The sequence below is a fragment of the Zootoca vivipara genome, chromosome 6 (assembly GCF_963506605.1).
Source record: "Zootoca vivipara chromosome 6, rZooViv1.1, whole genome shotgun sequence".
Classification (NCBI taxonomy): domain Eukaryota; kingdom Metazoa; phylum Chordata; class Lepidosauria; order Squamata; family Lacertidae; genus Zootoca; species Zootoca vivipara.
In genome coordinates this window covers 28229943-28290890 of record NC_083281.1, presented here as the reverse complement: position 1 = coordinate 28290890, position 60948 = coordinate 28229943, and the positions used below count along the sequence as shown (strand labels likewise).

At 47.4% G+C, this 60948-nt stretch overlaps 1 protein-coding gene across 1 annotated transcript; it reads right to left on the bottom strand.

The window, feature by feature from the left end:
• Nucleotides 1-1290: 1290 nt before the first annotated feature.
• On the bottom strand, nucleotides 1291-29457 carry NFKBID (NFKB inhibitor delta). Its single transcript, XM_035120367.2, has 12 exons — nucleotides 29351-29457; nucleotides 15537-15640; nucleotides 14054-14087; nucleotides 13458-13756; nucleotides 12893-13104; nucleotides 11991-12096; nucleotides 8155-8301; nucleotides 6185-6236; nucleotides 5901-6046; nucleotides 4789-4905; nucleotides 2457-2621; nucleotides 1291-1897 (listed from the first exon to the last, which is right to left on the bottom strand). The coding sequence occupies exons 1-12, from the start codon at nucleotides 29370-29372 to the stop codon at nucleotides 1832-1834; spliced, it is 1470 nt and encodes a 489-aa protein (XP_034976258.1). The 5' UTR covers nucleotides 29373-29457; the 3' UTR covers nucleotides 1291-1831.
• Nucleotides 29458-60948: the final 31491 nt, after the last annotated feature.

Below are 60948 nucleotides of genomic sequence, written 5' to 3'. Positions count from 1 at the left end.
TCTGATTTCTCCTTACCCAGCAACAGGAGTCAAACTCCTCAAAGAGCTTTGGAGAGCAGGAATTGGTGGGACGGCATGGCTTAATAAGGCGAAACGGCCAAGAAATGGGATGGGTGGGGAGGATAGGAAAAGAAAGGGGAGGTGAGTTAATTTCCCCACTTTGTGGGGATACAAGCTGATGCAGTCATGGGGAGACAGAGAGAGAGAGAGAGAGAGAGAGAGAGAGAGAGAGAGAGAGAGAGAGAGAGAGAGAGAGAGAGAGAGAGAGAGAGAGAGAGACTGCTTCCTTGGCAATGAGCCAGAGATAAGAGTGTGAGCTACACAGAGCTCTCTCAATTAAGCCAGGGACCTGGCTACAGGTTTCTGCACACAGATGCTGTGAGCGGGTGCGTCACAGGCCGGAGCCTAAATCGAGAAAAAACACGCAGTGTTTATCCCCGCAGCTTAGAACTCGGAAGGCCCCCATCTTGCCTGAGGGCCTCCAGACCGATTCCAAGCGTCAGAGGGGCAGCACTGAAAAAGTGTGCATATTGTCATTTGCCTCAGGTTATTTTGAGGCGTAATTAAGTCGGCTGCCAACTTCATCTCCTGCGAGGGCACCTCTAACTTCTTAAAAGGGCAGTTCTCTACCACAACATTGTTTCAAGGCTGGCTTAAGTGCCGCAGCTCCTGCCTCGCCGCAGGGACTCATGGGAACTCTCATTTGGGTGAAGGAGCAGAGGCTCCTCTTAAAAGACCACTCACTGGAACTATAGTTCCAAGGGTTCCCCGGTTCTGGAGAGAGAAGGAACAACAATTAAGCCGGTTAATTTGGTAGAGAAATACCCGGAGGCGGGGGCAAGACACCCACAGCCCTCCAGATGTTGCTGAACTTCAAGTCCCATAATCCCTGATCTCTGGCCAGGCTGGACACCGCTCATGGAAGTGGTGATTCAGCAACATCTGGGTACCACCAGGTAGCCGCCCGTGTCCTAAGATTTGCACAGAAGGGATAATTTCGGTATTTGCGACTTGGAAGATCACTCCCATGCCACAGTTGCGAGAAGCCTCAACCAGTGGAATTTCCTTTCCCCCTTCTGTGCAATTCTTTGAATTAAAAAGTTACAGGAACTCTCTTAGGTTTTAAGACGTAGCATCAATAAGTGGATCACAACAGAGATGGCCTAAACAGCAACTCAGTTTCACCAAAGTAATTCCTCTGGCAAAGGCCAGCCCTTTTGATCCAAATTTTGCCAAAAACCAATATGGTTCAATTACAACGATCCATTTCACAGAAATGATACTTGCGGCAGCTAAGAGGATAGATAGAGAGGGGCAAACCTGGCAGCTGCCTCCCCCTCCCTTGCATGCAAGGATACCAAACAGGAGCACTTAGAACTCCAGTGGGGGAAGCAGCTGGTCGACAGGATTCACACTCAGAGCCTCAACCGTTTCCTTGCTGATGAGGGTGAGCCCAGTGGTGCTGGGTAGTGGTGAAAGAATACCTTTGTTCCCTGCCTGCTCACTAGCCTGAGGCTGCACGGATCCAGTGACAGTGGAGAAGGCAAAGCCCTCCACACTGCCAGCATTGCAGTGGATCACCTGTAGTGGGAGATAATCCGGCGTCACTGGGGATAGACTACTGGCCGGCATCAGCAAGGAAAGTCAGGCACACAACCCTCCCTATCCAATAAGTTAGTTAAATACAGGCAGCACAAGGCAAAGTTTCCTTGTCAAATAAGATAAAACAATATAAACAACAACGCCCCCCCCCAATTGACACTCCTTCACTTCCTGGGCGGCTGAAAAAGAGACGGTCTTCTGCTGAGGAGTGTAGCTTAACAGGAGGTCTTCATGGGAAAGAGGGGAGATGAGCTGGTCCAGGGCCCAAACGGCGGCTCCTAAGCAACAGGCGTAGCTGCAGAGGGAAGGAGACAACAATCATTCAAAGATGAAGGATAGCTATTCCTTCGCTAGCTGTCCTGATGCAGCTGGGGATGAACAGATCTGCCCATTTCGGTTTCTCCCAGCTTCTCATCCTTCCAGTCTTCAGTTCTCCACATTTTTGCAACAGTCTACTGATTTATTTTATTTTTTATTTTGCAACAAGTGCACTTGAAAATTCATCAGCTTCTTAGTGTGCATTTCTCCTAATGCAGACATGCCTGTAGGCGATTTTTATTCAGCGCACACATTTCTTCCCAAGCAATTTCCCCTAATGTCATGCATTTTTCCCCAGGGTACGTTAGTTCCTTTAATCACACACAAAAAATTATGCCTCCTTTTGTTTAGCATATGCATTTTTTGAGCAGGTTGGAGAACTCCATTGCAGAATTCGGAGAAGTGCGAATTTCTCAGGTCAGCTGCATTTTCAGCTGCGTGTTGCAAACTTGGTAGGTCCTGATGAAAATGCAAAGTGAACCAAATTTAGCTCCCCTTGCCCACTGTCACCAACCATAGATCTACCCCTAGCTGACCTGTTCTGTCGCTGGGCCTGGTGCCAACAGGTGAACTGGTTGTTCGTTCTCCAGGTTCCGCGCACTGGGATCAGCCCAGTGATGCAGCAGGAAGCGCACAATCTGCTCCTGAAAGGGGTGCCCATGCAGACCAGCGGCCATGTGCAAGGCGGTGTTCCCGTGGGCCTGAGGACAGAGATTTCCCCTCCAAGTTAGCCTGCATAATAGTCATTTATTGCAGATTTATTAACCCAAACTTACTTGAAGCAGTGTGCAATAAAATAAGACAAAATGCAAAAAGATTGCAAACTCAGCGATGCTAAAAGCAGTAAAGCAATTTCTACCATTGTGCAACTATTGTTTTTTTCCACATAAGCAACCGCTTCACACTTCGGAAAAGGCTTCTTAAAGAAAAAAAAATGTCTTCAATAGCCCCCTAATTGCTAAAAGGCTAGGTGTTTGCCAGATTTTGGCGGATAACTGATTCCAGGCGGCTGGAGCTGCAACACTAAAATCCTGGTCTCTAGGGCACACTCAGCTCATCTCTGGGGCATGTGGTACTCTCAGCAGTACCCCATCTGGGGAGTACAATTGCTGGACATGGATGTGTGGGTCGAGGCAGTTCCTCAGGTCCATTGCAGCTCTTTCCAAAGTTCCAGAAAATGCTGACGGACATGTCAGAGAATTCTGACGAAGAAAGAAATGGAATCAGAAATTGCCGATGTTCATTTCTTCATCCCATGGCCAGAATGAAACTCAGTTCAGTGAACACAATGGGCATTTGCTGTTTCCAGTTGCTTTCAGTCCTCCTCCTTAATTATCATCACCTGTTTAGCCTATCCCTTGTGTAATGATGTACATATATACTTCCTCCAAACACAGTAACTTTGGTTAGTTAATAAATGCTTAAGCCAAGAAAGAACTTAGCATAGGAGGTGTAAGTATTGATTCGCATATTAATTTTTTTCAGAAATTATATAATGAATGTTTAAATATTAATCAGGTTTTGGTTTATATCACCAGTGAATGCGTATATACTAAAACTTTAAGGGAGAATTTTCCGAAGAAAGAAATTTAACGTCGTAGCTTAAGCCAAGACGAGATGTAACATATGAATTGCAACTATTGCTTTTTGTACTTGTCTGTTTAGATATCAATTAGAAATTCTGTTCAAATGTTAATAAGGTTTGGTTTATATCACCAATGTATGTGTACAAATATATCAAAACCTTGAGACAGAATTTACGGAAGAAGCCCGAAACTCTTCATGGGCGAAATAGGTGACGAACGCTGGCACCCTGTCTAACTCTTGTGCGCAATACCGTTGAAACGTCGTTTGATCAATTTTACCTTCGTTGATATCTACAGGAGCCTGGCTTAAGGAACTCTAAAGACTGAAATTTCCTTTTGGACAAAATTTGTATGCGTTGCCTGTTTGTGGCTTCTGTAACAGTTTTTGTACATTTCTCTCTCTATTTTCGGATCATTAACATTAGATTTAGAACGTGGAATAGTGAGGTAGCTTTTTGTGTGCTGTCTTTGTGCTGCTTATTTCATATCGGTTCAGTCCACAAATGACATGTAATTGATTACATCGCCCCCCCCCCCCAACTTGCATTGTGTTTCCTTTGCGTCCTGCAAGGCCGTGCTTTGGTTTCTGAATGTTTTGGAAATCGAATGGACTTCCAGAACAGATTCGACTTCCAAGGTACAACTGTACAGGGCAGAACAGAAAATGATAGCTTCTTACATCCCTGAGGAACAAGGCACCTCAGCAGCACACTTGTTTAACATGCCATTTCTCCCTCTCCTCTTTTAGCTGAACCTCTGTGCTACTCAGGATCAGTCCTGGGGAAGCTGGAGCAGCCTTTGGGCCATGGCAGCTGCAAATCACCTCCCCAATATCCCTCTTTGCTTTTCAAGGGAAGCATGCATTGGCATCAATAGCATAGAACTGCAGAGCTGGAAGGGTCCAACCCCCTGCAATGCAGGAACCTTTTTGCCCAACGTGAGGCTCGAACCCACGACCCTGCGATTAAGAGTCTCATGCTCCCCTCGCAATGCAAACTTTCCCTCTCCCTTTCCTAAGGTCCCAAAGCTGCGACTGACATAGATAAAAACCTGCATGCCAGCTGCTAAGGTCCAAATGACCTCACATGACATTTGATTCTCAGAGCTGGGCCCTCTGTTGCAAGGTGCTGAGCAAGCTTGATCCGCTCTCTGAGGACCACCAGTTCTACTCACCCTTCTGCCTTTCATGATACAAAAGAACAATGCCATAATGGGAAAAACTCCTTTCTATCCCCAGCCTTGGACAACAGCGCCCCCTAGCAGAGGAAACCCAGAAGCACACCTTCATATTGACAAAGTTCTGGAGTTCTCCTTCGGGCAGCTGGAGAAGGAACTGGATCAAAGGCAGGTTTGCAGCTTGGACGGCCAAATGCAGAATGGTTTTGCTGCTCTTCAGTTCCTAGAAAAGGGAGGAAACTGTCAGGAGGCCAGATGCTATCTCCAGAATGGGCTGGCCAAGCTTTCTTGGCTAATCACAAAAGAGAGTCTTATCTTTGAACCATTCTGGGTGGTAGAACATCTGCTTTGCATGCAGAAGATCCCAGGTTCAATCCCTGGCACCTCCAGGTAGGACTGGGAGAGAAATTCTAGAGAGCAGCTGCCTGCCAGTGTAGACAATATTGAATCAGATAAACAAACGGTCTGACTCAGGGTAAGGCGCTTTGCCAGTCCTGTTTAGAAGGCCTTCCACAATGTCAGTATGTCATAATGACAGTGGGAGAGCTTCAAGTGTATACGAGAAATCTAGATTTATGCAATTAAAGTGAATTAAAGCATTTTCTTGCCCTGGTGAAACAAATCCACTTTTTCTTTTTTCTTTTTAAAAAAGACTTTTTGCAGTTAGGAAAGTGATGAGGAAAGTCACCGAAAAGTGTGAGAGGAATTAATGGGGAAACACTAGCAAATGAAGAATGCTAATTGTTAAATAAATCAGAAGGAATTTCCAGGAAAAACACAGGTCGTAGTCCAGGCATCCCCAAACTTTGGCCCTCCAGATGTTTTGGACTACAATGCCCATCATCCCTGACCACTGGTCCTGTTAGCTAGGGATCATGGGAGTTGTAGGCCAAAACATCCGGAGGGCCAAAGTTTGGGGATGCCTGTCGTAGTCTAACCTCCGTGCAAGCTTTGTGCAAACAAATCAGGGTGAATGCTCAATAAACAGGCCATCTGGAGGATCGCAGAATACCCTAAGTGGTACACATTGCATGGTCACATTCTTCCCCACGATGGCAAGATCTATTTTTCTATTTTAATTTTGGCAACATTAGCCAAATTCTGCAAATGCTTTGCTATGTCTCCTTCTTTTGCTCTCTTTTTGGTGGCCACCTTGGTCTCCTGGCCTGGGGAGAAGGAACCCCTCCCCAGAGCCCGCCCACCCACCCACCCACCTACCTGGCTCTTGTAGTTGGCCCCGAGTTCGAGGAGCAAGCGAACACAGAGCAGGAAGTTCTGGAGCTGCTGCTGAGACAACGGATCCATGCTTTGGGACTGGAAGGCGGCATTGTGAGCTATGACAGCGCAATGCAAGGGGGTCAGACCTACCGGAATAGTACAGAAAGGGATGTCAAAGACTCCACACATCAGCAGTGTGTACCACCCCACCCCCACCCCAAATATTATGCATTCTCAACTTGAAACTGTTTCTGGGAATACACAGCACTCTCTGATCATCTTACCTTCAAAATTTCTGGCATCGACATTGACTGGGACACCAGTCACCATGACGGCCTGGGAAAGAATCCAGAAAAGAGGTTGTCATTCTGACATGTGCTTAGAACAGATCAAATCCCAACCTAACAAAAGCCCAGCAAGCAGATGTTGGCCACGGACTGAGTGGCTCTAACACCTAGCAGCTTCAACAGTATTTGTTGGAAAAGCAGAGAAAAGGGGCAGGAGGATGACTATACTGTAAATATATAGACCTTTCCCCTGCTGTAGTGTCTATTGCATCACAGCCTGTTTCATTGTGTTTTAAAGGTACTGTATGCCATAGCTGCCAAGTCTCCTGTTTTTCGCGGGAAACCCCCTTATTTTAAACTGTTTCCCGCTGGCAGCCCGGATTGGAAAAAATCCCGTAAATCCAGATTTCCGACCTGCCAGGGGGGTTCCATTTTGGGTCCTGGTGCCGCCAGATTTCCGGTGCACAGACATGGGTAGCGCTGCACCGGAAGTCGCTTCTGCGCGACATGCGTAGAAGCAACTTTCGATGCCGCGCTATCCATGTATGGGCACCAGAAATCGGGTGGCGCCGGTGCCGGAAGGGCAAGACATGCGTAGGAGTGACTTCCGGTGCCGTACCACTGCTGATCCCGCATTTTTCAGTGGGAGACTTGGCAGCTATGCTGTAAGCTGCCTCAAGAACATCAGTTGGTAGGCAGGCTATAAATACTCCTAAATGAATAAATAGTATTTTATTGGATACCCATTGTCCATGCGTGGAGATCAAGTGATGGGGGGAGCATTGGCCTGTTGTATTTGTGTGTGCTATCGTGCTGCTAACATTTGCAGGAGTATAAAAAGGAACAAATGACGGAAACACTGCTGTAATTTGAACTCTGCGATGAGGCACCATGAGGTCCAGCTCCCACCAACCCCAACTATTGGCTCTGTTGGCTCATGGGAGTTGCAGTTGGTGGTGGCTGGGTGCTCTGAGGGAATGGCCCGACTGCTGCCCTTGAGCTTTTGCCACCTGAGGCAATTGCCTCACTTTGCCTGATGATAGGGCTGGCCCGGCCTTGCTAGCAGAGATGGGGACCATAGGCAGTTGGCCTTATACAGAATCAGGCCATTAATATTGTCTGCAGTGATTGCCAGAGGCTCTCCAGAATTCCAGACAGGGTATATTTCCAACAGGGGTGTAGCTAGCTGCTCTGGCACCCGGAGCAGCGGGGGTGGGGCGAGCCACGCACGGGGACGCAAGCCCCACACTTCTGTTTTGGGCAGCGTGGGGGCCCGAGCCACCGCATCACTCCCAGGAGAGACATGTGGCTCGGGCGCGCTGCAGGCCAGGCCTCGTGGTAAGTGCTGCCCCCTGTGGTGTACCATTTTGTCACCCCCTCAAAGATGACCCCTGGGTCGGACCGCACCCCCCCGAACCCCCTTCCTACGCCCCTGATTTCCCAGCCCTACTGGGCATAGCTGCCAAGTCTTCCGTTTTTCGTGGGAAACCCCCGGATTTTAATCCATTTCCCGCTGGTCTCCCGAATTGAAAAAAATCCTGGAAATCCCCCGGATTTTCTACCTGCCAGGGAGGCTCCATTTTGGGTGCTGGCGCAGCCCGGTTTCCAGTGCCCAGACATGGGTAGTGCGGCGCCGGAAGTCGCTTCTACAGATGTCCGGAAATGCGTAGAAGCGACTTCCGGTGCCGCTCCGCCCATGCCTGGGCACTGGAAATCGGGTAGAGCGGCACCGGAAGTCGCTTCCACGCATGTCCAGAAGTTGCCACACCGCTGCTGATCCCACATTTTTCAGCGGGAGACTTGGCAGGTATGCTACTGGGAGATGCCTGGGATTGAACCAGAGACCTTCTGCATGCAAGGCAGGTGCTCTACCACTGAGCTATGCCCTTCCCCTGTGGCTCTCCAGGTATTGTTGGATAGCGACTCCCAGCATTCTTCAATGTTGGCCATGCAATAGGGACACTCACCTCAATGACACTGGGCAGCCCATAGGTGGCGCCAAGGTGCAGCACAGTCTGCCCCTTCTGGTCTGCAGCATTGGCATCCGCTCCCAGCACAATCAGGTCCTTCACGATCCCAGGCTGATTTGCTGCAGCCGCCACTAGCAACGGAGTCTGGGTGCACAGAGAGGAATAGCAGTGAGTGGCTGTGGCTGGGAGTGGCAGAGCAAAGCCTTACCAGGCTCCTGGTTCTAGGCAGCTATCCAGGGCAGCAGTTAATAGGTGACAGGCAGCAGTTGACAGAAGGGAGCATTTGCTACTTCAATGCATATACACCAGGGCGTGCAACGCCTGTTTCAGCCTGAGGTCCACATTTCCTTTTGGGCAACCTCCTGAGGGCCACATGCCAATGGTGCACGGGGCCATAGGCAAAAGTAGGTGGAGCAATGAATGCAAATATCACCTTTGTAGCGTAGGCTAAGTTTCTGCACACCCGTCCCCCATCCCAGCAAACAAGAAGCATTAGTGGACTGCAAGGTGTCACAGGGGAGCTGGACAGGAGGCACATTTAGTGACGAGCAGAGAGAAACAAGGCCATGCAGCGGATTCCAGCTAGCAATGCTTTTTATTAGCATTAAAACAGAAACACGCAGAGATTCGTGATGCGTACTCCTTCAAAGTGAGCTGTTGCCCACAGTGTCTTGCTCCTCCCATCTAGTCTATTTTCTACATTGGGTTCTGAGCACAATTCAAAGTGTTGGTGCTGACCTTTAAAGCCCTAAACGGCCTCGGACCAGTATAACTGAAGGAGCGTCTCCACCCCCATCGTTCAGCCCAGACACTGAGGTCCAGCGCCGAGGGCCTTGTGGCGGTTCCCTCACTGTGAGAAGCAAAACTACAGGGAACCAGGCAGAGGGCCTTCTTGGTAGTGGCGCCCGCCCTGTGGAATGCCCTCCCATCAGATGTCAAGGAAATAAATAACTATCTGACTTTTAGAAGACATCTGAAGGCAGCCCTGATTAGGGAAGTTTTTAATGTTTGATGTTTTATCACATGATGATGATGATGGTGGTGGTGGTGGTGATGATGTTGGGAGCCACCCAGGGTGACTGGGGAAACCCAGCCAGTTAGGCGGTGTGTGTGTGTGTGTGTGTGTGTGTGTGTGTGTGTGTGTGTGAGGTCCCTCCCTCCTTCTGCCTACAGCAAGTCCCAAGGGACCCTCTCTGTTTCTGCTCAGTTTTCTGTTCTGTTACGTGGAGCAATCGTCTTGTTTTAGGGGTGGGAATTGGAGCTGGCAGACTTTCAACAGACACACTTTCAGCTGGTGTTGCCTCTATTAAGTCTGACTCCTGTCTTTGCTCAAGGCTGGTGCATCTGCTTGCTTGTCCCTGTTCCTCACCCTCCAATATTCCCTGCTTCTACTCATCCTCTGGGGTTTGTCGTGTCTCCCACCACCAAGAAAAAAAAATCACCCAGGGTGCAAAGCTGGAAGTGCAGGCTGGGGAGATTTCTGAGGGACAGACAAAAATGTCTGAAGGGCTGCATTTGGGCCCCAAGCCTTCAGTTCCCCACCCTGAGGTACACTCTTATTCCTCGGGAACAGCTCGACACACACAAAAAAAGACTGTGAACTGGCCTGGAGTCTTGAACATCTCAAGAGGCAGACATGACAAAGTAACTTCAAGTGCTTCAAGAAAATGATACGGGTTGCTTTAGTTGAGATTCCTGCATTGCAGCGGGTTGGACTAGATGACCCTCAGGGTCCCTTCAAACTCTACGATTCTATGATCTTTTCAACTAGCTCATATAGCTAGGCTATTGGCAGCAGTTTTGCTTGGATAGCACAACCGTGAAAAAGGGCTGGGGGAGGGGAAGTTTGAATAATAATAATAATAATAATAATAATAATAATAATAATGATTTATTATTTATACCCTGCCCATCTGGCTGGTTTTCCCCAGCCACTCTGGGCGGCTTCCAACAAAAGATTAAAAATACATTAAGACATGCTTCCTCAACCTCTGCCCTCCATATGTTTTGAGACTACAATCCCCATCATCCCTGACCACTGGTGCTGCTAGCTAGGGATCATGGGAGTTGTAGGCCAAAAACATCTGGAGGGCCAAGGCTGACGAAGCCTGCATTAAGACATCAGTCATTAAAAACTTCCCTAAACAGGGCTGCCTTCAGATGTCTTCTAAATGTGAGGTAGTTGTTTATTTCTTTGACATTTATTTACTTTTTATCCCTTTATTGTATAAATTGCCTGATGGGTTTTAAAATAGCTGTCACAGCGGGATGCAATATGGAATAGCAGAGAATATAAATTGAATTTCTAAACATGTATGAACAATAAATTAAGTACATATACTGTTAGAATGGCAGAGTAAACGCATTTGAAAACACACACACGAAAAGAAATCAGAACCATCAGTGAATGTCACATCAAATAGGTTGCCTGGATACCTGTAGGAAAGAATAGAGTGATATTCTTCTAAGATACTCATAGTAGACCTTCTGAAATGAATGGACATAACACCACGGACTGCTGTTTGACTGACCTTGGATATATTCCATAGCAAATACGTAGCTTATGAAATAAATTCTAAATGCTATAGAGCTAGTCCTACTTAGGGTAGACCCATTCAAATTAATGTGACAAGTCTGTCTTTAGATCCATTAATTTCAGGTGAGTATGCTGGATTCAAATAATAAGCAAGGAGATTCTGACTAAACATTTGGAAGAACTTTCTGATGGTAAGAGCTGTTTGACGTTGGAACAGACGCCCTCGGAAGGTGGTGGACTCTCCTTCCTTGGAGGTTTTAAGACAGAAGTTGGATGGCCATCTGTCAGGGATTCTTCAGCCGTTTTTCCTGTATTGCAGGGGGTTGGACTAGATGCCTCTATGGGTCCCTCACAATCCTACTGTTATGTACTAAGCTTGGATCCTAGAACAATAGGCAGGTAGGATCCTAGAATGCAACAACTGATTGGCTTGCGGGAGAAGACCAATCATACTATTAGGCTGGTAGGATCGTAGAATGCAACAACTGATTGGCCTGCAGGAGAAGACCAATCAGGCTCCAGGAGGGAAGCAGAATCATCCAATCAGATGGGACTCATTGTGTAAATAATGTATATCAGCAACGTCCAACAGGTAGATCACTGGACATCTGTGGTAGATCACTGGTAGATCACTGGCTCACCCCAAAGAAGCTCAAAAATTTTGGCTCCCCAAAGAAAAGCTCAACATTATTGCCCTGCAGCCCCCCAAAATGGGGCTTTCCTCCTCCCTAAAAACTCAAGAAAAGCTCAACAACTTTGACCTGAACCCCCCAAAAGGGGGTAGATCACTGCCAGTCTTTAACTCCGTGAGTAGATCACAGTCTCTTGGGAGTTGGCCACCCCTGATGTATATAAAATCCTGAGGTTTTGTGGGAAATTCAGTCACTGTTTTACAATAAAGATGTACACATAACTACGATTACACAAACCCACCTATTAATCTACCCCCCCCACCCTACACCCACCCAATGTGATAGACTTCCAATCACATAAACTATAATGTATTTAATCTCCATTATTTTCTTTTGCATATTACTAATTGTAATTATGTATGTCTGATTGAGTATACGTAAGGTTTTGTATTGCCTAATTTTCAAACATTTTTTTTTAATATCACTGTTTTACAAGCTGTAATAAAGAGCATGAAATCAATGCAGGACTCCGAGTATATTTCATCTACAATTCTACGATTCTATGCGTAGGACTTAGTTGGAGACAACCCTATGACGACAGCTGGAGAAAGATATTCATGTGCCTCCTCCATGCAAGGATAATTAAGCCCAGGCCTCATCCTCACCTTCCCCCTGTGCTCTTTGACGTCAAGCTGGCCACACTCCCGGAATACCTCAGCAGTAGCATATGCCAGTGGCCGGTGTCCTTTGGCCACATATAGATGCAGAAACCTGAAGAGGAGAGGGGCACAGCATAGTTTAAAAACGTGATTGACAGACAAGGCTCTTCTCCCCTGACAATGCAGCGAGAGAACCGCCTGACATACCGGTAGTGGCTGGAGTCTCAGACTAGGACTAGGGAGACCCTGGTTCTGAGCCCTGCTCAGCCATAGATTTCACATGGGCCAATGGTTACTCCTCTTTCTCAGAATTAGCCTGCCTCGCAGGGTTGTTGGGAGGATAAAAGCTGGGGACAGAACCACCTATGCCACTCTAGTTAGAAAGGTGGCATCTAAATGTCAAATAAATGTAATAAACACACATTATAACAATCTATACGTGTATAAGATGCAAATTTTGAAACAATGACTATAAACAGAAATAGAGTACATTTCACCATAGTGGGGGAGACTGTGCTGAGGCATACCTGCTCAGAGTGACTAAATTGTGGGCAATTTCCCTAGTCTCCCTTCTTAGGATTCTTCGTCTTTATCTGTCCAACTAGGGTCATATCCACATGTGCTCATACATTTAGAGCACATGCCTTCCCCCAAAGAATCATGGGAACTGTAGTTTATAGCTGCATTTCCCCGGTACCCATATCAAACGACAACTCCCATGATTCTTTGGGGGAAACCATTTTTTAAAACGAATGTGACCCTGGGCCAGACAGAGGACTATCTGCTATAAAATAGGACACACAGCCACCTTACTTTGAAGGGGACAAAGTGACCACCTGAGTGGGATGGTGTTCAACGCGATGGGGGGGGGCAGGAATCAGTGCCCTCACCACTGGCAATAGACTTACGTGTCTCCATCCTCATCTTGATGTAGCAGAAGAGGCAGCTCTGTATTCCGGATCTCCGCCCGAGCTTGGGCCAGTTCCCCTGGATCCACCTCCAGGGATGAGGCCGGAAAATTCTCCTCGGGAAGGAGGCAGGGGTTGTTCAGTTCCTGCTGCAGGCAGATGCCCCCAGGAGCGGGGAAGAGGTCCAAAGGCCCAGTTTCAGAGACCGCCGTCTGTGTGCAAGAAACCATGGTAAAGAGGCATTGCAATATTACCACCCTTTCCCCCCAGATATACATCAGGGTTGCCAATGTGGGCACATATATGTTCACAGAGGCGTTCCCTGGCATTTCTAGGGCCCCCTCCTCCCACCAAAATTAGGCTTGGAAACAGCTTCTGACTCTGAACCTCCCTGGGGCAAGCATTCCACAAATGGGGAATGGAGATACATTCCCAAGGATTTCCTTGGAACAGGAAAACTGCTGTTTAAAAAAAACAGATTAAGATGATAGCATGAGCCAACTTCCTTGTCTCCAGTTTGAGCCACTCCTCACCCACCCATATCCCCTCATAATTCCACATTCACCTCATAATCCACCGCTGACGCCATCTTGGAAACGTACATTGCCTCGGTGGGACTAGGTCCTCCTGGCCCATAAACACCGGCTTCCAAAGAAGTAAAGGGGTTCATGATGCCATACTGGGGCCCTGGAGGTGGGAGGAGGTAGTTCTTGGTGGGGTCCACCGGCTGGTAGTGGCAGTCGGCAGGGAAGGCGGCTTGGCTTGAGGTGTCTGGCTGCCAGGTGGGAAAGGCCGCGGCCGGGTACTCGGGAGCGGCTGTCTGTCCTGGAGTAGGTCCTCTTCCCTTGACTGCTCTGGGGGGCTCTAGGAAGAGGGACTCAAATGAACAAAGAATACAGAAGCAGAAGAAGAGCCCTGTTGGATCAGGCCAGTGGTCCCTCTATTCCAGAATCCTGTTCTTACTGGGGCCAACCAGATGCCCGTGGGAAGCCCAAAAGGAAGACCAGAGCGCAAGAACACCTCTCCCTTCCTGTGGTTTCCAGCAACTGGGACGCAGAAGCATACTGCCTCCACCAGTGCAGACAGAACGTTAGTAGCCATTTCAGGCGCACCGACTGTATGGGGGAAGAAAAGCATCCCAGTGTGTCCATATCCACTCACCTGTTTGGCTGACTTCGAAAACTCCTGGGGGTACCTGCAGAGGAAGAGTAAAAAAAGAGGATCAGTAATGAGCCTGGTAAAGGTGATAAAGGGTTGAGTCTGGACATGCTATAGCCGCCACCCTAGACTAGGCTGCCCCTTAATCTGACCCCCAATGTTCATTCGCATGGTCCCCAATTCATAACGTAGGAAGAAGCCGCCTTCTGCTGAGTCAGAACAATGGTCTTCATGGACGATGGACCAATGTTCTGACTCAGCAGAAGGCGGCTTCTTCCCACGTTATGAATTGGGGACCAAGTGAATGGACATTTGGGGTAAGTTCTATCCCAGGGGTCCCCAAACTAAGGCCCGGGGGCCAGATGCAGCCCAATCGCCTTCTAAATCCGGCCCATGGATTTTTACGTGTTTTAGCGTGTTTTTACATGAGTAGAATGTGTCCTTTTATTTAAAATGCATCTCTGGGTTATTTGTGGGGCCTGCCTGGTGTTTTTACATAAGTAGAATGTGTCATTATATTTAAAATGCATCTCTGGGTTATTTGTGGAGCATAGGAATTCGTTCATATTTTTTTTTCAAAATATAGTCCGGCCCCCCACAAGGTCTGAGGGACAGTGGACCGGCCCCGTGCTGAAAAAGTTTGCTGACCCCTGTTCTATCCTATGTGGTGGACCTGTAAAAGGGTAAAAGAGTATTGGGAAATAATTCATAATGAATTGAAAAAAAATGTTTAACATATGTTTAAAGAAGATTGGGAAATGTTTATTGAATATATGGGGGGGGGGGAATTGTGTATATTTGAAAACATGGGGAGCATTAAGATAAATCCAACAGTGTAAATAAGTTTTGGTGGATGTAATAATGGAATACTGAATGGTTTAGTTTATATAAAATATGCAGGGATTTATGCTATGCAAAATGAACCATGGAAAGAGAAGAGGGAAAGTCATCGATATTTTAAGGTTGTTTAAATGAATATTCTAAAATGTAAATCAGAATACTTAATAAAAAATACGGGATGGAAAGAACGTTGGCCCATCTAACTCTCCACTGACTGGCAGTTGCTCTCCATGGTTTCAGGCAGGATCTTTTTTCCAGCCCGACCTGGAAACGCTGGGGATTTTATTTGGGATTGAACCCTGGGCCTTCTGCATGCAAGACAGATGCTCTAACGCAAGGCTACAGCCCTCGTCTCAAAGAATGCAAACCAGGTGTAGCTAGCCTAGGTGATGGGCCCTAACTTAGAAGGCTGAGACAAATTCATTGGACGAGAAGGCTGTCAAAAGGTACCAGTCATGATGGCCACATGGAACCTCTATGCTCAGATGCAACAGCCACTGAATGCCCGCTGTGGGGAGCAATAGCAGCAGGAGAGGGCTGCTGCCTTGCTGTCCTGCTTGGGAGTTTCCTGGAGACATCTACCGGTAGCTGGAAGGGGCTGCTGGAAGCAAGGAACAATCACAACTGGTTTCAGTGGATGACTCACCTGGGGTCCAGTGCTGTGGCCAAGGACCGCCTGCTGTTGCCTTTTTTGTTCCAGTAATTCCCGCACAGTCTGGGGTGCTAAATTGCTGCGTGGAACTTTGCAACCTGAAAGCAGAGAGAGCAAATGGAGTTGTCAGGATTGAGAGGAGGACAGCTCTAGCCTGGGATCAGAATCAGATCATTTCCTAAAAGCATGTAAGTACCCCACCTTCAGAGTGTCTATTTCAGGGGTAGGCAACCTAAGACCCATGGGCCGGATGCGGCTCAATCGCCTTCTCAATCCAGCCCACGGACGGTCTGGGAATCAGTGTTTTTTTACATGAGTAGAATGTGCCCTTTTATTTAAAATGCATCTCTGGGTTATTTGTGGGGCCTGCCTGGTGTTTTTACATGAGCAGAATGCATGCTTTTATTTAAAATGCATCTCTGGGTTATTTGTGGGGCATAGGAATTCGTTCAACCCCCCCCCCCCCCCGCAATAGTCTGACCCACCACATAGTCTGAAGCATGGTGGACCGGCCCACGGCTGGAAAAGGTTGATGACCCCTTGTCTATTTCATCAGTGGGGAAGCTACAGCCTAGTTAGCCCCACCAGGCACGACCATTTGGCCCATGAGGCCATTTTTGCCAAGCCATACTGACGTACCCCACTAGGGCATGTTGAATTTTCCAAAACCGAAGGCTCCTAAAACTTTGTAACATGGATTGGGTCTTCAAAATATATTTTGTTTAAATTAATATAATTTAGTTTTGTTTGGTAAGCAAAATGTGTGTAAAATTGCATAGAAATCATTTAAAATGATTTGCCCAGTTAGATTACATTCCTATTATTCTTATTGTTAAGCATTACCTGACATTTTCAGAAAACAAAATGGAAATTCTTTGCTTTCCTGAAAGCCTCATGTGCTTCTTTGTCCAGTCTTTCAAGCTAAATGTTGTCCAGTTGTAAAAAAGAATAACAGCTCTGAATTTCTCACATCCCAAAACCTATTTGTTTCAGCGACTAAAATGGCACTCCCTACTACACCACTCTCGATATCACATATAATATCAGTCAGATGTAGGGGAGGTAAAGCTGCAAATTCCTACCAAAAACAGGGTTTGAAGGCCCTGGCAATCACCTGAATGTTGGCTGTTTCAAAGCCCTGTGCATTTGCCAGGCAGAGGATGTCAGGTGATTGACAGGTAGGTCAAAGTAGGACACCTGTCAAAGCTGGCCTTACTGGGGATGAGGAAGCCAAGAATCTGATCTACTAGTCCAATCCATTTCCCCATCCCTGGTCTACTTGAAAACGGACCCACCACAAAGCTTCCCTGCTTGCAGAAAGCTAATCTGTCAAGAAAAGGATAAGCATCTTCCTTGTGATGCAACAACTTCCCTGCACAAACTCTAAAAGGAAAGTTAAATGGCATACCTACACCAAAATTGTCTGCACCTAGCTAAACTGCACCCAGCTAGCACAAACCTTGCACTGAGAAACGCTGATATCTGCACTTCTTGCAGAAAAGATGGTGGGCATTTTCAGGCCAGCACATCTTGAGTTATTTTGCAGTTTTCTGCTTCCACTGCACATTGCAGGGCAAGGTAGCTCTACCCTGCAACTAACAGAAATCCTATTTTGGGCCTAGTGCTAATTACAGGACTGCATTTTCACATTGCAACTGCAGAATTCTCACACTGCTCTGATTCCACTATTTCAGCATGTCAGGGGCAGAGATGTGTGAATAATATGTCAATGCCTGTTTCTCTCCATTTCTAGCTTTTCCAATCTGAAGTTCACTTTTCCACATTTCTACATCGGCCTGCATTTTTTTTTAAAAGCTCATGAAAATTCATCAGCTTTTCAGTGTGAATTTCTCCTAACAAACAAAATTTCAGTATATAAGTTTGCCTACTACACACATTTCTTGCAAGCTAGTTTCCCTTAATATAATACATTTGTATATGTTATTTCACCAATTTATGCATTTTTACATGGACTTTACCGCAGTATATGCTTTTTGTACATACCGTATTTTCCCATGTATGTACATACCGTATTTTCCCGACAATGTTCTTTGCTTAAAAAATAGTCAAAAATTGGGGGTTCGGGCTCTGGTGCAGATGGTCTGGACTTGGGTTCAGGTTCAGGCTCTGGCCAAATTTCTTAATTTTGGGCTCCAAAAAATAGGGGTCGTCTTATACATGGAGGTGTATTATACACAGGAAAATATGCTATTACTTGGCTGGAGAACAGCATTGCAAAATTCAGAGAAGTGTGGATTTTGAAAGACAGCGGTGCTTCAATTTGTGTATTGCTTTGGAAAGCGTGAATTAGGCAGGTTCTCCTTTAAATGTGAACTGAATCAAATTTCTCCCCCTTCCCTAGTCAGAGGTTGGGAACCTGTGGTTCTCCAGATGATATAAGACCACAACTCCCACAATCCTTTGCTCACAGAGGAAGCCATGACTTTTTAAAGTGGTAGCCTAGTGCTTTGAATGCATGGTGGGAATGTGGTCTTGAGGCTGGTTCGGCTTCCTCATCCATTCTGTTGGAAACTGTAGCTCTGTGAGGGGAATAGGGTTTTTTTCAGTGCTCTTAATGAACTACGGCTCCCAGAATCCTTTGGGGGAAGTCATGATTTATTTGTAGGATTAGACAATGATGGCTGTCTAATGAGCCTTCATTCTGATTTGTTTGCTGGGAGGTTAGATGACATTACATCAACGTAAGTGTTATCTCACACTTTCCAGGGCATTTCCCCATCACTTTCCTTTCTTTTTAAAATATATATTTAAAAAAACCCTGATCTTTTGGGGAAGCAGTTTTCTTGCACAATTCAGCTACAATTGCACAACCTGAAATTGCTAGTAGGTGCTTGCATCCCATTCAAGAATAGCAACAGTCCAGAAGTGCCCTTGAAATATTTGCTTTATTCATCAACGTAAAGAAGCAGAGTATATCAAAGCAAAAATTAGACATTCCTACAAAGCAGATCCTTCAAAGACTGTCCATTTCAGCTTTCCAGAAATTCTTGCATGGGGTGTCTCTGCCTGCCTGCCTGCCTGCCTGCCTGCCTGCCTGCCTGCCTGCCTGCCTGCCTGCCTGCCTGCCTGCCACCTATACACATGGCCATTGTTCTTACCAACCTGCCAGCTCCCCTATCTCACATGCATAGGTGCCTCATCAGTGGGGCACCACCTCCTCCAAACTCTGGTTTCTCATTCAAAAATGGAGAGAGTTTTCTAGCTACCAGGAGACCATGTCCTACAGCCCATTGAAAAAAATACCAGCAAACCATTCTGGGCTGTTACCAGCAATCTAACCAAGGAACAGCGGATCTGCAGTGCCAGTAACAATATATTTCAGACCCAAGCCTTGACAGCAAATTAATCTTTCCTCCAGGCAACCTGTATATTCAACATTCACCCTCATTACACTAGCACAAAACTTGCAGTGCGGCTAGAATGCTGGGTCTTTTTTGAGCATCCACTCTGACTTGTTTATGGGATGGACAATGAGCATTTATCCTGCATTCACCTTGATTTGTTTCTGGGGTCTTCACACGTCTTCCTGTTATTCATTATTTCACACCACACTTTTCAGTGCATGTTCTCTTCCCTTCCCAAAGTGCAATATATAACAGTAATTACAAACTCCCCACCCCCCTGGCCAATGGACCACTTGATAATTGCTGAGGGTCTTAGTGGACCATTTCTGCCCATTGCAGCCATTTCAATGTGCTGTGTGATTTTTAATTGCATTCCTATTGCTTCTTTTCTTTTGCATGTACTGTATTTTACTGCATAACAATCTGAATTCCACTGAATTCAAAATACAACACTATAAAATGCAACATAGGGAACGATGAAGCAATTAAAAACTAAAGAGCGATAAGGAAGCAATAAAAAGGCAATTAAAGATCAATATAAGAAATAAAAGAAGCGATAAAAATACAGCTAAAAATCAAGGTAGATCTTTAATGGGGAAATATGAATGAAGTCCGTGGACCCCAGTTTGAGAAGCCCTGTGCTAGGGCGACAGAGCGATTTGATCCAATTTTTATTACAGAGACCTTCACGTTCCAGTATGTGCTCGGGTTCCTCCTGCAAAATAGCGACAGTCGCGGAAGGCCCCTCTTAAATTGCTGAGTGCTCCTGTGACATGATTCAGAGTTTGCCCTGCCTGCTACAGGGGCAAGGCTGCTGGCAGAAAATAACAGCTCTGAGCTGCTCATGAATCCTGCTTTGCCCCAACCTCGGCCTTTCATCTCCCTCACTTGTGGTTTCCCTTCTTGACGCACAATGGATATTTTCCAGAGCAGGTGATGCTCAAACCCAGATATTGTGGCCATCCCCCACCTCCCCAGTCCCCTGTTAAAAGCCTTCCAAGAGCAATGTGAGGAGGAGGGGAACGGCAGGCGGCATGCCAGCTCAAAGGCATGTGCTGTGGTTGTTGTCCTGGCTGCCTGTGTGAAAAATGAGGCAACTTGCAGCACCGTCGCTTCCGTTGACGGAAGGCATGACACTGTGAAGGAAATGATGTGAAAGAAAAACTCAGCCGGCAAGGGCTGCTGGTCAGAGCTTTTCCTCCACTCTGCTACATTTCCTTTCCGGATTCTGTGACCTGAACCTGCAAGGTTCAGGGTGATTCCCCTGGTGCAGGTGCAAGTGTGTAAGTCAGCAGGGTGCTCTCCTCCAGTTGCTGGACTCCAGCCCCCACCAGCCTCAGCCAGCATGACCCATGGCCAAGGACGTTGGGAATTGTAGTCTACAGGGTGGTGTAGTGGTTGGAGCATTGGATTAGAGATAACACTTAATACTGGGGGGAAGGAAACAAGCTGCCTTTGTGATTATAGAGAGAGTACAGAGGAGAACAGTGCAAGACAGGCATTGGGAAATTTGAATCAGGGGCACAGGCAGTGTTTTGGCACTTCAAATCCCTGTGGGTGGAAGAAGTTACTGTTCTGATCTTTCCCATGCTGCAGCGCCACCCTTGTAATGGTCAGAGCAAGTACTGCAGATCCAGGATTCCGTCCCAAGTCTGAACAGGATTCTCTCTGTTTCTCAGTTTTCCAACCTAAAGTTCATTTCTCCACATTTCCACATCAGTTTGTGTGATTCTTTCTTTTTAAGGGTTCAGGAAAATTCATCAGTATTTTTGTGCAAATTTTCTTTGATATGCACGTTTGTATGCAATTTTGCCTAAGACAAGCATTATTATTATTATTATTTTGCAATCTCCCCTAATTAATGCATTTTCCCTATGTTATTATCACAAATGCATGCATTTTTAAAATACAAACTTTACCTTAGTATATGCATTCATGTACACATAACTTGGCTGGAGAACTACATTGCTGGTGCAAGGAAAAATATAGGTATAAAAGGAGAAATCCTGGATGCCAAGATCCAAGGCTGGGGCAAGTACTCTGCAATGAGAGAACCCCAGCAGAGATTTAAACATAATAAAAAATGCAATAAAGTAAATCGTGGAAATATGGGCTTAGGCCATTAAAATATGTCCTTGTGAGTTCCAAAACTTCCCTCTAACCCCACACATCTGGTAAATTTAAAATGCCAGATCCGTGTGCTTTTCCATACAACATTCAGGAAAAGTTGCACAGGCAGTAAAACTTAGTTTAGTTCCAAAATGGTGAAAGTAAAGTTTGTAAATTATTGGTATGGAACACAAGAATGACTTGTGAAAGCCATTCACACAAGCTTTGCCTCTTCACACACCGAGATCATTAGGTAGACCGAGAGGAGGAACAATAGTCTTGATTACCTATATCCTCCCAAGGTAAGGGAAGTGAACACAGCTAAGGACAGCTGGCAAGACAGCTTACTCTATGGTATTAACCCCTTTATGCATTAAATAGACTTAAGCACGTTGGTTAAATGAGGCAGGTTATCCCCCATACATTGCTAAATTTGGAGAAGTTCAAATTTAGAAAGGATGTCTGGGTTTCAGTACTCTTATTGTTTTGGAAAGTGAAAATTTAAGAAGTTCACCTTTAAATGTTTACAGAATTGAGTTTTCTCTGCAACACGACTTTCATGCTTGACTCGAGGGTGACAACAATTAGTCCATTCTTGGACATACCTTTTGCCTTTCCCAGAGCTCCACTTCAAGTCTCTCTTGGAACTTAGCCAAGGCCTGCTAGCAAGCTTTGCTGATTTAGATAAATAGTAGAAATAGAAGCAGAGCACTAGATTTAGGACAGGGAGGTTTGTGATGAAAACCCCTCTTTTGCTATGGCACCTCAAGTTGCCATCATTTTGGGGGGGGGCAGTAAAATGGGCCCCCTCCTGCATACAATCCCATCCTATACATACAATCTCATGCATCATGAAAGAAAAATAACATCTCCTAGATTCCTGAAAATGATATATTGGTTAAGAGCACAAAATAATCATTTCTGTTTTTAATTCATTCCCAGGATTCCTGCCATGTCCCCAAATACCCCTTCCCTTTCAGCTATCCTAGCCGCTCACAGGAAACATCCAGGCTGGAGAAGAGTCCTACTAGGCTTTTCTTGGTCTTTATAGAAGTATTATCTTGCCAAAGTTTTGAATTAAAAAAAATTCTGGTGGACCAATATGTCTGCAAATATTCCATAAACTAGGAGTGGGAAATCTCCAGCCTAGGGAACAAATGTGGCCATCAAAGCCCCATTATCTGGCCCTTGGAATTCTCCCCAGGCCACCCCCCTCCCCAGCCACCCCCTTGGATCAAAGTCCAGGGACACATTCCAGCCAGGCTGCAAAATGCATAGGAAAGAAAAGAAACACACACCTCTCGCTTCAATGGAATTCCCTGCCTTCCCCTTGCCTCCACCCACCACTGTACGGATGGAGAATGTAGGGCTCCTGATTTGGATTGGGACCATAGCAGAGCACAGCTAATGTATGATCCGGTTTCACCCCAATTAGCAGACTGTTAATCCAGAGTAGATGCTAGGAAGCATTCCCAACAATGCAGCTGTCAAAATTATATCATTAAATAATCTTAATATTATTGATTAGTCCATTCGAGTGGACCTCATCCTATTCTAGGTGCCCCCATCCCAGAAGTCGTTAACAAGGTCCTTCCTTGGTAACGTCTTCTGCAAAAGTGGCTTCTAGAGGAGGCTGATCACTGCAATCATGGGATAATCACTGTTGATGGAGACCTATCCCTCTTGAAATTGCTCTATTCTTTTCGAAAGCCATCTCAGCTAGTAACCATCAAGCAGCAGTGCCAAAGCTATGGAATCATCTCCCTGGAGACCTTCGCCTGCTTCTATTTTTGTGCCAACTTAAAACACGGAAGGTCACCTCCTGACTGCCTGAATTTTGCGGGAGGGATTGACGTGCATGCTGCAAATGTAGGTCTGCATAATTCAAGTGGGTTTAAGCACTCTGTCACCTTGGTGGAACAAATCCACTTTTTAAAAAGAGAGAGAGAGGACTTTTTTGCAGTTAGGAAAGTGATGGGGAAAGTGTACTGCAAAGTGTGGGGAGAATGATCTACGGGAATTCATTTAACCATCACAAAAGCAAATAAGGATGAATGCTCATTGCTTTATCACCTCCCCAATGAATCAGAACCCATACCCAATAAAGACCAGATGTAAACTACCCACTAGGAGCTACCCACTCCTGGCGTGCTATGGTCCATGGGGTCACGAAGAGTCGGACACGACTAAACGACTAAACAACAACAACAAAGCTACCCACTGCACAAGCTTTGCACAAGCAAATGGATATGAATGCTAATTCAATAGATCACCTGGAGGGGCCCTTATTTGAAAGAGATTTTAATATCAGTTAGCTGAATGAACTTTATGTTGTTTGCAAACTACTGGCAAAAGCAGCTGTTGCAGACATAGTGCTTGCCTTGCCTTGCCTTGCCTAATCAAGGCTACCCATGTAGGAAATGTCAGTCTCTCTCTAGTCTTAAATTGTTGAGCAAGAGGTCAATATAATAGATATAGCATCTTTTATTATGGTGGGAAACCCGTGCCCCTCTGCATGCTGGTATGTTTTATAGGGGTGGATGAATTTGTTGATTATGGTTTTCTCAGTTTCTCATTTTTCCAATTTCATGTTCAGTTCTACAGCAATGTGTTTTATTGGGAAAATTCATAAGCATTTTAGTGTAAATTCCCCCTAATAAGCACATGTTTCTATGTAGTTTTTTTAAACTAATATACACAGTCTTGCAAGCAATCTCCCCTATCATAATGCATATTTGTACAGTGGAACCTCGGTTTATGAATACCTCGGTTTATGAATTTTCGGTTTATGAACACCGTGGACCCATCTGGAATGGATTAATTCATTTTCCATTACTTTCAATGGGAAAGTTCGCTTCGGTTTATGAACGCTTCAGTTTATGAACAGACTTCCGGAACCAATTACACCCATGCTTCAGTTTATGAACGCTTCAGTTTAAGTACTCCGCGGACCCATCTGGAACGGATTAATCCACTTTCCATTACTTTCAATGGGAAAGTTCGCTTCAGTTTATGAACGCTTCAGTTTAAGTACTCTGGAACGGATTAATCCACTTTCCATTACTTTCAATGGAAAAGTTCACTTCAGTTTATGAACGCTTCAGTTTATGAACAGACTTCCGGAACCAATTGTGTTCATAAACCGAGGTACCACTGTATATTGTTTTCACTAATATATGGATTTTTATGTACACCTCCCCCATATATGTAGAATCATAGAGTTGGAAGAGACCACAAGGGCCATCCAGTCCAACCCCTTGCCAAGCAGGAAACACCATCAAAGCATTCTTGACATATGCCTGTCAAGCCTCTGCTTAAAGACCTCCAAAGAAGGAGACTCCACCACACTCCTTGGTAGCAAATTCCACTGCTGAACAGCTCTTACTGTCAGGAAGTTCTTCCTAATGTTTAGGTGGAATCTTTTTTCTTGTAGTTCTTGTACATTGGTTGGTTGGCGAACTCCATCGCAAAATTCAGAGAAATGCGAATTTCAGAAGATAGCTGTGTTTCAGTTCTTGAACCACTACTGTACACCAAGTGTGAATTAGGGAGATTCTCATTAGATAGAGTATCATTAATTAGTTGGTTTTGCTTCTATGTTAATGAGAATCTACCTATCTCCCCTTTGTCTATCACTGTAATGGGTAGCACGTTAGATTTGAACATGGGGATGAGGGTTAAAATCCTCACTCAGCCAGAAAACTCCCTGGATGACCTTACTTCAGCCACTATGTCACAGCCTAGTGGAGCAAGGGGGGTAGAGAACCATTTCCCCCTCAATCTTATCTCCTTGGAGTAAAGGTGGGATATAAATGAAATACATAAATATTTAAATGTGCTGTAAATGTAGGTGTATATGCAGCCTTCAGCCTCAGCCAGCATGGCCGGGGATGATGGAAACTAGAAAACAATTGTGAATTTTGACTGCTGTTTTGTGGGGGGAAGGAGATCTCTGCGGGAAGCAAACCAGCCTATCAAGGACAAAGTTTTCTTCCCTTCCACATTACTTTTCTAACCTACAGGGCATCTGTGAAACAACAGATCCCCTTGGATAGCTCAGTTGGTAGAGCATGAGATTGTCAATCTCAGGGTTGTGGATTTGAGCTCCACGTTGAGCAAAAGATTCCTGAATTGCAGGCGGGTTGACTAGATGACCCCCCGTGGTCCCTTCCAACTCTACAATTCTTTGAATGATAGTGTAGCAATTAGCACAGAGGGACCACCTGTGGTTTGCGAGAAGAATTTCCACCCACTTTGTGCGGTCAGAGCCGTCAAAACCCCAGAGACCCAGACTTAACCCTGAGAGTGCAAGGGGCTTTCATGGGGAAGCCGGAGGACATGGGGATTCCAAGTCTCTGGTTAACCAGCAGAACGGCAGACATTTGGGCCTGGCTCTGAGCCCAGTGCTTTCTTTTTTTTCTGGCCAAGGGACTACCATCGCCCCCCTGCCCCCGGTGGCAGGAAAGAGACAAAGCGTTCTGCTGTGTGTGGCCATGTGTGATCAGCCCCCGCACTCGGCAAAGTGAGGAGGCCGCCTGCAGAATGGAATCCCCAGCGACGCATCACTGGGAAACCCCAGATTGTTTCCTGTCTTCTTGGAAGCGGCCAGATGGTTCAATCTCTTGAGATGGTGTGTGTGTGTGTGTGTGTGTGTGTGTGTGTGTGTGAGAGAGAGAGAGAGAGAGAGATCTGGGGGAAGCCACCCACCTCAAGGGGTTGACTCTGCCCAGGACCCTTCTGAAACAAGAGGAGCAAGAACCCAGGCGTCCTGGCTCTTTTGCCCCCCCCAATCAATGGAACATCAAGGCCCACGGTTGCATTCTTTGCTGATACAGCTCTCTTCCTGTGCTTGCCGTGTGAATACACAAGCAGTCCAGGGGTGGTGGTGGTGGAAATCTGTGGGTCTTTAGATGTTGTCAGACTCCATCAACCCATGACTGATGGTCATCCTGGCTGGGCCGAGGGGATCCCGAGACTAACAACATCCAGGTTCTTTACCACAGCATCGCTCCTTGCGTGTGTTAGTTGCAAAGTTGCCAAAAAAGCAAGACACTCAAACACAACAGCCCAATCTGTTCTTACACCTTTGGCAACACTTTGCTAGACAGCAGGTGGCAGAGCCTGAAGCTTTTCACAACACAGTAGCTCCTGAATACCTGTGCACATCAAGCTGCTGATTAAAGGTACAACAGCAGCTTTTTCAACTTATGATTGGAGCGGGAGGGAAGTAGAGGGTCCTTAATGAAATAAATCTGCTAGGTGCACACCCAGGGTTGTATCCAATACTCAGAGTAGATCCACTGAAATTAATGGGAATGGTGATATTTGGTTCATTATTTTAACTGGGTCTAATCTGAGTAGAAATCAGCTTGGGGCAAACCCAAGACCCTTACCAATTATAGCCAAAATGTACTCCCCAAAACAATCTTTTTAAAAAAGCATAGTGAGGGGGCACCAGGAAAGGCCAGCCTTCGCCGATTACAGCGGTACCTTGGTTCTCGATCTTAATCCGATTTGGGAGTCCGTTCGACTCCTGAAACCGTTTGAAAACCAAGGCGTGGCTACCGATTGGCTGCACGAGCTTCCTGCACTCAAGTGGAAGCAGCGTCAGACGTTCGGCTTCTGAAAAACGTTCGCTAACCGGAACACTTACTTCCAGGTTTGCGGTGTTCGGGAGCCGATTTGTTCGGGAGCCAAGCCGTTCGAGTACCAAGGTACCACAGTACAGTGGTACCTCGGGTTACAAACGCTTCAGGTTACAAACGCTTCAGGTTACAGACTCCGCTAACCCGGAAGTAGTACCTTGGGTTAAGAACTTTATTTCAGGATGAGAACAGAAATAGCGCCGGCGTGGCGGCAATGGGAGGCCCCATTAGCTAAAGTGGTACCACAGGTCAAGAACTGTTTCAGGTTAAGAACGCACCTCCGGAACGAATTAAGTTCTTAACCCGAGGTACCACTGTACTTCTAATTTGAGCACTGAAAGCCATGAGTCAGAATGATGCAATTCATGTTGCATAATGTGGCTTGTGCAAAGAGGCTCTTTCTCTTACGCCGGACTGGGCTCCCCATGGGGTTGGTGCCACTTGAAATTGTGTACGGCAGGTAAACACCTGTCTGGCAAATGCAGTTGCGTTCCAATCTGCTAGTTTTAGGAGCCCGAGCACAAATGCCCTTCCACAGTATGCCTGTTTGTTTATTTATGAAACAGTACCCTGGCATGGTGACATGTGAGAGTGTAGATCAGTCTCCTGTTCCAACTATAAATGTGTCATTTTAGAGCAGCAATTTCCCAAAGTCAACCTGCTCTTTTTTGGGGACAAGGGCACTGGGTCACCTCCACACTGTATACACTAGTACCTCTACTTACGAATAACTCTACTTACGAATGTTTCTACTTATGAATGGACCTCTGTCCGCCATCTTGGATGCGGTTTAGATAGGATTTTTTCTACTTACGAATTTTTAGATAGGATTTTTTTCTACTTGCGTTTTTTTTCTCCCAATGCATTCCTATGGGATTGGACTTACAATTTTTTTCTACTTACAAATGTGCGCTTGGAACGCATTAAATTTGTAAGTAGAGGTACCACTGTATTTCAAGTATACAACTCCCTCCCTCCTCCAAATAATCCTGGGAACTGTAGCTTCTGAAAGGTGCAGGGGATTTTAGCTCTCTGGGGAATAAACAACAGAGCCAATGATTCTTTTGGGGGTGTGTGGAGTCATCTGCTTTGAATGTATGGTGTGGATGTGACCCATAACGGACACGGCTGTAAAGGAGGGGGACGGCAGAGTGCCTGCATGTCAGTGAATCACCACTGCATGTCCCTTCAAAAGCGTGGAGAGGAACCAGATCAACAGGAGTTTAGAGACAACCAGAGTGTGTGGCACCCTAGCTGAGTCACATGAAAACGTGATGGGTGGAAAGTAGACGGCATCTCTGAAGAACGCCATCACTTTTGTTTCCTAGCTCTTGTTACTTTGAACAGCGACTTCACCCTCCAGCAGAGTAGGCCTGCGACCTCAAATGCTCTTACCGCGGACTGGAACCTCTGAATAAGCATTTCTTAGGGTTGCCGAGTCAGTTTCCCACGTCCCTTTATTTCCATGCCAGGGGGGGGGGAGTATGATATTCCCCCTTGCATCCCTAATTGCAAAATGTAACCATTGCCTTAGCATGCCAAGGGGGCAACTCCAGCACATCATGGACATGAATACTGCACTGAGCTCAAGGCAATAAAGGTCCAATCAAAAAGCCCAGTTCCACAATGATCTTCTTTTGGAGAGAGAGTCCACTTCTAATTGTTAAACGGTATACCAAATCCATTTTTTAAGAAGGCTTGCCACTGAGGATTGCTAATCTTTCCTTTCTGGCAGGCATAGCTGCCAAGTTATCCCTTATTTTAAGGGATTTCCCCTTATGCTGAATAGGCTTCCTCGCGAGAAAAGGGAAAACTTGGCAGCTATGCTGGCAGGGCTTCTGTGCTGGCTCTCTCTCTCTCTTTTAAATGTTTATTTATGGATTTCTGAGTGCAAGTATTGCAGGTAAGTAATAGTGCTGAAACAAACATTTAGGTGCACCTAGTAGTCCTAACATGTCAGCATAGCTGCCAAGTTATCCCCTTTTTACAGGGATTTTCCCTTATGCCGAATAGGCTTCCTCGCGAGAAAAGCGAAAACTTGGCAGCTATGCATGTCAGGAGCAAAAATAATAAGCTTGAAATAGCCATGCTCAGGACCACACATAGGGAAAGCAAAAATGTTTACGGCTGTGTTTCTAGTAGAAAATCAAGGTCTATCCCAGAGCTGGAGAAAAGCTCATGCCATATTTAGCTTCTGTTTATTTACGTTGACATAATCCCGCCAGATGCCAGATTGCCAGATTACCATTGGTTTAGCTCAGGCATCCTCAAACTTCGGCCCTCCAGATGTTTTGGACTACAATTCCCATCATCCCTGACCACTGGTCCTGTTAGCTAGGGATCATGGGAGTTGTAGGCCAAAACATCTGAAGGGCCACAGTTTGGGGATGCCTGGTTTAGCTCTTCCTTTAGCAAGTTTTATGGTGAAAGTTGGTTTCTGTGCTCTTTAACGGCTGCAAAAGCAGGCAGAAATTCAACTAGCAAAACTTTTTAGCCCATGCCAGGGAAAAGTGTCACCTGCTGAATTGCCTGCCTTGCAGCTGTTAATAAGAAGCCTTCTCTAGAAAAAAGCTGAAGCAATTCTTTTGCATCTAAAGGGGACTGTTTATACCCCAGAAAAGCCAACAAACCGATTACACCTCCCCACCCCACCCCAAAACCAAGGCTTCTTAAGGAATCTGCCACTTACCTTTCTGTAGTCTCAGACCCATCTCCAGCCCTTGTGGGGCACCAGACCCCTTCCCTTCCTCCGCCACCTTCCTCTGCTGCTTCTGACACAACGCAGCCGTCTCACAAAGGAACTTTTGAGCTCATGAAGAGGAAGCAAAGCTTCAGTTTATACTAGCGAGAGGAAGTGGTTGCACAGCCCCTTTCAAGAGAACCACGCCTCCTTCCCACCTGTCTAGAACTAACACGCTTTTTAAAAAGGGTAGCATGCAGGGTGGCCACAGAGTCAGAAATGTTGTGGAGGGGAGGCTGAAGGCAAAAAATCTTAAAGAGAGAATGCTGTGTTCTGAATCTTCACTTTGTTTTTATTCATTCTGGCTTCATATAATTGTATTTAGATTATATATACAGTGGTACCTCAGGTTACAAACCCTTCAGATTACAAACACTTCAGGTTACAGACCCTGCTAACCCAGAAATAGTACCTCAGGTTAAGAACTTTGCTTCAGGATGAGAACAGAAATCGTGCTCCGGTGGCGCAGCGGCAGCAGGAGGCCGCATTAGCTAAAGTGGTGCCTCAGGTTAAGAACAGACATCCGGAACGAATTAAGTTCTTAACCGGAGGTACCACTGTGTGTGTGTGTGTGTGTGTGTGTGTGTGTGTGTGTGTGTATGCACAATATTTCATTTTAATATTTGTTAAGTGGAACAATGCTTCCTTTCAGGGCTGGTCCAGCACATTTGCCACTGGAGGGAAAAGAAGAAAATTATGCCACTGCCTCCAACATTGATGGTTCTCCGCCACTGCCGCCCTCCCTCCCTCCCTCCCACCTACCTGCCACCTCCTGAGAAAAAAAGGAGGCCAAAAAGGAGGTCTGGAGGCAGTGGCAGAGTCATTGTCATCATCATTGGTGGAAGAAGAGGAGGAGAAGAAGAAGGCAGGGGTGGCAGCAGAGAAGTTGGCAGCGAAAGAGGAGGAGGCAAATGCAGGCGATGGCAAGTGGCATGCTCCTCACAGGCCCAAGCTGTCGCCACTCCCAGCTGTCCCGAATTTGCCGCCCAAGGCAATAGCCTCACCAAGCCTCCTGGGTGAGTCAGCTCTGCTATTATTATTATTATTATTATTATTATTATTATTATTATTATTATTATTATTGCTGTGATTTGCCCAGAGAGCCTCTTCTGCCAATCTTAACACTTGAGAAGGTCTGTGGAGAAGGAGGCAGTCTTTCAGATATCTGGGATCAAATATGTTTAGAGCTTTAAAGACCGATTGAAGCACATTGAACTGGGCCGTTTGGAGGTTATCTACCAGAGAATGGAGTAGCCAAGTCATCTCTGTCCAAATCAATACATGACTGCCAGAACCTAAAAACAAGTAGCTTAATATGTTTACGGTTTAGTTATGGCTGACATTCTAAGTACACTTAAAATGGAAGTAAGCCTCATGGGAACGCAATGAGAGGCATTTCCAAGTATGCAAGGATAGCGTGGCGTTGCACTGTTACTGTATTAAATTTTATTGTAAGCAAATCTATTCCCAGCCTTTCCTTTCCATATAGCTCATTCTAATAGTCCACAGAACAGTTCCATCCCTCAGAACATTCAAGATTGCCCCTTGTACATTCCTTCTTCCAAACAGATTCTGACAGTTTATCCATAGCTGCCAGTTCAATACATTTCAAGAACCATTCCTGCCCATCCATTTCCCAGCCCAAACGATTTCTGTAGCCATTCTTAAGATAGAAACTGAAAGTATTTGTCTTTTATCAACAGGATCAGCAATATTGCGGGTCCTATTACAAAAGCCAATTATATCTGGAACACATTGCAGGGTTTTCCTCCGATAATTTGTTACAGACGGACATTTTCATTGCACGTGTGTATTGTTGTGTGTGTTTGCCTGGCACTTCCAACACTTAAAGTTGTCAGCTCTATAAATTCTTTTTCATCTTGCTGGCTTTAGATACCATTTCGATAGCAGCTGATACTGTGTTATTTTAATTGATAAAGCTAAGTTATCTATTTGGTTCCACACTTCATTCCAGAATGGCTCTCTAATATTCCTCCCTGGTTCTCTTTCCTATCTCAGCCCACAGACTATTTCACTCTCTTGTATCCATCAATACCTAATAGTTTCTTGAAACAGATCCCTTTGTATCAGCTTTGATACTTTTCTTCCATGCTGTCTTCAGCCTGGGGGACAACCTAAGCCCCAGCAGCTCCATTAAGAAAACCATCATTTGAAAATATTGATGCCAGGATGGTAGCAACCTCCCTGGACTTAAAGATATTTCATGTCTTGTTAACAGACATCCATCTGGAATAAACTCACCATAGCACAACATCCCATTTCTCAACCAATCCGAGAAATCCGATTTCTCCTAATAAAGCTGCAATGCAAAATCACCATGTCATGGATGAAATGTAAGAGCTCAGTTTTGTTTCATACTTATCCCTTGTTTTTAAAAAAAATAATTTCTAAGGAACTATGGGGTTTTTTTTCCCCCTCCCCGATCCTCCCCTCCATCCTTCTTTTATACCCACATTAGATTTGCTAGAGGGGAAAATCTATAAATAGCTATCTTACTGATGCAGGTCTTCCTCTTTCTTCTGGGAAATCCGTGACTTCAGCTAGAATAGCTGTGCTGCTTCGCAATATCTAGCTAGAATCAGGACTGCGAGCCCTCCTTTCTGTTTTGATGTATGCATGCTGTTACTATCTGCTGTAGGATGCTTATCTTGCCAAATAAAATTCTCAAGACTTTTCTCCCAGCTTTTCAGCTCTCTCGAGACAACCAGCAGGGGTAATGCAATAAACAAAAATAAAAAATCTCTGTAATATTCTCATCTTTATTGCATTAATCCTGGCTAACCAAGATAACTGCAGCTTACTCTGCCTATCTATATCAGACTTCGCCGCCTATCCCAGAGGATCATAATTGATCTTCCCAATTTTATTGACATCATCTACCAGCTTAACCCCAAGGCACTTTACTGCTTTTTTTTGGGTAACTAACTCATATAGTTGCGTGATCTGTAGTTTATCCTGTGCATCAAGCTTGACTGCAATAACCTCTGTTTTGTTTTTCTTCTCACCACATCCAGAAACAGGCCCAAAAGCTTCTATAACATTAAAAACACAACACTGCAATTGTATTGGGTTTTCCCGAGACGACATTATATCACCCACAGGCAATGTTATATTAATTTGACCATTTCTTAATCCAGTGCAGTGGAACCTTGTTTCTCGAACGGCTTAGTTGACAAACAAATCAGCTCCTGAACGCCATAAGTGTTCTGCTTTTCGAACATTTTTTCAGAAGCCGAACGTCCAATGAGGCTTCTGCTTGAGTGCAGGAAGCTCCTGCAGCCAATCGGAAGCTGCGCCTTGGTTTTCAAATGGTTTTGGGAGTCAAACGGACTTCAGGAACAGATTACGTTGAAGAAAACCACTTCCGCTGACACGGAGGTGGGGTTGTGGGCTTGGCCCGACTGAACTCTCGCGATGAGGGCTGAGATTTAGCCCTCTCGCGAGGGGGGGAATCCCCGCCGCGTCATAAGCAGGCTGGCCAATCGGGTCAGCCGGGGCGGGGCTTCCATCTATTTAAATCGGATCCGGGCGGGAACGCGTCCTCTTTCGCCCCGGATCCCAAAGCGTGAAGTTCAGCTCTTGCTTGGCCTTCGTGTTTTTTTTGTTCGTGCTTCTTTGCTTGTTGCCTGGCTGCCTTGTTTTTGTTTGCCTTCCTTTTAGGTTCGTCATTTCGGAGCCTCGATCGTCCCTCGTCTGCAGCGGCCGGCTCCACCCGCAGCGCCGATCAGCAGGGAACGCAGCGCCGATCAGCTGGGAAGCGGCTTGCGAGAGCGCTCGCGCCGCGTCCGAGCCCCTGTGGGTCCGAGCGCACGTCGTCCTTCAGCCGCGCTTCTGCGGGCACTGCCCGGCCGCAGCCATCCACCCCGCTGAGCCAGCTTCCGTGCGGGGCTTCCCCCTAGGGATTGCTTCGCAGCCCGCCGCGCTCCGTGCCTCTAGCCGCCCTTTCATCGTCAAGCTCCGCGGCTGCAGCGCGCGCCAGGGGCCTCCGCGGTTGCTTGGTGCCTGCTTCGGGATTATTTTGTGCGCGCCGGAGTCCTCCCTAGCCCGCAGGACGCCTGGAGCGGTCGCGAGAGTTCCCCACGTGCGGGCACTTCCGGGTTGCGGCGGCCGCTTCCTGCTTCCCTGGCTCTGCGCGCTCAGCCGTTTACACCGCTGCACAGCTCATCGCGCCTCTCCGCCTCCCAGCTGATCGCGCCGATCCGCCTCCCAGCTGTTCGCGCCGATCCGCCTCACAGCTGATCGCGCCAATCCGCCTCACAGCTGTTTGAGGCCCCCTTGCTCCAGCGCTCCGGGTCGCCGCCGCTTCCTAGCGCCTGCTGGTTCTGGGGTCGCAGTGAGTACAACTTCGCCCCGCCCCAGGGGCCTCTCCTTAGTTGTGTGCTGCCGCTCGGTCGCCATCGTGTCGCCACGTGCGCCCCCCCCTACGGCCATTTTTGAAAGGGGCCACCAGCCCTAGCCTCAGCGGCCATCTTGGGAGGGTCCAGGTGTCCGATCCGGGGCAGCCATTTTGGGTCCCCTCTTCCCGCCCACCTTTCCCTTTGCAGCAGCATATCTATCACCGTTCATTACTTGTCCTGGGGGCTGGGGGCTGGCTGCATTGGTTGTACCTTCGCTCATTTAGGGATCCTTGGCTGTTTTGATCTGCTGTTTTATTCAGGCATATAACCCGCATTACTGTTCCTTCGATTTGCGTCAGTACTGAGTTGGTCCAGGGAATCCTGGGAATTGGTGCTTGCATTCCTCTCTTAGCATAACCTTTTGTGGTGGACCTTACTAAATATTGGACCTTGGGGGCGGCGAGGACATTAATTAATGCACGTAGTAAGCTAATATCTATTTGTTTGCGCTGTTCCACATTATTTTCATTGCCTCCTTCCAACGCGGCCTGTAGCCTGGCTATATATTCTTTATCTTAGTATTGATCTTTTGCCTTACCGTCATTGGATTGCAGTTGATTGCTGCTTTTGTAGGGAGCTAGCCTTGGGCGGGCGTCACTGCACACATACGTACAGCGCTTTAGTTAGGCCTCGCTATAGCTCGCAGGACCATGGCTGGCCGCAGCCTGCGCAACAAATCTAAGAGTGCAGCTCCCCCCGCCAATGCTGACCTCGCGGCTGGAGGGCCTGGCCCGGCGGCTGCAGGGCCTGGCCCGGCTTTCAACCCCGAAGCCTTGGCCCAGGTGGCTTCTAATTTGCAGAATATCTGCAACCAGCTAGGTCCATTGTGCAGTACTTTGGCCCCTTTGTGTGTCTCTCTCGCCTCTGCGAACCGGGCGTCACAAAATAATGTTGCCAGTTCCCAGGCCTGTGTCCTCGAGACTCCTCTGGAAAATAGTCAGGCATCTAGCTCCTCTAATTTCTCCCTTCTTAGTTCTCATACTAGCAGTGGGGGAGCTCTTGGCCCCTTGCTTACCAGCACACAGCAGGACGATGGCGCCCGCCCGGGCACATCTGCGTCTTTCACGTATAATTTTTCCCAACTCAGTTCTCAGGCCAGTAGTGTGGATGCTATCAGTGGGTCTGCCGCTTTGTTCTCCAGTCAACGTCAGGACGCGGAAGCGCGAGGGGGCACATCGGCCTCCTGCTTGCCCAACCCTCATCAGGTCCAGGCTGCAGCTGCCTCCTTCATGCCTAACCCTCTTCAGGTTCAGGCTACAGCGCAGCCTTCTCAGCAGGCTATGGGAGTCTCTTTTATGGCTAACCCGCATCAGATACAGCCCTTACTGCAGCCCTCTCAACAGGTTAGTGGTGCTTCGCAGGGTTCATCTTCCTTCATCCATAACTCTCAGCAGGTTGCCGACGCGGCGCAGGCAGTACAAGCAGGTGTTCACATCACCCACCAAGGTCCACGTGTCTCCTCTCAGGACCTGGTTCGTCCCCCACCGTCCCCCCTCCTGTCTGCTCAGTCTGTTTCAGATCTCCTCAGGTCTCAGGCGGCTGCAGGTTCAAGCTCGGCACCAGAGGCCATCGGCCCAGGGCCCGGGCCCGCCAGTGTGGCCCCAGCCACCGAAGAAGAGCATCAAGGCGGGAAGGCGAAGAAGAAGACCGACAAGCGGAAGCGCAGCAGGAAGGATGACTCCGATGATGAATCTGGTACGTCTTCCGACTCAGACGCGGAAATCCCTATGGAAAACTATTGGGGGGAGGCTGAGGACCAAATGGGCCTCCCGGCCTGGGTGCATAGGAGGAGGGCTAGCTCCCATCGGAAGTCCTTTAATGGTACGATAGAGTGTCGGGGAGGTGCTGTGGTTCCTGATGTGAAAGTCTCCACCTGTGCAGACACTGATATAGTGCTGGGGTCCCACCTTTCAAACCGTAAGCGGGAAAAGATACTGAACGGGGATTTCATAGATGTCTTCACTCTCCTGCCCTTGTCGCACATGTTAGGAAAAGGGGAAAAGAGGAAGCAGTATGGCAGGCGCAAGTTTAGAACCCCGCGCGCTGAGCGTACATTTGACAATTGGCATGAGGGCATACATATTTGGGTGGCCGTGATTTCGGCAGCGTACCCCAAGAGGGCCATGCACTTGATGGCTTACATAGCGGATGTCAGGTTGGCCTATTCAATGGCTGGGGAGGCGGCGGCACTAAACTATGATGAAGATTTTCGTAGAAACGCCTCTCAAAACTCAAAGACTCGCTGGGACCAGAGGAATCAGCACTTCTGGAGCAACCACGTGGTCCCCTATGTTGAAAAGAAGCAGGCGGAGCCACAAAAGTCTATCAGGTTGGAACCCAGGAAGGACCCCCGTCGTAGGGTCTGCTGGGAATTTAACAGGGGCCTTTGTCAGAGGCCCAATTGTAAGTACGCGCATGAGTGCGACAAGTGTCTCGGACAGCACCCTGGGGTATCTTGCTTCAAGGGGAGGCAGCCCTTTCGGGGGGGAAGAGGCGGTGGCTCCAACCAGGGCTCAAGGAACCCTCAAGGAAGTGCGCAAGGACCAGCCCCTGGCCAAAATAGATATTAACACATCCCTAACGATAGCACACTCCCCCATAAAGCTTTCCCCCCTGCGTTCACTCTTAGATCTCTACCCCAACAGCAGTGCGTCCACCTACATCTGGGAAGGTTTCTCGCAGGGCTTCAGAATCCCGGTCCTTTCCCCGCCTTTGTCGGGCGACCCGCCCAACCAAAAGTCTCTGCGGGAAAGGCCAGACATAGCGGTTAGGAAAATCAATAAGGAAATAGCTGCTGGTCGGGTGGCGGGCCCCTTTGAAGCACCACCCATCCCCGGACTCCACATTTCCCCCCTAGGTATCGTCCCAAAAAAGACACCGGGTGAATTCAGACTCATTCACAACCTCTCTTTCCCTATTGGTAAATCGGTAAACGATGGAATCCCGCAGGAGCTTTGTACCGTGAAGTACGCTTCCTTTGACCAAGCCGTTAAGTTGGTAAGACAATTTGGAAAAGGGGCCTTGATGGCCAAATGCGATATTGAGTCGGCCTTTCGCCTTCTGCCAGTGCACCCTCAGGACTTCAAATGGCTGGGCTTCCGGTTTGAGGGGGCGTACTTCGTAGACAAGGCCATGCCCATGGGCTGTTCGGTTGCGTGCGCAGCATTTGAGGCTTTCAGCACGTTTCTGGACTGGGCCCTCCGCTTTAGAACAGGACTAGCGGGCGTCACACATTACTTAGATGACTTCCTCTTCGTGGGTAAGGGAAATAATGCGGACTGCGCAGGCCTTATGCAGGCCTTCGCCGCCCTTACTCAGGAACTGGGAGTGCCCCTGGCGGCCGATAAAACCGAAGGGCCCGTGGTTAGGTTAACTTATTTGGGGATAGAGTTGGACACCGTGGCGCAAACATCGCGCTTACCCATGGAAAAGCTCACTGCCCTTAAGGAACTAATTTCGCAGCTCATCCTCCTCAAAAAGGTTACCCTTAAACAAATTCAATCCCTGCTTGGCCATCTTAACTTCGCATGCAGGGTCATTTCGCCGGGACGCCCTTTCTGTCGTCGTCTAGCCAGGCTGACTGTGGGTCTCAAGCGGCCATACCATAGAGTCCGCTTGCCCAAGGGGGTAAGAGCCGACCTTGAGGCCTGGCTCACCTTTCTGGACCATTTCAATGGGGTATCACTTTGGCAGGACAATCTGACCTTGAGTTCCGATTTCCAGGTGCAGTCTGACGCAGCAGGCTCCCTGGGTTTTGGTGTTTACTTTAAGGGCAGATGGTGCGCCCAGCCTTGGCCAGCAAGTTGGCATGCCTCAGACATCACACGTGATCTAACCTTCTTAGAATTCTTTCCAATAGTCGCCGCGGTGCACTTGTGGGCTGAGGAATTTAGGAACCGCCGGGTCTGCTTTAGGACCGACAACCAGGCGGTGGTTAGTGTCCTTTCACGGCAATCTTCCCGTTCCAACAGGGTCTCTGCCCTTCTTCGGGCTTTTGTGCTGCGCAGCTTAGAATTGAACATGCAATTCACGGCAAAGTTCGTCCCGGGGGTAAATAACGATATTGCGGATGCATTGTCTCGTTTCCAGATGGACCGCTTCCGATCATTGGCACCAGAGGCACAGCAGTGGCCAGAGCCATTCCCGGAGTCCCTATGGAGCCTTGGGAGCGAGAAATCTTGAAGGGAGTATTTGCGTCTGTTGCCCCCTCCACGTTGAGCTCATATAGGCGCGCGTGGAACGAATTTTTAAGTTTCAGACGTAAAGGTCCCGTTTCCGCACCGCTTGACCCCCCTTCAGAAAGGGAGGTCATGCAATATGTGGTTCATCTCAGGGATCTGGGTCGCGCAGCGAAAACACTTAATTTGCACACAGCAGCCATATCATTCTTTTGCAAATCACTATACTCCAAGGACCCTTGCGATAATTTCCATCTTCGCAGGGCCATGGAAGGTTGGCGCAGGTTGCAACCGCCGGCTCGCGACTCAAGAAGGCCCATTACGTTCGATCTGCTGTGCCAAATTCACACCCACCTGCGCACCCTCTGCTGGTCCGACTACGAATCTAGTCTCTTTGCAGCGGCCTTTTCCTTAGCATTTTTTGGAGCCCTAAGGGTTGGAGAAGTAGTGTGCGAAGACCACCCCAATGGTCTTTCCCGGGGGATCAGGATGCAGGATGTGTCACTGTCAAATTCCTTAGCGGTCGTGCACATTCGACGATCAAAGACTGACCAGCGGGGAATGGGGGCCGCCATTCGCCTACCAGCAACTGGCAGTCTCGGCCCTTGTCCGGTGCTAGATCTAAGGCGTTTCCTTTCCCTGAGGCCGGCTGGCGCTGACCCTCTGTTGGTTCACGAAGACAAGTCCAAGCTCACGCGTGCCCAGTTCACTCGGGTTCTACGTAAGGCCATAGCAGCTTGTGGCCTGGAACCCAGCCAATTCTCTGCCCATTCCTTTCGTATTGGGGCAGCCACCTCCGCTATGCACATGGGTTTGTCGTCTGAAAGGATTCAGGAACTGGGGAGGTGGAAATCGAATGCTTACAAGGGCTACCTGCGCCCCACCCCTTAGCCTTCTCCTCAAACTGATTCCCGCCTGTCATTTTTCCTTTTTCAGGTGGGCACCACATCTCGGTGTGGATAGCGGGTCACAGCATCATCCATTGGGCCCAGAAAAGGGCGGTTGAAACGGGTCTGGGGAACGGTCTTGGCCTCCCAGAAAATGTGAAGGTTTCGTGGATTTCCCAGAGGGGGATGCGTTGGAGTGAACTCTTACCAGCAATCCAGGCCAGGGCTGCTTCAGTTGGGCCCCCCCACGCGCTGGTCATACAGCTGGGGGAGAATGATTTGGCGTACAGGAACGCCGTGGACTTGAAATTGAGCATTTTTGAGGACTTTGATAAGTTGCTGGCTTTCTTCCCTGGGATGACGCTGTTGTGGTCCTGCTTGTTGCAGAGGCGTGTTTGGCGTGACGGGCACTGCCCTAAAGCTTTGAACAAATCTAGGAGGCTTCTGAATTCGTTTGTGATACGCAGGGTGCTGGACCTTAACGGTCAGATAATTGATCACCCCGAATTGATACGCACTGAAGCAGCCCTTTATCGAGAGGATGGGGTACATTTATCACCACTGGGAAACGATATTTGGTTGGGGGACCTAGTCAGGGGATTAGAGCGTTGGTTGCGGGTGTGAGGGTATTGGCGGCGAGCCTTTGGGGCTCGATTGGCGGTTAGGCATTGGAAATTTGCATAAGAGAATTGGGGGGGCAGATTGCGTCATCCTCTGCCCGCAATTTGGAGATTTAACCCCGTTAAAGGGGTTCCGGGGGCGGTTGCTTTGTCCTGGGCCTACGGAGGTCAGGGCCTGATGGCACCCCCCAGCGGTGGCCACAGGAGGTGTCTCAGTGGATTTACATCATTGGGGCTCCTTTCTGGTGGTTAATTTCTCCCAGACTGTAACACACGGTTACAGGTAGGTAGCCGTGTTGGTCTGGATCGAAGTAAAATAAAAAAATTCCTTCAGTAGCACCTTAAAGACCAACTAAGTTTTTATTTTGGTATGAGCTTTCGTGTGCATGCACACTTCTTCAGATACAGTGACACACGGGTTACAGTCGGATTTAGTCGGTTAGGTTCCAATGCCTAAGCCAATACCGCTCAACATCCGAAACCAATAAAGTTGTGGCCCTTTCGCCCACTTAAATTTAATTCACCGTGTCCTGTGTTTTATTTCTCCTGTGTTTTACTTCCTGGGGAGGGAGGGACATTGCTACACAAAACCACTTCCGCTGACACGGAGGTGGGGTTGTGGGCTTGGCCCGACTGAACTATCGCGATGAGGGCTGAGATTTAGCCCTCTCGCGAGGGGGGGAATCCCCGCCGCGTCATAAGCAGGCTGGCCAATCGGGTCAGCCGGGGCGGGGCTTCCATCTATTTAAATCGGATCCGGGCGGGAACGCGTCCTCTTTCGCCCCGGATCCCAAAGCGTGAAGTTCACCCACCCTCCTGCCCTTTAGGCTAGGCAGGTCAGGCAGGTTAGGCCGACGCTGCTGTGGATTTCGGTCGGTCGCCTCGGTTGGCCGGGGGGCCGGGTAGGACTTTTTCCACTTGGGCTAGCCAAACTGGTTTTTTCGCCTACCTCATGGCAATTCGTCACAACTTGGTTTTGCGGTTAGGCATTGGAAATTTGCATAAGAGAATTGGGGGGGGCAGATTGCGTCATCCTCTGCCCGCAATTTGGAGATTTAACCCCGTTAAAGGGGTTCCGGGGGCGGTTGCTTTGTCCTGGGCCTACGGAGGTCAGGGCCTGATGGCACCCCCCAGCGGTGGCCACAGGAGGTGTCTCAGTGGATTTACATCATTGGGGCTCCTTTCTGGTGGTTAATTTCTCCCAGACTGTAACACACGGGTTACAGTCGGATTTAGTCGGTTAGGTTCCAATGCCTAAGCCAATACCGCTCAACATCCGAAACCAATAAAGTTGTGGCCCTTTCGCCCACTTAAATTTAATTCACCGTGTCCTGTGTTTTATTTCTCCTGTGTTTTACTTCCTGGGGAGGGAGGGACATTGCTACACAACCAAGGTATGACTGTACGCTGTATCTCTGGTTCATATCTAAGAGGTTACAGGCTCTGTTGTTCATGTGAACAGCAGCAGTGACACTGGACAGCCTTTTCTTGCATAGCCTCCAACATTCCTCAAATGAAAATAGGGACATTTATCACTCAGTCTCCCCATTGACCCTCCACAAGCTCCTCCCCGCTGTAGTTTATTAAGGCTGCTGAGAGTTTTTAGGATACCCTGTATTCCCCTCACAGAGCTAAAGTTTTCTGAGTTACCTGGGAGGAGGGATTGACTGTGAATCCACTCCAAGAACGGCAGCTCTGTGTAGGGTTGCCAGACTCAATAGAGGACAGGACTTCTGTGCCTTTAATTGCCCTGCTCTCTTTTGAGTCTGGAAACCTTAAAGAGGAACCAGCAGACCCTTTGCTTGGAAATTAAACAAAGGGTCTGCTGGTTTCTCTTTAAGGTTTCCAGACTCAAAAGAGAGCAGGGCAATTAAAGGCACAGAAGTCCTGTCCTCTATTGAGTCTGGCAACCCTAGCTCTGTGAGGGGGTCTTGTAACGACTCTCAGCACACTTAACAAACTACAGTTCCCAGGATCCTTTGGGGGGGGGTAACAATGGCTGCTTAAAGTGGTAGGATGCTGCTTTCAGTGCATAGTGCAGATGGAGTAGTTTATAGGTGTCACATTCAGGACCCAAGGATGTTCTTCTTTGTTTAAAATAAAAAAAATATTCTGAAGGCAAATTTCGAGGATTGATGGAGAATTGGAAAATGCTCTCAGCAGCTTAAAACCAACAGAAAATAAATAGATTAAAAATTGGTAATGAGGCAAGTGGTGCTCCACAGTGTCGCCTTGTGGATATTTGTGTGAATTTCCTGCATAATCACAGTGAATATGGAGACATCTGCTGTATAATAATAATAATAATAATAATAATAATAATATTTATACCCCGCCCATCTGGCTGGGTTTCCCCAGCCACTCTGGGCGGCTTCCAGCAGAAAAAAACAAAACAAAACAATCAATTAAACATTAAAAGCCTCCCTAAACAGGGCTGCCTTCAGATGTATAACATTTGACTTGGGAAAGGTTGTGGCTCACTGGCAGAGCCCTGGAAAGCTCGATCTGCAGCGTTCCCAGGAGGTGCTGGAGTGCCATTGCCAGTCAGTGTACACAATAGGAAGTTAGATGGGCTATTGGGTCTGACTCATCATAAGGCCTCCACCTGTAACAACAGCTCACCAAGCCTGACCACAGAACCTCTACTCTGTTCCTCTGAGCTTTCTAAGAAATGTATTCAAATTCACAAACAGCTCCTCGCCTTTCCTGAGAAACCAGTGGACTCACCATTTCTCTCTCTCTCTCTCTCTCTCTCTCTCTCTCTCTCTCTCTCTCTCTCTCTCACACACACACACACACACACACACACACACACAATTGTTTGTTACGTGAATGCTGGCACGAACAGCTTCTCAAAACTCTCAGCCCTGTTGGTCAGCGGGAATTTCACAGAATTTATTTGGGGAGATAAATTCCCCCAACAGCTCAGTCAGGGGCTAGGCTCACTGTTAGCAATGGTGACAGAATGGCTTCCTTTCCCTCAGCCCTTTTGCCACTGGCACCAGCAGCAGGTCTGCAGACACCCAGGCTTACTTTCTGGCATCCATTTGCAGTGTCCTGGGCTGAGCATCATTCCAGGGAAATTGTGTGTGTGTGTGTGTGTGTGTGTGTGTGTGTGTGTGTGTGAGAGAGAGAGAGAGAGAGAGAGAGAGAGAGAGAGAGAGAGAGAGAGAGAGAACGTGGTGCTGGGAATGCTGGCTGTTCTCAGTATATTCTTGTGAAAGTGGCCTTGATCTAGGGAGTTGAAGTAAAAATCCCCTAGGCAGATGCGTACAGAGAAATTCCAGCTCTGTTCAGTGCCTTTCTCGAACACTTATTTGTGATTGTTTATTAAATATACGGCCCACCCCTTCCTCCCAAAGGGCAGCAAACACACAAACGATAAAAGTGTCTCAACACAATTCCGACTGGGGAAGATCTCTGCCCAAGCAACCCATCTCTTGAATATGGTCAATGACTTACTGTTCCAGAAAAGAAAGGAACTTTGCACAGATATACAGAACAACACCAAATGAAACAAGATAGAGAAACGTAAAGACAGAATTACTAATACCGTAACTGTTGTTGTTTAGTCGTTTAGTCATTTAGTCGTGTCTTCATGACCCGGACACGACTAAACGACTAAACAACAACAATTATTAGTACAGTAATTCTGTCTAATAACTGTATCACCATGCAAAATGCCTGACGTACAGAACAAAATTCTAAGTTTGTAAAACAAGTCCCTGGCAAGTTTCACATGCAGCAGCAAAATATTTAGCCACAGTCTCTGCTTAGAAGAACATACTCTCCAGAATCTTTCAGATGAAAGTTGGGATATTTTCATCTGAGGAATGCAAGGTTTTTTTGGTTCAGGAAAAAGCAGGATGGAGGTGGGGATACATGTGCGCCCACTCTTCACATGCCCAAAGGTGATAAAACCACTTCCGCATTTTACGGAGGTGGTGTTGTGGGCGTGGCCCGTCTCGACCCTTGCGAGGGGGCTGAGAGTTCAGCCCTCTTGCGAGATGGGGGTTCCCGCCTCCGTCATTCCCGGCTGACCAATAGGGCCAGCCGGGTGGGGCTTCCCCCGTGTTTAAACCAGGCTGGAGGCGGGAACTCTGCCTTACAGCTCCCAGTGGCGCACTGGTGAATGACATCAGACCGCACCGCCTAGCTTGGAGCCCGCTGCCATGTTTTGAGGGGCAGAGAGTCAGGATGGGTGAGGTTCAGATCCAAAGCACCTACCTTGGAGAGTCAGGGCCCATGTGACCTCCGTGATCTGCCGCCGCTCTCTCTCACTCACTTGCTGCCAGAGCTGCACTGTGAGGGAGGGAAACTAAGCCTTGAAATCAGGATGCCCGGTTTCAAGTCAGAAGCTGTGAGGGCAAAACTGTGGCAGTTAAGGGGTATGAAAGGCTTGTTGGAAGAGGAAGGTTTTCAGTAGGCACTGAAAAGAAGTGGGGAAAGTTGCTGTTGCCCCCAGGACCTGCTTTCAGGCTTCCAGTTGACCTCTGGTTGGCCAGTATGAGAACCAGATGCTGGCCTGATCCACAGAGGTCTTCTTATATTATGTCCTGTGGCTATGGTCGATAGGTATTGTAGTCCAGCAAGGTCTTAAGGACCTCAGATTTCCCCATCTCTGATCTCAAGTTGCCTATAAACCCATGATGTTGACAATTGCTTCATTAAATGTTCCTGTAGTTTCTAATTGTTAGACACAAACAGTGGGATTTCGAGTGGGGTAGCCACATTAGTCTGTTGCGCCAAAAATAACCATCTTGTGACATCTTAAAGATTAACAAATGTATTATGGGATATGTTTCTATGGACAGTTCACTTGTTTATATAATGAGAAGATAGAATGATGCACCAATTATTTTATACTGTTCCGGAGGGTCAATATGCCTCTGAGAAAGATTGAGGGCACAAGGAGAAGGGGACAACAGAGGACAAGATGGTTGGACAGTGTTCTCGAAGCTACTAACATGAGTCTGACCAAACTGCGGGAGGCAGTGCAAGACAGGAGTGCCTGGCATGCTCTGGTCCATGGGGTCACGAAGAGTCGGACACAACTAAACGACTAAACAACAACAATCAATGCCTCTGAGATATGACATGGCACCATTCTCTCTTAAAAGAGTTCTTTCCTGACTTAGGCCTGGCCTAAACATGCAGCAGCATGACAGACAATAATTTCAAGGTTATAGGCAGGTGCCTGGGTGGGGTGGGGGGTGTCTTCTGTGAATGATCCACAGTATGGAAACTCCTTGCTAATTAACAAAAATGAAAAAAAAACACCTAGCCTAGCACATCCAAGAGAGGTTCTAGCCCCAGACTGTTCCCTAATCTGCTAATTTTCTAGTTGGAAGGGGTTCAAGAGTATAAAACAAAATGCCTTCCCTCCACCTGTTGTCTGCAGTGGTGTAGTACATTCTACCACTTGCCCCCTTCATCAGAATCACCTCATTCTCCTGAAGGACAGTCCAGGTTTGAGAAGCACCTTCTGCCGGGCTTACTTGCTGTCCCAACTGTCCATGCCCACCATTTTTATGACCTTGGCTGCGCCATACTAGAAAGCCCCACTCTAGTCTACACCACATGAACTGCCTTGGACAGACTTATTTGACCTCACTTTTAAAAGTTGCATTTTATAGAAGCGGCAATTATAGCATGCACTGAAAACAAGGGGAAGTGATGCGTCACTGGGCGACGTGAACAGGAACTGGGAACAGCGAGGGGCTGTGGGTGACTCTGGTGGTCTCTCACTTCATTACTCAGAGAAGAGGGGGGAAAGGGGGGGGGGTAGGATGCAGCCATAAACAACTGAAGGGCTTTGCAGTTCCTCACATTTGGGGAGGTGGAGGGGGGAGAACCAAAGGAGGAATGACGACAGCTTCCAAAACTGAAACCCAGCACTCATCTCTTGACTCGTCAAACTCCTGAAAGTTGGGGGTCTCTTAACTGGTGGAGGGCAGCAAGCTGATTCATGTCGGGTTTTCCTAAACGAGCTAGCTTGGTGCTTGAATAAGTTTCAGTGATGTTCCCCTCTGCAGCTCAGATGGGGCACCTTCTACTGGGAATTTCTCCTCGACAAGCCCTTGTTGGAATGAACAGAAGGGAATTGAGGTGGGAAACTCCTGGTGGACAGTGTCAGAGGCTAAACACCCTTCCACAATCCACTTACAAAGGCCAAGTTGAGCAGTGTTAAGAACATAAGAGCCCGGTAGATCAGGCCAAAGAGCTGTACAGTCCAGCAGTAGTCCACCAGAGGCATTGGGAAGCCCACAAGTGCTACAGCATCCACTCCCGTTGTGTGTCATCGTCCTGTGCTGAGCACAGAAGGAGCAGAGCTCAGGGGAGTGGGAGGCCAGCCAACCATAGAGTCTTGGAGGTGTACTTGCCTGAGGCAGAGTCAATATCCAGAGTCAGGTCCCAATCCTAGGGTTGGGCAAACAGCAGTCCTAGTGTGGTCAGACAGTCCAGAGGTCAAGGAATCCAATGATCAAGACGAACAGGAAACAGCAAGGACAGGAATGACAAGCGTTGCTTCCAGCATCTGACTGAAGCTCTGCTTAAGAAAATAATAATAATAATAATAATAATAATAATAATATATTTCCCAGCTACTCTGGGTGGCTGCAACAGATTAAAAACAGAATAAAACACCACATATTAAAAACAGGGCTGCTTTCAGATGGCTTCTAAAAGTCAGATATTTGTTTATTTCCTTGACATCTGATGGGAGGGCGTTCCATAGGGCAGGCGCCACCACCGAGAAGGCCCTCTGCCTGGTTCCCTGTAACCTCACATCTCACAGTGAGGGAACCGCCAGAAGGCCCTCGGAGCTGGACTTAAGTGTCCGGGCTGGATGATGGCGGCGGAGACGCTCCTTCAGGTATACTGGGCCGAGGCTGAAGCCAGCTGGTTCTCATTAGTGCCTTGTCCTCTGAGTCCTTGAAGGCTGATCGGCTGCAGGTAGAGACCCTCTGCCTTCTCCCCCTTCAGGCTGCTGTTTAGCAGGCGAAGCTGGCCCATGAAATTGCGGTTCCAGCAACTCATACTCCAAAGTGTACTCCCTTCCTACTGGAGGTAGCACCCAGTTATCATGATTTGTCTTGATAGCCTTCTCTGTGAATATAAAAGGTAAGAAATAACAACCCCATTCTGGAACTTATTTTTAACGAAGAGCATTTCATAGACTAAATAAAGATAATCTCAGCTCATCAATGCAACAGGACAGCAATGCTCACTGGATCTAGAAGGGGAGTAGGTTAGCTGAGGGGGCACCAATTTAAGCCGTTCTAAAAAGGGGATTAGATAAAACACAGATAAGGCTATCAAGGTCATGATGGCTTTGTACTGCCTACAGTACAGATGGTAAACCTCTGGCCAATGGGCCTAATTACTGATTGCTCTTACGCATGATTTTGCATGGACACTGTGTGGGCAAAAGCTGGTTGCCTGACATCATTGTGACAGCTGATGATTGACAGTTGGGCAACCTTGTCAAACATGGCCCTCAGAGGGTGGGAGAGATAATGAAACAATTAATTAAACAATTGATGGCCTTTTAAATTGGGGAGGGGGGCACTTATTGTTTTTGTTTGTTATGATATATATGTGTTTTTATGTTGTAAACTGCCCTGTGATCTTCAGATGAAGAATGGTTTAGAAATTTAATAAATAATAAATATTTTTAATGTATATAAAAACCCACCTCTCGTCACCAGTGAGCAATGTATTTTACATTTTGACAGTAGGAGAAACAAGATAAGAGCAAGACTTAATTCACAATTTTGGTATATGTGTCTGCTGGAGACGGGCAGAGAATCATGTTCGTTTGTTAGTTTAAAGAAATATTATTTACAGATAGGGCTGCCAACTGACCAGAAAAAAACAAACCTAGACAGTCCTGCTCCTCCTGCGTCCCTCATCGCAGCGAAACCTGCAGAAATCAGCAGGCAAACCTCTTTTACAGAGCAGTCTGCAGATCCAGCTGCTGCGAAAGACAGAGACACAGTTTTCAGCTGAAAAGTTGGCAACCCAGTTTGCAGCGCTCTCCTTTCATCTGCTGCAGTTCAGCCACCCTGAAGCCAGCTGAAGCCAGAGACTCGTGGCTTTGGGGAAGTCAGTGGGATGCAACAACACAGATGGCAGGGATCTCCTGCTCTTTGGTTTCGTGGAACTCAGGTCTCATGTTTCTCCATGGGCCATCCCACATCCTGCTCAAGCATCAGAGGATGAGGCAACACATTTTTTAAAAAAGAACCTCATATCTGGTTGTGCAGTCCGGAGGCCAGTCTCAGAAAGACCATGTGGGGCTTTGCTGTTTGCATTTTCTCCCTGCTTGCCGGTGAGTGTCTTTGGATATATATTTTTTAAATGGTTGGAGTTTGTACTTATGTGCCTCCAGGCTCCCTGTAGCTCTAGGCAAACTAAACTGGGTAGGCTCACGGACAGTCAGAGAATCAGCATGTTTTTACATGAGTAGAAGGTGTGCTTTAATTTAAAATGCATCTCTGGGTTATTTGTGGGGCATAGGAATTTGTTCATAATTTTTTTCAAAATATAGTCCGGCCCCTCACAAGGTCTGAAGGACAGTGGACCGGCCCCCTGCTGACCCCTGCTCTAGAAGCTTGGCTACAAATAGTCCCTTTATCTGCTTTGATGCTTGTTGGAGACTCAGCTCATGAACGTCACTCTCTCAATACTGCCCTGAACAGGTAGGGCCATAGCTCAGTGGCTCAGTACATACTTAGGGAGCAATCCAAACCCAATATACCTTGGGATGAGTGAAGTTTGGAAGAGGGAGATCTCCAGCTGGGCTAAGCCAGGGCTATGCCAGCCAAAGTCCTACATCCTAACTCAGCTACAGATTCACTGGTTTAAGTCCTCCATCCTGGCTCAGCCTTCTCAACCAGAGCTCAACCAAGGCAGGGGTAAATCTAAAAAAAAGGGGGTGTTTCAGGGGTGTGGCCAAATAGGACAAGGGGAGGCTTATCTTTATTCCAAACCTAGTTCAGATTGTTCACGTGCAAAGCTCTGATATTGTGATGGACATTGAAAAAAACGTGTTCTGCATTCCTTTCTTTCCCTCTGATTACTTTCCTTGTTGTGTTGCTTGGAAGCTTAAAAATACAAATTACTAAAAAGAAGCATCTGAAATATCTTGAAAAAACTTCTCTGCCTGAGACCATGGAGAGCAGCTGCAAGTCAGAGTAGGCAGTATAGGGGGGGTTAAATGAACTAACTCAGTATAAGGCAGCCATGTGTGATGCAGCTGATGGCTTTGCCCACTATCTACTTCTTGTATTTGGTGGATTGTTTTAAATGATAATTGATTCTAAAAAAAAAAAAGATATTCCTTTAATTGGTGCTAGAACCTATTTGTTTATTTCATAAAATTTATACGCCACACGATAGCAAACATCTCAAAATGGTTTACAAAAGATGAAAGAGTAAAATCAAGAACAAAATTGCAACTCTACCTTAAAACATACGGAAGTTGAAATACTAAAACAGATTAAAATGGCCTCGACTTTCTAAGCATCTGGGTAGGCTTGTCTCAACAGGATGGTTTTAGCGGGTGTCAAAAAGAGTACAGCAAATGCACCAGCTTAATCTCACGAGGCAGGGAATTCCAATGTATAGGTGCTGCTGCACTTTATACCAATGTGGAACAGGTATTATGGGGCACGTATAATAGTGCCAATTCAAGTTAATACATAGAGGAAGGGCACCCTGACACAGAATCCTAGAATTGAAGAGTTGTAAGGGACCACAAGGATCATCTAGTCCAACCCCTGCAATGCAGGTATATTTCATCCAATGTGGGGATTCGAACCCATGACCCTGAGATTAAGCGCCTCATGCTCTACTGATTGAACCATCCCTCAGCACAACAAGCAAACTCTTTGTGTGGGATTCTGCTAGCTGTCTTCCAGTGGTTTGAAAGTTCATTAGCTTACATCTCAGCTCAGCCCTTTACTCATGAGGTGACCCTAACCAAACTGCTTCTCTCTAAGTCTCAGACTCTCCCCTGCCACTCCCGAGTATTATGGAGACCACAATACTGGGCAACTTTACACTAGTGTTATCAGGATTAATGAGATATCCTATATAATGTAAAGGTATAGTGACCCCTGACCATTAGGTCCAGTTGTGACTGACTCTGGGGTTGCGGCGCTCATCTCGCTCTATTGGCCGAGGGAGCCGGCATTTGTCCGCAGACAGCTTCCAGGTCATGTGGCCAGCATGACTAAGCCACTTTCTGGTGAACCAGAGCAGCACATGGAAACGCCATTTACCTTCCTGCTGTAGCGGTACCTATTTATCTACTTGCACTTTGACATGCTTTCGAACTGCTAGGTTGGCAGGAGCAGGGACCGAGCAACGAGAGCTCACCCCGTCGTGGGGATTCGAACCGCTGACCTTCTGATCGGACGGCAAGCCCTAGGCTCTGTGGTTTACATACACATTTAAAGTGCCCCCCGCCCCCGGTCCAAAGAATATTGGGAGCTGTAGTTTTTTAAAGGCTGCTAGGGATTGCTGCTTGTTGACGGGCAAACTACAGTTCCCAGGATTCTTTAGACACGGAGTGTGTTTTAAATGGGATTTAAATGTGTGGTATGTATGGAGCCATAGTTTAAGAGGGATCTCGTTTCAGCAAGTGCTTGCCCTTATGTAGCTGAAACAGTGCCAGCTATGTCAAAGAGGGAGGTAACAGAAGCTTCAGGGGAATCCCAAGGTTTACAGAAGTACAAAAAAAGAGAGAAACCATAAGAGGAACCTTTCTCCCCACCCACTGCTGAGAACTGAGCATGCTCCGTGGCTGTTCTAGAGAAGTGGGGAACCAATGGAAAGCTAGTACAATGGGAGAATGGAACAGACTACCTGGAAGAAGGTCAGTGTGCCAGCCATGAAAAAGAAGCTCCCCACGCTGCAAAATTTTGTTGCGGGTCCCGCTTAGTATTCACCACACTTTTCTCCTGCTTGGCCACACAAGGAGCTCACACCCTCAAGTGCAGGCCTTTATCCACAGAACGACCTTGTGAGGTAGGCTCAGCTGAGGAAGCATGGTTGGCCGATGTGGATGAGTGGGGATCCTAACCCCAGTCTCCTCAGCCTAAAATCAACACCCGAACTGCTACTCTCTTGAGACTGTGCATGCAAACGGATTTGAACACCCGTGCAACATGCATAAAGTCATGTTGCTGTTATGGGTGGCAATGATGACATCACGTGCCGTCGGCTTCGTGCCAATTTGGCTGTGCAAAGCTGAGGTTAAGCTAAGGGGGTTGTGGGTCTGTCTTACGTGTGGGGGGGAGAGGGTCCCCTTCTCGAAGATGTTCTTTGCAGAGTGTGACAGGGGGTTTGCCCATGTGTCGGAGGAACTGAAACTGCTAGCAGCGTCTGTTTTCGTGTGTGTCCGGTGGGAGGAAAGGGGGTGGGAACGCAAGATGGTGTGGCAAGAGGAAGTCGCAGCAGCTGACAGGAAAATTATATGCACTGTAACCACCACTCTTTCAGCCTTCACACAGTCTCCCTTTCCTTCAATGCATCTAGTCCCCAGAATTCCCAGCTTGCCCTCCTCCCATGAAAAAATAGAGGTGAGGAACCTCAACCTCAGGGGCCAAATGTAGCACTCTGGGCCTCTTTTCCTGAGCCTCAGGAGTCTCCACAGGTGAGACCTCTTCTCCAGGCCCCATGCTCTCTGCCTAGGCCGCTACCCTCCCCTGTCCTGCTCTATGACCCATAATTGTGGCAATGCTTCTCACTTGGTGGCCTGCACAGACCACTGGCTCTTGTCATACCATGGATAGCTCAGTTGGTTGGAGCATGGTACTGATAATGTGGGAATGTTCAGGGAGGCAGGAGAGGATATATTGTTTATTAATATCCTTCCTTACTTGCTTTGCCAAGTTCCTTTACTCAGCAGGGTTTAGATTGCCCCTCAAATAGACAGCAGATAGCTGGTTGCAGGCTTGTGCAAGCCTCTCACTATCATACAATTCAGTATTGAATTGTATATTCCTGGTAAGTTCCCTTTTATCCCTCTTAAAAAGACTAAAGGCACGGCAATCTTATTTAAAGTCAATAAAAGTTGTTTACTCAACATCAGTTTACAGTTGGATCCCTGAAGGTAGGCTTAGTTACAAATATGTACATGTGGATCTACCCCATATTGGGTGTGTGTGTGTGTTAATCCCAGTGCTTCTGCTAGCTGGAAAGCTAGCAGGGCATTTCTAGGTAAGAAGCTGGTCCAACAACGAAGGAAGTGAAAGAGAGAGTGGCAGCTTGCCTTGGCCTGTTGTTACCTGGACAGGTAAGGTCACACCCACCTCTAGTCATATGCAAAAGGAAGGATGTTCCAGCCCAGGAGGAAACAGGAAGTTTTGACCGGCTGGACCAAACATCCCCTTCCTGCCCACTCTAGGAAAACAAGGAATGTTGTATTTGACGGCTCCCAGTGGATTACATCCCACAGATAATGCCAGCATTGCAGGTTCAGTCCCTGACAACTGCATATTCCTGCGTTGCAGGGGTTTGGACTAGCTGGTCCTCGGGGTTCCTTCCAACTCTATGATTCTATGAAACACTAGCTGGCCCTGCATGCGTTGCTGTGCGTTCGTCTGTCAAATGGGGGGGGTAATAGGCCCCCTTCAGATCCCCCTGAGCCTCGTGGCGGAGGCGGGGTTTGTAGGTGTGACGCGTTGTTGTGGCTAATCCCTGTGACTGTCCCCACGTGTCCCGATCCATGATCTATTCTGTTTGTCCCCCCCCCCGGTGACCGGCGTATCTCATGACGTTTTGAAGGATGGTATTTATTTTTGTCTTGTGGTTATTTGGTGGGGGATTTTGGGGTGGTAGTGGTGCTAAATTTTAAAGTAAAAACCCCTTGTCGTGCCCCCAAGTGCATTGCTGTGGGTTACCCCCCCCTCCCGGGCCTAGTGGGGGCCTGGCAGGGGCCTACATAAAACAAAGGCCATGCTGCGGCCTGCGATCCATGCGCTTGTCCTCTCCCCCCCAGGCCTAGTGGGGGCCTGGTGGTCTGGCAGGGGCCTACATAAAACAAAGGCCGTGCTGCGGCCTGCGACCCGGGCGGTCGCCCTTCTGCCCCCCGGGCCTAGTGGGGGCCTGGCAGGGGCCTACATACCTACATAAAACAAAGGCCGTGCTGCGACCTGTGATCCGGGCACTCATCCTCTCTCTCCCCCCGGGCCTAGTGGGGGCCTATCAGCCTGGCAGGGGCCTAGGGGTCTGATAATGGCCGCCTTGGTGGTTTCAGTTGCTTGGTTGATGATGTCATTATTTGGTTTGTGGGTGTGGTGTAGATTTCACAGGAAGGGAGGGGTGTACTGTGGGAGGAACTATACTTGAGGGCGCTGTTTTACTTTGTGGAAAAGCAGGTCTGTACCTGTGCAGGTGTGAAATTTGAGAGATTTTTGTTTCTAACAACACTCGGGGAGTGACCTGGATCGTTGTGTCAAAATTTCAGGACAATCGGTCAAGCGGTTACGGAGAACAGAGTAAACATATTTTACTCTGAGCATGTTTTTGCCTTTGGCCTTGCCAGCCAATGATATGCGGACCCCAGAAGGATGTCCAAGAGGGAATGCAGGCCTCAGTCTGAAAGTGCTTCTCCATCATTGCACGAGAAATTAACTACAGTGGTACCTCGACTTCCGAACGACTCTACATACGAATTTTTCTACTTACGAAGGGGGCAAATCACCGCGCGCTTACGAATTTCTTCGACTTACGCTGCCCCGTGCTCGCCACCGCAGCTGCTCTGCCGGCCTCACGCAATCAGTCGCTGCTGCAGCTGAGCACGCAATCGCGCTCTCCCCGCCACCGCTGCAAGGGCGGGGATCGGGCCCGCGATCATGCTCTCCCCGCTGCCTCCGCCGCTGCAAGGGGCAGCCTCGGGGGATTGGGCCCGCGATCGGCCACTGCAAGGGGCGGCCTCGGGGGATCGGGCCCACAATCGGCGGCCCCCATTGTGGCGCACGCAATCGTGCTCTCCCCGCCGCCTCCGCCGCTGCAAGGGCCGGCCATCTGCCAGCCTCGGGGGATCGGGCCCTCACTGCCCCGCGCCCGGCGCTGCCACTGCCGACCGTGCTACCTGCTGATCTGGCCCTATGGCCAGATCGGGCCCTCGCCGCTGCCGCTCTGCCGGCCTCCTGCTGCCCCGCGCTCGCTGCCCCTCGCAGGCCTCCTGCTTGCCTTTAAAGTGTCTTTTTTAAAGGCCCCGGAACGAATTAATCCATTTCCAATGCATTCCTATGGGAAACATCGTTTCGACTTACAAATATTTCTACTTACGAATGTGCATTCGGAACGGATTAAATTCGTAAGTAGAGGTTCCACTGTACTTGCAACTGCACCCGGCTTTTCCTTCAGGGAAGTGATGCATGAAGTTACTACCCATTTTGTTTTCAACAGAGCCTTAGAGAGAATGACTGACTGTAAAGCATGCATGGAGCTTCATAGCTGAATGGGGATGTGAATCCAGGTCTCCTTCAAAGTGATGGGGAGAAATTTGATTCAGTTCACATTTAAAGCCAACTTTGTCACATTTACACTTTCTGAAACAATGGGGGAACTGAAACACAGCCACCCTTTGAAATTTGCGCTTCTCTGAATTTTGCAATGCCGTTTTCCAACCAACTAATGTTTGCAAAATGCATTGATGAGGAGAAAGTGTGCCCCAAAATGAATATATATTTGAAGATAATATACAAAAATACAAAAATGCTATATATATATATATATATATATATATATATATATATATAGCATTTTTGTATATTATCTTCATATATATATATAGAGAGAGAGAGAGAGAGAGAGAGAGAGAGAGAGTCAAATGTGTCAAAATGTGTCAAAACTGCATAAAATGGGCTAATTTGCAATATATATATATATATATATATATATATATATATATATATATATATACACACACACACACACACACACACACATATATACACACAAATCGCTGCAGAAATGTGAAGAACCAACATTAAGATTAGAAAAATGAGAACCTGAGAGACCGAGAATGACAGATCCTTCCATCCTTGTTTTATCCCAATGTACCACCCCCACGCTGGGTATACCCAAAATAAAGCCAAACTTGTTCATTTTCATGACAGTTCATTCAAAATGCCAATTGTTAGTCACACATTTTTCCTTTGCATATATACAATTCTTCAAATTGTCTTACATTCTCTCCGTGAACCTTCTTGCAACACTCCTCTAAGGTTGTTGTTGTTTAGTCGTTTAGTCGTGTCCGACTCTTCGTGACCCCACGGACCATAGCACGCCAGGCACTCCTGTCTTGCACTGCCTCCCGCTGTTTGGTCAAACTCATGTTCGTAGCTTCGAGAACACTGTCCAACCATCTTTTCCTCTGTCGTCCCCTTCTCCTAGTGCCCTCAATCTTTTCCAACGTCAGGGTCTTTTCCAAGGATTCTTCTCTTCTCATGAGGTGGCCAAAGTATTGGAGCCTCAGCTTCACAATCTGTCCTTCCAGGGAGCACTCAGGGCTGATTTCCTTAAGAATGGATAGGTTTGATCTTCTAGCAGTCCATGGGACTCTCAAGAGTCTCCTCCAGCACCATAATTCAAAAGCATCAATTCTTCGGCGATCAGCCTTCTTTATGGTCCAGCTCTCACTTCCATACATCACTACTGGGAAAACCATAGCTTTAACTATATGAACCTTTGTCGGCAAGGTGATGTCTCTGCTTTTTAAGATGCTGTCTAGGTTTGTCATTGCTTTTCTCCCAAGAAGCAGGCGTCTTTTAATTTCGTGACTGCTGTCACCATCTGCAGTGATCAAGGAGCCCAAGAAAGTAAAATCTCTCACTGCCTCCATTTCTTCCCCTTCTATTTGCCAGGAGGTGATGGGACCAGTGGCCATGATCTTGGTTTTTTTGATGTTGAGCTTCAGACCATATTTTGCGCTCTCCTCTTTCACCCTCATTAAAAGGTTCTTTAATTCCTCCTCGCTTTCTGCCATCAAGGTTGTGTCATCTGCATATCTGAGGTTGTTGATATTTCTTCCGGCAATCTTAATTCCGGCTTGGGATTCATCTAGTCCAGCCTTTTGCATGATGAATTCTGCATATAAGTTAAATAAGCAGGGAGACAATATACAACCTTGTCGTACTCCTTTCCCAATTTTGAACCAATCAGTTGTTCCATATCCAGTTCTAACTGTAGCTTCTTGTCCCACATAGAGATTTCTCAGGAGACAGATGAGGTGATCAGGCACTCCCATTTCTTTAAGAACTTGCCATAGTTTGCTGTGGTCGACACAGTCAAAGGCTTTTGCATAGTCAATGAAGCAGAAGTAGACGTTTTTCTGGAACTCTCTAGCTTTCTCCATAATCCAGTGCATGTTTGCTATTTGGTCTCTGGTTTCTCTGCCCTTTCGAAATCCAGCTTGCACTTCTGGGAGTTCTCGGTCCACATACTGCCTAAGCCTGCCTTGTAGAATTTTAAGGTAGGCCAGGAATTATTATTCACCCTTTCCCCGCTTCCCCTCAAATTCTGATGTTGATGGAAAGTAGTGTTCTGAAAGCCATCTAGTAAACTCAAGTTTTAAACTGGCAAAAACAACATAGGGTAATACCCAATTTTAGTCACACTCGAAAGCAAACCCATTTAAATCAGTAGACTCTGAAAACTTGTCCATTAGTTACAGTGGGTCTACTTTATGTATGATAGAACCATTCCCCAGGCAATCTTGTGACACCTTAAAGACAAACAGTTTAATTTTGATATCAACTTTCAAGCCATTATAAACCTGTTAGTTTCTAAACTGCCACGAGACTTCTTGCTATTTTTTGCTGCAGCAATCTATTTCACTACTGTTTTGGAAGGTCTGCGTCTAAGCGTTCCTGATTTCACACTCACAGACAGTGCTATCCTATGAGTCACATGTAGGTCTGCGTAAACACCATATATTTAAAGCACATGCCCCCCTCCCATATTCTGGGAACTCTAGTTCGTTAAGAGTGCTGGGAATTGAGGCTCTGTGCGGGACAAGCTACAGTTCCCAGGATTCTTTGGAGGAGATCATGTACTTTAAAATGTGTTTGAAATACGTGGTGTTTGAAATACGTGGTCAGTTCAGGCTGAATCCCAAATTAATGTGCTGTGTATAGGATCTCAGTCTCTTAGACTGTATCAAACCTACCCTCTGTATCAAACCTACCCACAGGAGCCTGTTCCATTAACCAATAGTATAGAGCGGTATATAAATGATGATAATGAAAATAATAATAATAATAATGATGATGACTCAGCTACATTAGTCAAAAAACAGTGATTTGAATGTGTTATAAACACGCCACACCAGATAGCACCAGAGAGCAAAAAACCTTTCTATAGTGTTTTTACATAGGGTTATTTTTCCTTTTGTTATAACGATTTAATTTCTGACTTATAGCGTTTCCCCCCTGACTTATTTATAGCGTTCCACCCTTATTTGCCACCATTTTGTTTTATTCTATTTTTAAATGTCCTTTAGAAGTGACACTCCTTTGCACAAACATGATGCTCATACCCGTGTTTCTCTGAAAATAAGACACCGTCTTATATTTATTTCCCCTAAAACACACACACACATACTATGGCTTATTTTCAGGGGATGTCTTGTTTTTCCCCTCTTCCTGCTGCCGCGGCTGGCATTGCTGCTGTGCCTATCACTATGTCTTATTTTCGGGGTATGGCTTATATTCCTTGACTGCTTAAAATCCTGCTATGGCTTAGTTTATGACTATGTCTTAAAATAGGGGAAACAGGGTATATATCTTTTAATCTACAGACTGTGAGCCAACCTCCCCTCTCTCTTCCTCAGAGGTGATTGGTGGCTATCCATCTAGGCACATATTCTTCCCTTAAAAAGGAGAATTTACCCTAAGAATACAGTGATGATCTGAGTGCCCTTCAATAAAAGTTCCCAGGGTGGTGTATGGCAGGGTCAGAATGGGATCACACAAGTAATTCTTGGATTATATGTGTTGATAACATTTGCATCCTTCTGCCTTGTCCAAAAAGCTCAGGGCAGTATAATTGGCTTCTTCCCCCATCTCACTTTCCGCGGTTAACTCACCCTTTAAAGTTGGCAAGGCAGCATAATATTACTGAAAGCCTAAGAGCAGAAAGGAATTTGTCCAAAATGTTTCTGATAAAAAACTTTCTGAAGGTGGCTGACAAACTAAAACAATAAAAGCATGAATAGTAAAATATGTGTAAAATACAATTAGCTAAAATAAGAGCTGATGGGCTGTACAATTTTAATCCCTTGAGTTGTGTGGGACCAGAGGAACTGGTTGCCACTAGATATTGATCGGGGAAAGGCTAACAGGTTTCCTCCTCTCCAGAAAAAGTTGAAAGGAACCTATTATTATTATTATTATTATTATTATTATTATTATTATTATTATTCCATTTGAAGATGTACCAAGGAAGTTCAGAAACAAATAAAAGTCAACAGCAAAATACCAGGAATAAAACCAAAACCAAAAAATAAAAACACAACTACCAATAAATTAAAATATACAGTAAAACAACATTAAAACATCCATACTCAGGGCCAGCCCTAAGGCAAGGCTGGGTGGTGCAATGCGCCAGGGCGCCGGCCCACCAGATGGCCGCCGCGCTGTGTGCAGCGCCCGCCAGACAGCCGCCCTGGTAAACGGGGGGTGCAGGGGGCGCCGGAGGGATCTTCGCACCACGGCGCCAGGGCGCCAGATATGCTTAAGACGGCCCTGTACATACTAAACAAGCCCCTTAAAACAGCATAACAGTTAAGTCCATTATGGCTGTGTTGTATACTTATCAGGCTATCTATGTTGGGCCGGAAAGTGCCACAGTAGTTGCAAGTTAGGAAGCCACTCCCTTCTTGCCAGAAGCAAGTCTGCAGTGCACAGAGAACCCCTTCAGGCTCAGCTGGCCCTGTTGTTACCAAGAGGGAAGCAGCTGCCTCAGGCAGCAAATGTGGAGGGCGGGGAGCAGGAGCGAGGGGCTGGAGGCCAGCTCTGTGGGTGCCACGTGGTCTTCTCCTGTGCCCTGTAAACTAGTCTGGCTCCGGCATTGGGGAAAGATTCAACAGCCATTCTGGGCAACAGAAATGGAGGGAGTGGGGCAGCTATTTTGTTCTTTGACCCAGGCAGCAAAATGCATTGGGCTGGCCCTGGCTTTTGGGAATCACCCATCCCTCTATCTCCACCATCCACGCAAGCAAGAGGCCTCGTCAGAGTTCAAGGACATGTTCCAGCCAGGCAAAAGCATCCAAAGCAGGGCCAGCGAGAGGAGTTCCAGCAGTAGTATTCAGGGACCTCCAATGATGCTGAATGTTGGAGGAAGATTCAGGGCAGGTACAAGAAAGTACTTCTTCATGCAACGTCTAGTTGAACTAGGGAACTCACCCTGGCAGGAAGCAGTGGTTGTCACCAACTTGGATGACTTTAAAACAGGATTATGGAGTAGAAGGCCATCAGTCAGAAGCAGTAATGCTTCTGAATCCCAGCTGCTGGTAACCACAGGGGAAGAGGGTACTCTTGTATTTGGGTCTTGCTTGCAGTGGTTGACCACTTTGAGAACAAGATTCTGGACTAGCTGGGACCTTGAGCTGACCCAGCAGGCTCTTATGCTTTTAGGCATGGCTGGGAGTGGTGCATGGCCTTGGGAGAGTCCTGAAGGCCTGACAGAAGGTCTTGGAGGGCCACATTTGGTACCCCGCCCCTGGGAGATGGAAAGAAGGCTTGCCTTGTGGGAAGGGATTACGCTGGGATTGTTATACCTCTGGAGTAATAGTATTGTTTTCTTTCCCTCTATCCTTTTCAGCAAGCGCTGCCACTGGGACAACAGGTGAGAGATTTCAGCACATCATCACGGGGTCCGGAAGGACAGCTTCATTTTCTACGAGTGATTCACACATATGGAAACAGCTATGCAGCCAAGCGTGTGAAAAACAACAAGTGCACTTGGGCCTTCGAAACCACTGGGTTTCCCCACCCCAAACTCAACCTGTACCCCTGGGGAATTGGCCTTTGAGTCAATGCTTTCGAGCTGGGAAGGTTAACCCGATTTTGCCTTTGAGCAAAGACCAAGGAGCTCTTCGTCAGGTGCCACACCAAAGCAAGACTCATTGGGTTTCCCCTCTCCCTCTAGGCTCCTTGTTGTGATACGGTAGTCTGATTAAGGCATCCGTGTTCCTAAAATTTGGGGGAAGTACAAGGGAAGCTGCCCACCCAGAAGAGAACTCCCCTTCATGGGCACATGTTAGTACAGGCATCCCCAAACTATGGCCTGGTTCCTGGATACGGCCCGAAGGACTCATTTATCCGGCCCGTGGTGACCCCCACTGCCCGCTGCCACCGCCCGCTCTTACCAGTGTGGGGCGACTGCCCACTTCTGGGTTGCAGGAGCACTGGAAATAGTTTGTGCACATGCGTCATTTCCGGTGCACTTCCAGGTCGGAGGAGGCCCGTGTGCATGCGCACAAGCTATTTCCTGTACTCCTGCGACCCAGAAGTGTGCTGGAAATAGCGTATGCGCACGCATATGGGCGCACGCTCCCCCGCCCTCCGGCCCGCCGCACGATCGGTGCTGCAGGCACCAGCCCGAAGCGCGGTAAGTTTGGTGACCCCTGTGCCGTCAGAGGTTAGTGAGGGAGCCACAATCTGACATCTGTATTTATGCACGGCTGTGCAAAGGAATCTGCCTTATACCAAATCAAACCAATACTCCTTCTAGCTGAGTACCGTCAACACTGAATGACAGCGACTCCCTATGGTTTTAGACAGGTAGTCTCCCCCAGCCCTACCTGGAGATGGCAGGGATTGAACTCGGGACCTTCTGCATGCAAAGCAGATGCTCTACCACTGAGCTATATGGGGTGTGTGTGTCCGTGTCCTGATGAACAGTGGATAGATCTTTAGCAGATGTAAAGAAGATTTATTTCAGCAGGTGCTATTTTTTCCTCCAGCACCCACACACCAATCTTTTTGGTATTGTTGCTCTGCTGAAATTTCCCTTTACAAGACAGAGGACAACTCTGACGTGAAATTACTTGCTGCTTTCCTAAACATTCTTTGGGGCTGAGCAAAAAAGACCCCAGCCCAATTCTGCGTCCTGCTTACAGGTGGTGAAATTGGGGTAGAGGCATTTTGTTTAATTTTGTTTTTTTGGTGGTGGTGGTAGGATTCATCAACAATTTCTTGTGAGGGTTCACCATTCACACCTGTGGCAGGCAGTTTAATTTCCTTCTTGTTCTCTCGGTTTTGTTATCCTTCCACCACAGGTTACAGCAGCGGCAACAGCAGTTTGGGGCAGTCTGGCAGCCATTTTGTGGCCCTCCCCCCACAATACCCTCACCTAATTTGGTTTTGGGGCATTGTGGGGATGGTGTGTGTGTGGGGGAATGGCCTCCACTATAAAAAC

What these genes read in the sequence shown, in the direction of transcription:
- NFKBID (XM_035120367.2), bottom strand. Translation starts at nt 29,372, where the DNA reads ATGGGTCTGAGACTACAGAAAG. An exon ending in GGCTGCCCAGTGTCATTGAG is followed by an intron (nt 6,237 to 8,154) that starts GTGAGTGTCCCT and finishes ATTCTTTCCCAG; the next exon opens with GCCGTCATGGTGACTGGTGT. An exon ending in CAGGCCCAGCGACAGAACAG is followed by an intron (nt 1,898 to 2,456) that starts GTCAGCTAGGGG and finishes TTCCCTCTGCAG; the next exon opens with CTACGCCTGTTGCTTAGGAG.